General features: G+C 35.4%; 1 pseudogene; it reads left to right on the top strand.

The window, feature by feature from the left end:
* The first annotated feature begins 13,672 nt into the window (after positions 1-13,672).
* On the top strand, positions 13,673-59,606 carry LOC133049972 (protein Mis18-beta-like; annotated as a pseudogene).
* Positions 59,607-72,089: the final 12,483 nt, after the last annotated feature.

The following is a 72,089-nucleotide window of genomic DNA, read 5'->3' as shown; positions in this document are numbered from 1 at the left end:
GCAAATTTTTAAAAAATGTCTACCTGTAGATGGGTAAACAATGGAAACAGTGAGAGACTTTATTTTGGGGGGGGGGGGAGCTCTAAAATCACTGCAAGGAGATCCAACCAGTCCATCCTAAAGGAGATGAGCCTGGGTGTTCATTGGAAAGATTAATGCTGAAGCTGAAACTTCAATACTTTGGACACCCCATGTGAAGAGTTGACTCATTGGAAAATACCCTGATGCTGGGAGGGATTGAGGGCAGGAGGAGAAGGGGACAACAGAGGATGAGATGGCTAGATGGCATCACCGACTTGATGGACATGAGCTTGAGTAAACTCCGGGAGTTGGTGCTGGATAGGGAGGCCTAGCCTGTTGCAATTCATGGCGTCGCAAAGAGTCGGACATGACTGAGAAACTGAACTGAACCATCTTTCATGTACCTCGTGGCTGTCTATATGTCTTCTTTGGAGAAATGTCTATTTAGGTCTTCTGCCCACTTTTTAAGAACACTAATCCTATTATGGCTTCCTATACTTATGACCTCTTCTAAATCTCATCACACTAGATATTAGGACTTCACTGATACAAATTTTGGGGAAAACAATCCAGACTATAGTACTTTTGTTGACATAATCAATATAATACATATCTCCATTTACCTCTATTTAATGTTTTAAATTTTTTATATGTTACTCTTTTAAAATACTTTGGGTACAAATGGAAGGCTACTTTTTCAAATAAGACATATTAAAAAAATCATTTTTGAACAATTACAGAAAAATGCTCTTAATGACCCAGATAACCACAATGGTATAATCACTTATCTAGAACCAGACATCCTAGAGTGTGAAGTCAACTGGGCCTTAGGAAGCATTACTAGGAACAAAGCTAGTGGAGGTGATGGAATTCCAGCTGAACTATTTCAAATAAAATATTATGCTGGGAAAGTGCTGCACTGAATATGCCAGCAAGTTTGGAAAACTCAGCAGTAGCCTCAGGATTGGAAAAAGTCAGTTTTCATTCCAATCACAAAGAAAGGCAATGCCAAAGAATGTTCACACTACTGCACAATTGGACTCCTTTCACATGCTAGCAAGGTAATGCTCAAAATCCTTCAAACCAGACTTTAACAGTATGTGAACCAAGAATTTCCAGATGCACAACCTGGATTTAAAGAGAGGAATCAGAGATCAAATTGACTACATCTGTTAGATCATTGAAAAAGCGAGAGAGTTTCAGAAAAGCATCTATTTCTGCTTTATTGACTATGCCAAAGGCTTTGACTGTATGGATCACAACAAACTGTGGAAAATTCTTAAAGAGAAGGGAATACCAGACCACCTTATCTGCTTCTTGAGAAATCGAAATGCAGGTCAAGAAGTAACAGGTAGAACTGGACATGAAACAATCAACTGGTTCCAAATTGGGAAAGCAGTACATCAAGGCTGTATATTGTCATGCTGCATTTTTAACTTACATGCAGAGTACATCAGGTGAAATGCTGGGCTGGGTGAATCATAAACTGGAATCAAGATTGCTGGGAGAAATATTAATAATCTCAGATATGCAGATGACACCACCCTTATGGCAGAAAGCAAAGAGGAAGTAAAGAGCCTCTGGAAAAGGTGAAAGAGGAGAGTGAAAAAGCTATTTAAAATAGTACAAACTGCACCTCAGATAAGTTTCTTGGTTCTTTCTATTCCCTTAAATCTCTTTCTGTTGAGTCATGCTCCTTGTTTTCCTTTATGATTGACAGAATTTAACTCAAATAGTAATACAATTAAATTAGGGTATTTTACAAGTCAACATCCTATTGATATTTTATAGAATATCTCACAAGATAAGTTTCTGTTTAAGATGTTTCAATTCATAGACTATTTGTATTAAAACAACCAGGTAGATGTAAATATGTGTGTATATATACATGTGTTTGTGTTTTATATATGTATATATAAATATATACAACATAAGTAAGATATATACACACATATATATACTCATATTTATAGTATATATATTTATTTAGAGGATGAAGTTCAATATGAATATTTTAAAGTTATCTTGAATGTAGCCATAAAAGTTTAAGGTGAGTCCAAAAAAAAGTGATGATGTAGAAGTACTATTCATTCAAACATATAACATCATGCCTCTGGCTTTTATTTTGTTCAGATGAGAAAATGTATACATACCTGTACATATTTTTTGGTACAGCTGTCATTGAACCAGAAAAAAAAAAATGTGTGTTGAATCGTTTATGAGTTACTAATGGCAGCTTTTTTTTTTTTTTGCTTTATTGAGTCTCAGTTCTGAAAACATAAGATTTACTAGTTGCTAATTTCTTAAGTCAGAGAATTTGGAAAAACTGCCAATTTAGTTGTGATTTATGTGTCAAAAATTAGCACTGATATTTGTGGTGGTTATATATATGCATGCACACACATATATATATACATGTACATATACATACATATATGCACACACACACGTGTGTGTGTGTGTGTGTGTTCAGTCACTCATTTGTGTCCAACTATTTGTAACTCCATGGACTGTAGCCCACCAGCCTCCTTTGTCCATGGGATTTTCCAATCAAGAAAATCTGGAGTGGGTTGCCATTTCTTCCTTATAAATATATATATATATATATATATATATATATATATATATATGTGTGTGTGTGTGTGTGTGTGTGTGTGTGTGTGTGTGTGTATGTCAGGAAGCATTTAGCAGAAGGCTTCCTGTGTGCTGTTTTGGATCTGTCAGGAATCCTCTGGTCCTTATTAATTCTTGAATATTCAGGAATTAAGAGGAGAGGCACGCCTTTCCCAGGGCTGAGGAATCCAGGCATTTCCTTCATTAGGTTTTCATTATGGTGATAAGTACCCTCTTCCTTCTTATGAACCATAGGGTAAAAAGTGATTGTTTACAACTCTCTTTCTTTAATAGGGATCACCTTATGTTTTGTAAGTCTGGAATTTTAATCTTTATCTTTCCTGAGAATAACTACCTTGTAAGATAGTATATATGCCCACATCATGTTGATTAAAATAACTTTGCTCCATCAGAGCTTGGGTCCCCATGTCTTTCTTTCTTTCTTTCTCTCTCTCTCTCTATCTATATCTATATCTATCTATATATATACATATATATTTCTGGCTGATTCCCTGGAGTGCGAAAGCTGGCTGCATAACCCAGGGAATATTAGCCTCTTTGCCTCTTTCCTTCTTTCGCTTTCTCAACGGTGACTCCGGACCAGCAAGTTCCGGTCCAATAAAGGACCAACATATATATATATATATACATACATATATATACTTAGAGAAGTCAATATTAGCCTAATAATGATATCACTTTCACTTGGCAATGTTTTTGGAATAGGCTAGCCCAAGGGAGCACCTCATTATAGGGAAATATATGAGAAAGCCACTCATTCTGTCTTTTAAGATCATGAGAAATAGAAATTTTTTTGAAATCTATGTTATGTGAACTCAAGTCTTAGGTAAACACATCTTTAAATAATATATCATGATGCTATTAATAATGAAAACAATATAGCAACTGAGTTTGTCAGCAAATTTCTTCCCATATAATCCCTATAGACATATGAGACCTGGATTTGTTGTTGCAAGAAGCAGGTGTTAGAATTATAGAGTTACTCAGAGCATCAACAGAAGGTTAAGGAGAGAGCACTGGGTGAAATTTATAAAAAATCTTATAAGCAGCTAGCAGATGATTCTTACAATTCCTTCTGCTCTTCTTTTCCATTTTCCACTGTGATTGCAAGCAGCTTAATTGTGGTCGAGACAGGCCATCAAGCAAGGGTACCATCAAAAGCAACATGAGATCCTTTTAAAAATGTCTCAACTGTGAAAGAAACGTTCCTCCTGAAAATCTACAGATTTTTTACCCCCAGAGCTTCCAGATTTTGATCTTTTTACTCCTATAAGTGCCATGGAAAACAAGAATATAAATAGCAAAATTTGCTGTGGACTTTGTATTCACCTATAGATCTATGCATTCTAAATCCCTACTTCTTATTTAAGACCAATATTTCTGTTTTCAAAACATATATCAGGAACAGATATAATATATACTTTCAAAAGATAATATATTTAATAACTACCTTTTTTGAAGTAAAGTTTCAACTCAATTTCCCATACATTATATAGAATTATATAGCTATTATTTTTATTGTTCTTGAGAGGTTTTCTTCTTTTATCACCCCTCTTTTTCTATCAGTGGCTACAGCTACCTTTCTATTTTGTCTGTCTGACATCTATTTTTATCACATTTTGTGCAGATATAAATATTAGAAAATTTTACTTGCCAACAACCATAAAATAAATCCTCTCAAATATATTTTATGACATTTATGTTAATTAGAAAATATATTTAGCTGGTTATCTAAAAATATATTTTATAACTAACAACATTAATTTTATCACATAAAGTGAAAGTCACTCAGTCATGTCCAACTCTTTGTGACCTCATGGACTGTATAGTCCATGGAATTCTCCAGGCCAGGATACTGGAGTGGGTAGCCTTTCACTTCTCCAGGGGATTTTCCAACCCAGGGATCGAACCCAGGTCTCCCACATTGCAGGCAGATTCTTTACCAACTGAGTTATGAGGGAAGCCCCCTTTTTCACATAAACTGTGATAAAATAAACATCATTCAGACTGTATTCCTAAATGATTAGACTTGGGAACAAACTCTTCATGAGGGATAGTATGAATGGTGTGTAAGAGCATTTTTTTCAGGAGATAGATTGAATAGATTTAATTTCTATTATTTGAAATGGCAATTTACAAATGTCGCTTAATCTATTCAGTTTCTTTAGATGCAAAATGAATAAAAAATGTACAGTAGTACCTTTTTGAGAATTAAATGAGTTATTAAGTGAAAAGTATTTATGACAGAATCATGGTCCATGTAACTATCCAAAAATATTGAGTATATATGTATATGTGTGTGCATATGTGTGTATATACACATACATTAGTTTGATAGCATACTATACATTTTTAATTAAGCTAAATAATTTGATAATGTGAAACATCAATAATACATTTATGTTAATTTATAATATAGAAAATCTGTATATATTTCTCATATAAAGCATCTTTTTAAGGCTTCATATATATGTATATAAATCCAATATTTTGGCCTCACACTGCTTCAATATGTATTTTCCGCTATAATGTTCTAACAGAAAGATCCAATAAATTTTTATCAGTTCTTGCTCTCAATAAGTTGTGGGACACAGACTCAAATAGAATTATGGTATACAAGTTGTGTTTATTTCAGAAAAACAGAAACGGTTCTAGTTATTTCAAAGAGCATACATTTATTACAGGGACTTAATTACATATGACCAACAGAAGGGCTGTCAAAGTATTGGTGAAAGAGCCTTTATCAGCCTTCAGAAAGCCTGGAAGGACAGGACTCTGACCCCTGATAACCAATGGTTTGTAGACAGAGTGGACCATTCTCAGACTCTCCCGGCAAATACCCGTAACTGTGATGATGCTGGCACGTGTTCAAAGCTTAGGCACATCAGCTTCACATCTGTAGCCCATTAGCTAAAGAACAAGTGTCTATATTTTTCAATCACTATTTTAAGGAACTTGAACATGATTTTCTCTAAATACCTGCCCTATAGCTCTAAAAGTCTGTGTCCTTGCAAGATTTTGAAACTTATTGCCAAGACTGGTCCACAATTACAGAAGGAGGGTGAGTCACAAAATGCCTCCAGTGTGCCTGCATATTGGTGTAGTGTCATTTTTCAAGAATCTTCTCTTTAAACTCAGAGAGAGCAGCCACTGTTTTCCCCTAATACCTGCCAGCACCTGCACCCAGCTCACTGATGTCACTGTGTTTGTATTCTGACATGGGATATTGGTTCATATTTATCAGGCGTGTCACTATTGGAAGGCAAAAATGAAAAGAAAATGTGATTTACGAGGCACCACCATGCCAAAGAGCCACAAATAATTGTTATCAAAAGAGATTTTTCTACTTATTAAAAAAAAAAAACCTGTTCAAGTTTTGCTACTTCATTTGGATTTTTGTGATTTCTTTTTACTAAAGTTAAGATTGCTATTTAGTCAACAAAATTGTTCTATGACTATATCAGTGAAAAATATGCAAGATTATTTTTTCAAATACAGGGAAGACTGATAGAATTTTGAAATATTTTACTGAAAAAACTACCCTAAATTGAAAACGCTTGATTTTAGCTTCTAAGGGACGACCAGACAGTAAAGGAAATGGAGGCGATAAAATGCTTAAGAAGCTAAGTAATTCACAAGTGATTAACGATAATGGTGATATAGATAAGACTTTTGGTGATAAATACACAACTGGTCTTAGAAAACACAACAAAGAGTAATTAGATTAAACTGAGTTATAAACAATTCACTTGTAAAAAAGATACAAAAAATAACAGATTTTGATATCATGCTTGTATTGCTGAAAGCATAAATTTTTGCATAAATGGAGGAACTGTTATGATTTAAGTACTTTTAAAGCAGAAAACTCATTTAGTTATTTTATGAGATAAAGACACTCATTATAAATCATTCCTGCATTTGTATGAGGGTAAAATAAATTGCCTTGATAAAATCAAACTGATTTAAAGTATACTTCTTTAATGGTGCTGGATGAATTTAAAGTGTCCTGTATCTTGGATCAAGGCTAAACCAAATTTTTCTCTTACAGGAAACACACACGCACACACACACGTGTATTCACACACAGACATATACTCACAAAATTTCAGTGTGAGCTCAAAATATGTATAGATTCTTTGTAAAAAAAACTTTATATATGATATTTGTAAACTATCAGATATAATGGGTTTCTGTATTATAATAAGACAAATATAATTTTATAAAATATTTACCATGAAATGATTTAGGGGCATCATTTTTAAACCACCTCAGTCTAAACATAATGATTCCTTCTTAAGACACATTAGTACCCCTAGCGCCATAGATTTTTTTTTTTCATAAATAATTTTTTTGCATTATCAGTTTTGGCTTGACTCATTTTTAATTTCACATTATAACTGAATTTCTCACAAAAATAATTGAAAATAATAGGTATGTTAAAATTTTAATAAAGATCTAAAAGTAGTTCAAATTTTATACTCATATTTTGATAAAGATTAAAATAATAAATATGTTTCATAATAATATAATTTATATATTATATAATAATATAATTTCATGATAATATAATATTTTATAATAATATAATACCTTATAGTTTTTTAAATGAGTACCATTTCTTGTTTGAACTCAATACTCAATAAGGTATACTGTGCAGTCATTATTACAGTAGAAAAATAAAGCTCAGAGAAGTAACTAATTTACCAGAAGATGCAGAGCCAGCAAATGCCATAATCAGCAAACAAATCCTGTTCTGAAGGCTCTAGTCCACAACAAGTAGTCTTTCTCCTATTTCAGGGCCCTTGAAAGTTACAATTAAAATGAGATCAAACAGTCTAAGTAAATATTCTGTATTTATGAAAGAAGGATAAGTGATATTTTATTAATTTTAGCAAAGCACATTTTTTTTCTTTCAGCCAAATGCTTCAAAGAATATGTATCATCCTAAGAGTTGAGGTCAATTCGTGGTATTCACAACACACAATTTTCTAATCATTCTTCTGGAGTCTTCCTTCTGCACTAAGAGTAGGACTTGCATCGTTGGTCAACATTTTAGATAATTTTATTGCACAATGTTTAATTAATGGACAGCAGATTTGTCAGAATTCAAATGAGCAGATTTCCCTGTGCTTGCATCCTAAATTGTTTCAGTCCTGTTCAACTCCACGACCCTATGGAGTGCAGCCTGCCAAGGCTCCTTTGTCCATGGGATTCCCCAGACAAAAATAATGGAGTGGGTTGCTATGCCCTCCTCCAGGGGGTCTGCCCAACCCGGGGACTGAATCCATCTCTCTTATGTTTCCTGTATTGGCAGGTGGGTTCTTTACCGCTAGCACCATCTGCAAAGCCTTGTAATTTCAGTTAATCTAAGGATCTGTTTGCCTCCTCATTACACCCTTTGCACTTCAGCTCTTCTGGTCTGTGTTTTGGGAGCATGAACTTCAGAAGTTTTCTTTTCCACTCTCTCAAGGCAGTTGACTTTCCTCTGGGTTCTGCCTCCGGCAAGAACTGGCTGAGGATTGGCTAGCAGGCTCCCAGAGCAGCCAGGCTCTTTCTTTCCCTCCTACTCTGTCTCAGGAGTGATTTTCTGGCAGAGGCAGTATCTCCTTCAAGTCCACTCCAGCCAGATAAACTCACCGGATTCCAGCCTCTGTTATGGGATGTTGGCCTCGGGGCTCCAGCATCACTGTCCTGTCTCCCCGGTCTCCATCTTCAAGCTTTCGCAGTTCATGGGAGTGGAAACTTCCTGCTATGGTAATTTCTGAGTTGTAGTACCTTCCCTTGTGTGGCATCTCAGCATTTTCTTTGTGGTTTAACCAACAACTTGCATCATACTTCCTTCAATTTACACACTGATATTGTTTTTTTTTTTTTTTTTTTCCTGCTTTGACTACTGAAATGGTTTCTAACATATCTGTCATTAACTAGGTGAATATTAATAGAATCAATCTTGGTTAACAGAGTGAAGTGCTGGTTTGTGTGTATGGCATTAAACAGGACACTGTTAAAGCAATAAGGGACACAGTTTATGATTCAGTGAAATGATGGTATGTATAGAATCTCATTAACTGCTAAAACTACTCAATTCTTATTATTTCAATAGACATGATGGTGGTGGTTTAGTCGCTAAGTTGTGTCCAACTCTTGCAACCCCATGGACTGTAGCCTGCCAGGCTCCTCTGTCCATGAGATTCTCCAGGCAAGAACACTGGAGTGGATTGCCATTTCCTTCTCCAAGTTATCTCCCTAACCCAGGGATTGAACCTGAGTCTCCTGCATTGCAGGCAGATTCTTTGCCAACTGAGGTATTAGGGAAGCCCAACTGACATAACTTCAAGTCTAGTAGTAGGGTAACTTGTGTTTTAGAGTGGCACAATTTATAAAAATTTCCTTTGAGACCAATGCACATTTTTGTGTGGTCTTCAAAACTATATCTTCATATAATACCTTCATATAATTTCTGTGCACTATTTAACTAGTAAAAGTGTTCAAAGACACAACTTTTGAGTTGTTTTATTTAGCTCTGTATTGGCAGAGTCTGCTAAGCTAAAAAATCAATATGTTTGTGTAGCATGGAAAATGTATGCAGGCTCTTAGGCTGAATATGTATCATAGACCTTGGTTCACCAGGGATGCATTGTATTCTAGGGTGGCTATATTTGCATGGATTCATCACTTCATTTACAACCAATATAGAAATAAAAGCTCACCGCTTCTACACAATGAGTTAATGAACAGCATAAATAGTTCATATAACTTCTAGTTATACGTTATCTACCCAATAACAATCCACATAATATATGAAAAAGTAGTATTGCTCTTTTTGAAATAAATGTTTCTGTGGAGGCCATTATTTTCTTGTTTCATGTATCATGTGAGGCTTTAATACCTTCATATCTCAAACTTGCTTATTTGAATATTCAGTAATAATACCATAGTTTGATTGCAGCTTGCACAAATGTGTTTAGATTTCTTTTATTCCTTTTTGTCAATACCATATCTTTATTCAGTTGCTGTTTATCTTAGTATTGTGTTCTAGTCTTATTTAGAATCATTATATCAATTTAAGACTTTTTATTTTTGACATTAGTTGTCTTACACTGGAAACATTACTTATCAAGTTATGCTCTAAATATAAACAAGGTTGTGTTTAGATTTTTTTAAGTAATAATATAGTAATTCTACCAATAAAATTGGTCAAAAAACAGAGACCTTTAAAATTCACCTTGATTTCTTACTTCTCTCCCTAAAGTATCAATTACAAAGTAAGTACAGTCTCTCCTGAAAAATCTCATGCATTCATCTTTTCCTCACCGTTTGTTTTGCCACTGTCTACAACTGGACTTCTCACCTTTCCTTCACTATAAAGTTGTAACTGTATGCTAATATCATGAGACTGTCATGTTTATGATAATGAAAACAAGTTAATGCCATGGTTATCTCCTAATTGTTTAACTGGTTTTCATCTATCACCCTTTCTTTTGGAGTGATTTTCCTGAAATATCATATGAATCCATCAAAACTTTCCCTCAGCATTCACTCATAGACATTTTCACTGATTTCCTGTTTCTTGGAGGATAAGGTTTAATCTCATCAGCTTGGTCATCAAATTCTTCTGTGCACTGGCTTTGGGCTTCCCGCCTTCCCCAGTGCTCGCTCAGTCATGTCTGACTCTTTGCTACTCCATGGACTATAGCCCACCAGGCTCCTCTGTCCATGTAATTTTCCAGGCAAGAATACTGGAGTGTGTGAACATTTCCTTCTTCAGGAGATCTTCTTGACCTAGGGATTGAACCAGTGTCTCCTGCGGGTGGATTCTTTATCACTGTGCTATCTGGGAATTCCCCCCCTTTGTCTACATTATAATTCTAATGACAACTTTTGTAACTTTCTTACCAGTTACTTCCACTCAACTGTTTCCATTCATGACAGGTGAATCTTCATATCAACTGTTTGCTCACGTGGTATCCTCTGGAAAGAGGAAAAAAGAAAAGAAGAGGAAATCTGGAAGGGGAAGGAGAAAAGTCAAAGAGAGAAAAGCTGTCAACATTTAAAAGCACTTTCTATTAGTTAAGCACTTGGCTTTAGATTGAGATACAGATTAATTGGGCATTTTAATAGAGAAAAAAATCTATAATCTAGATGCTTTCTAAAATATCACTGAATGTTAAATGACCATGAAGCTATAACTCATTGAGAAAACTATATTTTCCCAGAGGGTCGGTGAATGAAAATAATTCAGTTATACATGTACTTGTGTCCACTCTCTTTTAAAGATTATTTTCCCATGTATATCAATATACAGTACTGAGTAGAGTTCCCTGTGCTACACTGTAAATCCTTATCCACACACCTACGGTCAACTAAACTATGACAAAGAAGGCAAGAATGTAAAATGAACAAAACACAATCTCTACGATAAGTGGTGCTGGGAAAACTTAACAGTTACATCTAAAAGAATGAAATTAGAACACCTCCTAACATCTTACACAAAAATAAACTAAAAATGGTTTAAAGACCTAAATGGTCTTTAATAAGGCCAGATACTGTAAAACTTTTAGAAGAAAACATAGGCAAAACACTTCCTGACATAAATTGCAGCTGTTTCTTTTTTGATCCAACCCCAAGAGTAATGAAGATAAGAAAAAATAAATAAATAAACAAATGAGATGTAAGTATCAGTAGAGCCATTACATCATTAGAATATAGATGTACCAGCATGGGGTCATTTATTGCCACCCCATGGTTACCACATGAATATGATGAATATTAGTGGGAGACAGAGACCAAGGCTACAAGAGAGAAGAGGAGAATTGGAACAAAGAAATCAAGATTAGAAGAATTCTAGAGATACTCAGATAATTGTTAAAACTTATGCAAATAATTAACTCCTCTCCCACCCAAGATTTCCAAGAATAGCTTTAAGAAGTTCAGTACAATCTTTGCTCATATGGCTGTACACTTCCCTAGGGTTAATGTCATGTTAAAGCATTTGTAAAATTTAAATTATCTTCATTATTAATATTTGTATTAATTTTTAAATTAATATTTAATTTAAATATTTTAAAATTTTTTTGAAATGTTTTTGAGTGGGAGAATGATCAAGTTAGGACACTGGGGATATTTTTTAAATAATTCAAATATTATGTCATTATTTTTGCATATATCCAAGACAGTAGTAATTAATAAAACTTATACCAAGCTTGACCTTAAAGTGTTGTCAGACGTGACCTCAGATTATGAGGTTGATAACTAATCTTCTTAAGCCAATTAAGTTTGTTACAAATAGTATGGAAGATGCACAAAAATTTTAAAGATGCAATGGAAAAATCCTTACGTACAGAACAAATCATGTTCTCTGGAAGAAAAAGAAAATAATTTTTTTTTTTTTTTTGGTGAAAACCAAAAAATAAATGTTTATAACAAAACACTAACAGACTCACAGATATAGAGAACAAACCAGTGGAAGGGAGAATGGGGGAAGGGTGAAATACAAGTAAGGGATTAAGAGACAAACTACTGTGTACAAAATAAACAGCAATCTTATATAGTATAGCACAGAGAAATATAGCCATTAACTTGTAATAACTTTAAATGGAATATAATCTATAAAAATCATGAATAACTATGAAGTACACCTCAAAATAATAATCTATTGTACACCAACGGTAACTCAATTAAAAACAAAATAAAATATGTGTCATATCTGTCGTCGTCTCTCCATCCACACTGCTGCAACTCAAGTCCAAGTCATCATCTTTTTCGTGTCCATTGTCTTCTACAGGTGGTAAATATCCCCACCTGTGCTCTTGAGTTCTTATGAACTGTACATAATAAAGAAATTTAAATTGTAGTGCTAGCTTTCATATCATGCAACCGATCTCTCTAAAGCATCCTGATGGATTCGTCATACAAACAGAATGAAATTTAAATTCTCATTATGCTCTGTTGCTGTTCAGTTGCTAAGTCATGTCTGACTCTCAGTTCAGTTCAGTTCAGTTGCTCAGTTGAACAATTTTTTTGAATTTAAGATGTCAAAAATTATTTAGTGTATACTGGTTACCAAAAATAATATTACAATGGCACACAAAACATGTATTTATCTACTTTTGTCTTTAACACAAAGATTTTGTGGGAATCTTAACTATAACAATGTAATTAATCAGTGTTAATATGAAAGAAATAAAAATAAATGTTATGGAATAAATCAATGTGTGATAATTTATGAATTATTTAAATGCATAACTTTTGCTCACCCAAGTCTACCTGTGACATTTTTCCAAGAGCATTTACTCAAATATCTATGTTGTATTTTGGTAAGTTTTGCAATATTTCAAACTTTTAAAATTACTGTTAAACTTGTTATAGCAATCTGTGATAAGTGATCTTGGATGTTACTATTGTGGTTGCTTTGAGGCACTATGAACCATGCCCATATAAGAGGACAAACTTAATAAATGTTGCATGTGCTCCAACTGCTCCACAGACTGGTCTTTCCTCTGTCTCTTTCCTTCCCCTTGGGTCTCCCTATTCCCTCTGATACAATAATATTGAAACTAGGCCAATTAATAACCCTACAATAGCTTCTAATTATTCAAATGAAAGGAATGTCACACATATCCCACACTAAATTGAAAGCTACAAATGATTACGCTTAGTGAGGAAGTCGTTTTGGAAGTCAAGCTTGTCAAAAGTTAGGTCTCATCTGTCAAACAGTTAACCAAGTTGTGAATGTAAAGGAAAAGTTCTTGAAGGAAAAAGTACTACTCCAGTTAACACACTCATGGTAAGAAAGAGGAATGATATGGAAAAAAGTTTTAGTAGTCTAGATAAAAGACCAAGCCAGCCAAAGCATCCCCTTAAAGTAAGGCCCTAACTGTCTTTAATTCCATGAAGACCAGAGAGAGGTGAGAAGCTGCAGAAGAAAAGTGTGAAACAAGCAGATGTTGGTTCATGAGGTTTAAGGAGAGAAACTGTCTCCATAACATAACAGGACAAGGTGAAGCAGCAAGCGCTGATGGAGAAGCTGCAGGAAATTATCCAGAAGATATGGCTAAGGTAATTAATGAAAATGGTTACACTGAACAACAGATTTTCAATGTAGATATAACAACCTTATATTGAAAGAAAATGCTCTCTCTGACTTTCATAGCTAAGAGAAGTCAATGTCTGCCTTCATAGTTTCAAAGGATCAGCTACTTTTTCCACTAGGGGCTAATACAGGTCAGTGCTCATTTATAACTCTGAAAATCCTAGGCCCTTAAGAGTTGTGCTATATCTACTCTGTGATTTAGCCTCTGCTCTTTAAGTGGAGCAACTGTGCCTGGATGGCAACACATCTATTTACATCATGGTTTACTTTAATATTTTAAAATCACCATTGAGGCTCACTGTTCAGGAAAAAAAAAAAAAAGAGTTCTCTGAAAATATCACTGCTCATTGACAAGGCACCTGGTCACCAAGAGCTCTGATGGAAATGTGCGATAATATTAATGTTGTTTTCAAGCCTGCTAATACAATATCCATTCTGCAGACCATGGATCAAGGAGAGATGTCGACTTCAAGCCTTATTATTCAATATATATATTTTGTAAAATTGTAACTGCCATGAATAGTGATTCCTCTGGTGAACCTAGGCAAAGCCAAATGAAAACCTTCTGGTAAGCATTCTCTACTGTAGATGCCATAAAAAACACATATAGTTCATGGGAAGATGTCAAAGTAACAACATTAATTGAAGTTTGGAAGAAATTGATTTAACCCTGGTGAATGAGTTTGAGGGTTTCAAGACTTCAGTGAAAAAAGTTACTGCAGGTGTGGTAGAAGTAGTCAGAGAACTAGAATTAGAAGTGAAGTCTGGAGATATGACTGAATTGCTGCTGTCTAATAAAAAAAAAAAAAAAAGCATATGTAGAGTTGCTTCTTAGGGATGAGCAAAGAAATTGGTTACTTAAGATGGAAACTACTTCCGGTGAAAACTATGAAGATTGTTGAAATGAGAACAATGAATTTAGAGTATCACAAAAACTTAGTTGATAAAGCAGTGGCAGAGTTTGAGAGAATTGACTCCAATTTTGAAAGAAGTTCTACTATGGGTAAAAGGCTATCAAACAGTATTACACACTATGGAAAAATGGTTTGTGAATGAAAGTGTCAACTGATGTGGCAAACTTCATTGTTGTCTTGCTTTAAGAAATAATCACAGCCTAACCTTCAGCAAACACCACCCTGGTCAGTCAATAGTCATCAACAAGGATGCAAGATCTACCACCAGGAAAAAGACTATGACTCACTGGAAGCTCAGCTAGTCAGCACTTTTTAGTAACAAAATAAATTTTTAATTAAAGTGTACATATTCCTTTATTAGACTTAATAGACTGGAGTTTAGTATAAACTTAACTTTTATACGCACTGAGAAATCAAGTATCAGTGTGACACATCTTATTGTGATTTTCTCTTTATTGTGGTGGTCTGGAACTGAACACACAATATTTCTGAGGTTTGCCTGTACTAGGCACAGATTAGTACCTAGAAATCACCAATCAATTCTACCATAGGCCGCACTATAGAAAACTATCAAAAATTCATCTAAACACTATCTTATGAGTCAGTATTAATGTTAATATCCTTCTCTGGAAATCTTCATAGTGATTTATTTCAAGTTTGACATATTTTTAGAAAGGGAAAATGCATAATTATATTTCTTTCTCAAATTCAGCTTTTATGGATATCATATAACATGATAAACTATATGCTATTAATCTTAGGCTCTCTATAGTGGTAGTGAAATCTATTAATTGCCTCTAAAATGATGAATAATCAGCCAAAAGAAAGAAAAACTTTAATTCCTCCAACAGAAAGACAGTTTCCCTAATGGAAATCATATTAATGCCTTGATGTAAACATTATCTGTTTAAATCAGTTTTTAAGTGACATAAGGAGCCCAAAGCATAAATTTCCCAGCCATATTCTTCATTCTCCAGTTCACACTGACTCTTTCCTCTTGTTTACAGAGGCCTAGTCCCTCTGGAACATGGTGATTTTCATTCAGACAAACATGCTCTGGGGAAGGTCAACTGAAATTTATTCATGCTGTCAGGGATTCCAGGTGTCAAAGAGTAGCAATGGACTGAAGTATAATATACAGTACACTCAGTAAAAAAAAAAAAAAAAAAAAGCAAAGCAAAACTGGACAAGACAGACTTTTAAGGAATGTAGCTTACATATTTTTATCCCCATAGCAATATAATGTTAATTATAATCATATGTCTACCCCAACCAAACATCTATCTATCATTTATCTAACATCTTAATGAAGAACTAATGGTGCTTTTCAAGATTTTGCCAGGTGACTTGTCAACATTGAGTATAATTAATTTCCTTTTTGTCATTTTCCTCTCACTTCACTTCTGATTGTTTCTTTTGAGAGGTGGATTGGGGAGAGGGGATAGGAGAGTTTATTGCCTCATGGAAAAGATTAGTTTTCTCCTATCTTATATTTGCCTCCTCTAATCTTTCTCAAATTATCTTTTTAAATAGTGAATTATGATCTCCAGTTTTCTACAGAAGCTTCTTCCTTCTAATTGCTTAGAAATGTTTGTTGCTTTGGTTAACTTTGGTGTGTTCCTTTTATCTTCATTAATCTGAATGTCATTTGTTGTCTCACAAGAATCAATGTTATGGCTGGTCCACTTCCTATTATGGCAATGGGGTTAAGGAGGAAAATGACATAACTAATATTCAGCTGCTTTGGGCATTAAGCCACTTCACTGAAAAAGTACTGTATCATGTTCAGAATCCTTATAGATATTTCTAGGTAGTATAATTAAATGATGTCTTACCTATAATTCTCAACTTATAAATCTTTTTTAGTTATTTTATCATTACTATTACTATGCAGAGAAAAGAATATCATTATATGGGTCTCTTTTGCTGCTATTGCTGCGTAGTCACTTCAGTCATGTCTGACTCTGTGCAACCTTAAGGACTGTAGCCTGCCAGACTCCTCTGTCCATGGGATTCTCCAGGCAAGAGTACTGGAGTGGGTTACTGTGTCTTCCTATAAGAGATCATCCCAACCAAGGAATCGAACATATGTCTCCTACATTGCAGGCAGATTCTTCTCTGCTGAGCTACCAGGAGAAGTCCATGGGTCTCTGTTAGGCCAGATAACTGGCAGACATCAGTCCCCCAGAGAAATCAAAAATCCATTTGGCACTTTTTAAAGTAGGGCTAAGAGTTTTATTGTATAAAAAGATTTATTTTAAACAGTAATGCATTGAACTTGATTTGGTGGTGAAATAAATCATAATTCTGCTAGAGCCAGAGAGTCTGAGATTGTGTGATTAATCAAAGACAACTAAAGTATTGTACAGCTTCAAGGAATACATTTTTATCACACTTTTTCTCATTTTTCTCCATCACTTAGGTAAGTAGGAGAGTATTTTAATTATCCTTTCCAAATCCTGGGAACTCCATTTAAGATTCACAGCAGTCCCCTGGATTTCTGAACCATTAAGAAAGTTGTGAGGAAGCTTCAGAAGTATTAATGAAATCATTTCTACTTATAAGAAAGTTAAACATAAGGACTGTGGTGTTGGAGAAAACTCTTGAGGGTCCCTTGGACTACAGGGAGATCAAACTAGTTCATCCTAAAGGAAATCAGTCTTGAATATTCATTGAAATGACTGATGCTGAAGCTGAAAATCCAATATTTCAGCCACCTGATGTGAAGAAAAAAACCTGAAACTGGGGAAGATTGAAGGCAGGAGGAGAAGGTGACGACAGAAGATGAGGTGGTTGGATGGCATCACTGACTCAATGGACATGAGTTTGAGCAAGTTCTGGGAGTTGGTGATGGACAGGGAGGTCTGGTGTGCTTCAGGGGTCACAAAGAGTTGGACATGACTGAGTGACAAAACTGAACTGAACTGAAAAATATGACATTCACAAACGAAGATCAAGGCATCTGGTCCCATCACTTCATGGCAAATAGATGGGGAAGCAATGGAAACAGTGACAAACTTTATTTTCTTGGGCTCCAAAAATCATTGCAGATTGTGACTGCAGCCATGAGATTAAAAGATACTTGCTCCTTAGAAGAAAAGCTATGAAAAACCTAGACAGCATATTAAAAAACAAAGACGTTGCTTTGCTGACAAAGACCTGAATTGTCAAAACTACGGTTTTTCTAGTAATCATGTATGGATGTGAGAGATGGACCATAAAGAAGGCTGAAGGCTGAATAATTGATGTTTTTGAAATGTGGTTTTGGAGAAGACTCTTGAGAGTCCCTGCAAGGAGAACAAACCAGATAATCCGAAAGGAAATCAGTCCTAAATATTTATTGGAGGGACTGATGCTGAAGCTGGATCTCCAATACTTTGGCCAACTGTTGGGAATAACTGACTCATTAGAAAGACCCTGATTCTGAGAAAGATTGAAGGCAGGAGGAGAAGGGGACAACAGAGAATGAGATGGTTGGCTGTCGTCACTAACTGGATGGACATGAGTTTGAGCCAGCTCCAGGAGACGGTGATGGACAGGGAAGCTTGGCATGCTGCAGTCCGTGGGGTCACAAAGAGTCAGCCATGATTGAGCAATTGAAGAGCAACAACAAGTTGTCAGATTAAGGAAAGAACTTTGAAGATTAGTCATACTAAGAGAGATAGACTACTTTTACTTGAGAGCCACATGAGAAATTGGTTATCTTAGTGGCTGTTTTTGTATTCAACAAACTACCAGAACTTTTGATCCAAATGAACCTTTGAATACCCTGAGAAACATGGTCAGATCTTCCATTACGGTTTCAAGGTAATAAATAAAAGGAGCTCTCGCTAATTTGAAGGGTCCAAACTTTTATTGCACTCCTGCTGGATCTTTCCTTCAGAATGTGTTTATAAGTTTTACAAGAAATGCCTTGTTAATTATTAGTAGTTATGTTTTCCCCTTCATTTTCTCCATTTTTCAACAAGAAATGGGATTAAAGACCTAAATTTAAGACTGGATACGATAACAGAGGAAATCCTAGAGGAAAAAATGAAGAACACTCTTTCACATAAATCACAGTAATATTTTTTTTGGATCCATCTCCTAAATGAAATATAAAGAAAAAATAAACAAATGGGACCTAATTAAATGTAAAAGATTTTGCACAGCAAATGAAACAAGGAAAATGAAAAGACAACTTATTGAATGGGAGAAAATATTTACAAATGATATGACTGATAAGGGATTAGTATTCAACATACAGCTCAACACCAAAAACACAAACATCACATTTAAAATTGGGCAGAAGAACTGAATACTCATTTTATTGAAGGAAAAATGCAGCTGGCTGATAGGCACATGAAAAGTTGCTCAACATCATTAATCACCAGGTAAATGCAAGTCAAAACCACAATAAAACATCACCTCACACCTCTCAGAATGTCTATCATCAAAACAACAACAACAAAAAAAGAACCTCACAAATGAAAAACATTAAAGAAGATATGGGGAAAAGGGAATTCTTAGGCACTACTGGTGGGAATATAAATATTGGTTCAGCCACTATATAAAACAATAAGGAGATTTCACACAAACCAAAGACTAAAACTACCATATGACTTAGTAATTCCACTTCTGGATATATATCTGAAAAAAAACACTAATTTGAAAAGATACATACACTTCAATATTCATAGCAGCAATGTTTATAATTGTTCAGGATGTGAAAGCAATCTAAAAGTCCATCAGTAATTGAATAAATAAAGAAGATATGGCATGTGTATATACACATACATACAATGCAATACTACTCAACCATTAAAAATAATGAAATTATGCTATTTGCAACTGCAAAGCTGGATTTGGCAAGCATTATGGTAGGTGAAATCCCAGATATATAAAGTCAGATATTGTATTATATTACTTAGTTGAGTAATCTAAAAAATACAACAAACTTAAGGAATGTAACAGAAAAGAAACAGACTCAGAGATATAGAGAACAACAAATGGTGATACATGGAGAGAGGGAAGAGTGAAGGGTCAGTGTAGGAGTAAGTGAGTAAGAGGTACAAACTATTAGGTATAAAATAAGGTACAAGGATATATTGTACAATGTGGGGAATATAGCCAATATTTTATAATAACTATAAATTGATTGCAAATGTTAAAAATTGTGAACCACTATTATATACCTTTAACTTATATAATGTACAGCAAATACACTTCAATAAAATACTGTACTGCTATATGAAAAAAGGCAAAACTGTGCACAAGTTTTTGAAGTTCAGAGAAATTTAGTAATTGTCTAAATTCAAAGTGACAAAGAAAGGAAGAAAGTGAATAAAGTTTAGTTAGCAGCTCAAGAATACATAAATCCCTATGTATTTTATTTATTTAAAAGTATAACACATTAAACCCAATTTTGAAAGCTTTGAAATTATCTTATTTATAAACATAGAAGGAAAAATATGAATATTGGTAAGTTACTTAAAAATAGAACCCAATTATTTTTCAAATGAGTAATCCACAAATATCAAGAATGTTCATCCCAACAACTCAGGTATGGTCCAAAACCAGAAAATATTTTAGTGTAATTTATAACATCATCAAACTATAGGAAAAATGTTTTATGATGTTGACAATAGATTGAAGTCACTTTATATGATACAAAATCTTTCCTAATACAATTCAGTCTCTCAGTCAACCCGACTCTTTGCAACCCCATGGACTGCAGCACGCCAGGCTTCCCTGTCCATCACCAACTCCCAGAGTTTACTCAAACTCATATCCATCAAATTGGTGATGTCATCTAACCATCTCATTCTCTGTCATTCCCTTCTCCTCCTGCCTTCAATCTTTCGCAGCATCAGGGTCTTTTCCAATGAGTCAGTTCTTCACATCAGGTGGCCAAAGTATTGGATCTTCAGCTTCAGCATCAGTCCTTCCAGTGAGTATTCAGGACTGATTTCCCTTAGGATGGGCTGGTTGGATCTCCTTACAGTACAAGGGACTCCCAAGAGTCTTCATCACTGCAGTTCAAGAGCATCAATTCTTTGGCTCTCAGCTTTTTTTACAGTTCAACTATCACATCCATACATGACTACTGGAAAAACCATAGCTTTGACTAAATGGAACTTTGTTGGCAAAGTAATGTCTCTGCTTTTTAATATGTTGCCTAGTTTCCTAGGAAATATGCTAAATAAAGTATAAATAAATTAAATCTACTTAAATATAATAAACCTAAGTACAATATTAGCATGAGATTCTAATAAACAGAACAAGAAAAAATAAAATAGTAGACAAAATTAGCATTGAATTACAAGAAACAGACCGTGTTTTATTTTTAAAGATGCAATTGTATATCTGGAAAATATTACAAACTATAAAATTACAGAGATATCAACAAAACTATATAAAGTGGTAGATTTATAACTCTTGTAAAGTGAAAAGTTCTATAGCTATGTTCTAATTTAACAACAAGGATATTAGAAAGTGGTAAAAATAAACCACTGACAATAGAAAGGAAAAATCTGCAACTTGTACAAAGAAACTTAATTTTTAAGATAACTATTTTTTTCTGAAGTGAATCATACCATATTATTGAAGAAACAAGTGAGCAAATAGAATTGAATGACATTGGCTTCCTTATTTCAGAAAACAAATACTGTGCTTTCTTTGAATTTTTACATTTCTGTACATGAGTGAGATTGATCTGTAGTTTTCTTTTCCAGAAGCATCCTATAATGTCCTTTACTGTCACGAGTCAGTTTAGCTTACATTTTTTGTAAGAATTAATCAATATCACCTAACATTTTACTGTAGTACGTTTGAGAATAATACTTCCTTATTTGCTTTATAAACTCTGCTTTCCCAAAATTATGTTTCTATTTTTATTTCTTAGTATTTTTGCTGACACCTTTCTTTTTTCATCAGATGTGCAATAGCATTTCTACAAGTCTCTGTGTTTTTGTTCTTTTCTGTTTTGCTTTGTTTTGTGGAGACGGTGATAGGGAACTTGTATTTGATTGATATCCTATTTTAAATGTCCACTTTGCATTTCAGCTATTTCTGCTCTTAGCTACATTAGTTGATTCCTTCTCTTTTCCTTCTGCATGTTTTGGTGTAGTAATTTTAAGTTACATATTTAGCTTATTAATATTGGACTTTATTTCATTTAAATTTAAATATTGTGAAAAATGCCTCACAGATTTTATATGAAGCAGTAGGTATATTTATATTTAGCAAGTAACACGTATCCAGAAACATATGGTAGTTAAATGAATATCTGAATTTATGAAAGAGATGTGGGAAAGTAATAAACATGGATTCAAATTATAAGAAATTTGTAAGTTTGATGGGGAAATTGAAGGTATACCATTTATGAATAAGGTAATATAAGCATGGATTCCATTGAATTATACCGAAACCGTTGACATTAAATCACTATATAAAAGCTAATGCTGACTGACAGTTATATAGAAAAAAAGTTTTAATTATTTTGCTGTACAAGCAAACATCCAGATGAATTTCCCCAAAGAACTTAAAACAAGCATTTTCCGTTGTCAAAAAGTAATCAAAACATATTCAAATAAATTAATTCCTTAGTTTCAGAATGGAAATTAACAAAAAACCACCTTGTAGATGAAATAAAATCAGTTTTTCTGACAACATATTCCAGCACATGTTCACTGTGCTACTTACCAGCTTAGGATAAAAATATCAGCAGCTAATGCAAATGAATCCAAAAACATGTCTATCAGACAGAAAGTTTCATATCAGGATTGGATCTTGAAGCATTTGTTCCTTTAAGAAGCAAGATGCAGTAACTCATAATTCAGATCCGAGTTCCCTATTGAATAACTTTATAACTCAAACACTTTGTCATTCCACAATCCATTACTTTTGGTATTATTTTTTTACAAAACAGTAAGTTTTGCTGGATGTTTTTCTTATAACTTAGAAATAATCTATTTTTTAAAAATTATGCATAAAATCTTGCAAATTAACTAACATTTATCATCTTTTACTAATTCTGCCCAGGCAAAATAATGTGCAACAGGGCATTCTTTAAACATTTGACCTTCAAGCACACCTTTGTTGATAGGATTCTTATTAATATCAAAACATATTTCAAGGTTTACAGACATCTCCATGGTGTACTCTTGCCTGGAAAATCCCATGGACGGAGGAGCCTGGTAGTCTATAGTCCATGGGGTTGCACAGAGTCGGACACGAGTGAGCGACTTTACTTTTGCTTTGCACTTTCATGTATTGGAGAAGGAAATAGAAACCCACTCCAGTGTTCTTGCCTGGAGAATCCCAGGGGCAGCGGAGCCTGGTGGGCTGCAGTCTATGGGGTCGCACAGAGTCGGACACGACTGAAGTGACTTAGCAGCAGAAGCAGCCATGCTGTTTAACAGATGTTTAGTTTGATATACAAAACAAATGCTCTTTAGAATCTTATAAAAGTGGAGTAGGGCAGATTGTAGAGCGTTGTTCTGAGTCAGTGACTACATGACAGGCACCAGGAAAAAAATTTGAGGTGAATAAATAAATTTCAAAATTGTCAATTCAAAGTAATGACATGGAATTTTTTTAAAATTGATGATGCATTTTAACAGAGAAACATAGGTGTGTGCATTGCTTATCCTTTGTTAAGTAACAAATTATCACACACTGACAGCTTATATATTTATTATCTCACAATTTCTGTGTGAAAGGAGTCCAGCATGGTTTATCTGGTCCTTTCATGGTTTATCTGAGTATTCTCATCCAGGGTCTCCAAAAGGTTGCCATCAAGGTGCCAGCTGAGCCTTTGGTCTTACCGCAGACATCTAATGAGGAAGGAATCTGCTTCCAACCCGATGTAATTTTTGAAATAATGTGGTTTTTTTATGGATTGTAGGACTGAGAAACTCTGCTTCTGTTGGTTCTTAGCCAGACACTGCTGTCAGTTCCTTATTTACAAGGTAAGTCACAGTGCAGCAGGGTGTATCAAAGACAGGGAGAGAGTCCTCGGTGAGTCTGCAGGGAGGGCAGAAGTTACAATCCTGTGTAACCCAGCCATGGAGGTGATGCTCCATAGCTTTTCCTGAAGTCTTAAACCCCATGAATATTCAAGGGAAGAGAGTTAGACAAGAGTGTGACTACCTGAAGGTAGAGATCACTGAGGGTCATTTGAAAGCTTGTTTATTTCATCCTAACCAGTAAAAACAGAAATGATGTAAGGCAATCAGATGTTATGATACACGCTGTTGTTGTAATGCCAAAATAGATAGGTTCCATATCAAACTTTCAGAATCACACCCCCCCACAAACAAAACAACAAACAAAAAACACTCATCCAGTCTCATCCAGTCCACTCATGTATCTGCCATGACCAGGACGCTGAGGACCCAGAAAGCTGCAGCCAAATGGTAGGCAACTAGGTCCTTGTTATCATCCACATCAGAAAATAAGATGCTAGTATCCTAGTACTCAGCATCTTTGAAAATCAAATCTGTTCTCTGTGTTAGTTATTCAGTTGTGTCTGACACTTTGTGACCCCATGGACTGTAGCCCATCAGGCTTCTCTGTCCTTGGAATTCTCCAGGCAAGAATACTGGAGTTGGAAGCCATTTCCTTTTCCAGGGGATCTTCCTGACCCAGGGATTGAACTCGGGCATCCCACATTATAGGCAGGTTCTTCACCACGTGGGCCACCAGGGAATCCCAAACTCCACGCTCACACACACATGTCACCAGGACTATTAATTCAAGTGAAAGGCAAATGAAACACAGGTTTTGCCACATGATGCTCATTTTCACCTTTCAAATCTCAAGTATAAACATGTTTGGCACAAGTTATGTTGCAGGCAGAAAAGTTTTGAAAGACTCTAGAAAATATTGTATTTAATTTTTTAAATAAATTTACATGAAAACATACTTCCCAGTTGGCTCTGTGGTAAAGAATCTGCCTGCCAATTCAGGAGACACTGGAGACAAGAGTTCAGTCCCTGGGTTGGTAAGATCCCCTGGAGGAGGAAATAGCATTCCAGTATTCTCACCTAGAGAATTCCATGGACAGAGGAGACTGGTGGGCTATAGTCCGTGGGGTTGCAAAGGGTGGAAGGCAACTGAGTGACTGAACAAGCACAGAACACAAAACATACTACAGAAGTTTTGGAAAGAGTTGGGTAACAAGATCTTCCTCACAATAATTGACAACTCAGAGCCCCCAAATGTGCAATCCATCTCTAGTTAAACTTCCAATCTGTAATAAAAAACTAGCTGTATTCTCTCTTCTAAGGTAATGCAATTATACTTCCTACAATAAATGCAGCCATACTTCTAATAAAGAAGGAGCGCTTATTGCTTTCCTTAAATAGAAAAAGGATTAGTCACTAACCATTTTGAATGATATTTGTTTCCCCTCTCTTCAGTTCAGTTCAGTTCAGTCACTCAGTTGTGTAGGACTCTTTGCAACCCCATGAATCGCAGCATGCCAGGCCTCCCTGTCCATCACCAACTCCCGGAGTTTACTCAAACTCATGTCCATCAAGTTGGTGATGCCATCCAGCCATCTCATCTTCTGTTGTCCCCTTCTCCTCCTGTCCCCAACCCCTCCCAGCATCAGGGTCTTCTCCAGTGAGTCAACTCTTCGCATGAGGTGGCCAAAGTATTGGAGTTTCAGCTTCAGCATCAGTCCTTCCAATGAACACTCAGGACTGATCTCCTTTAGGATGGACTGGTTGGATCTCCTTGCAGTCCAAGGGACTCTCAAGAGTCTTCTCCAACACCACAGTTCAAAAGCATCAATTCTTCAGCGCTCAGCTTTCTTCACCATCCAACTCTCACATCCATATATGACTACTGGAAAAACCATAACCTTGACTAGATGGACCTTTGTTGACAAAGTAATGTCTCTGCTTTTTAATATGCTGTCCAGGTTGGTATACCTTTCCTTTCAAGGAGTGAGTGTCTTAATTTCATGGCTGCAATCACCATCTGCAGTGATTTTGAAGCCCCAAAAAATAAAGTCTGACACTGTTTCCACTGTTTCCCCATCTATTTACCATGAAGTGATGGGGCCAGATGCCATGATCTTAGTTTTCTGAATGTTGAACTTTAAGCCAACTTTTTCTCTTTCCTCCTTCACTTTCATCAAGAGGCTTTTTAATTCCTCTTCACTTTCTGCCATAAACAAATATATGGAAACTAAAGAATGGTATGTTAAGTCATATGTTGTACTACCAAAATGTTCATATAAAATTTCAGAGGAAAATAATCATTATATATATTTTATGGCTAACTAGCTAGATAACACGAAATATAATGGAGGAAAAAGGAAGAGAATGGGGAAATTATTCCAGAGCAATTTGATAGCCCTCATTTATTCAACTTGTCTTGAAACCATATATATTCTCTGTTTGTAATTTTTTTTATTTTTCATTTCATGTTTCTTTCCTGCCCTATGAATCTTTTAACTTGCCAGTATTCTTTTACTGATGATAAAACTCAAATACATTGAAAGTTTAGAATATTTTTAGGTCCTGCTTGAATGAAGTTCATGTAATCTAGTACAAATTTCCCCAATTATGCTGGTATTATGACGTTCCTCAAAATATCGCTTGGGTTTCAGAGATATGTTTCCATGGCCAAATTATATAATACCAATCCTATATTCCATTGACAATCAGAAGAGCCTACAAACATGTCTCCATCAGTAAATTGCCTTTTCCATGACCCAGGGATTGCTATGTGTTTTCCAAAATTATCGACTATAAGCAGAATCATAACAGCTGAGCAATTATTCATACTTGGTGTCAAAAATCTCACTCCCCAAAGCTAGAGACGGGTGTTAGATCCCTGCCACAGCTGTTAAGGGAAAACGAAGCTTCAGAAAAATGCAGCAAAAGCCAATGCATAGTCTCCACCTAAGCTAGTTTAATTCCACTTCACAGACGCCATACATGGATGTCTACTCTCTGTAATTTTAAATACATCAAGTAGTAAAGGAAACTGGAAATGTAACCCTTAATCTTTCATCTACTAAGCAAGGAGTAGAAACACTACAGAGGGTTGGAATTAAGTTGAGCAAAACGTAAGGATCAAGAGAAAAACACTTATTTTGTGAATAGAGAAAAACAAGATGCCCAAAGAATTCAAATGATAGAATTCTAAGTAGAAAACGCAAAATGTATTAGAGACTGTTACTTTTCCCCTAGTATCCACTGACCTCTCTTATCTTATTTATACTAGCAAACTGTGAGCTTAGATCATTTCATGGTCACTTTGGTAGACACTACATTTTCCACCCTCTCTTTAAGGACAATATGGCTATAGGACTACATTTTATTTTTATTGGAGGATAATTGCTTTACATTTTTGTGGCTGTCTCTGCCATACATCAGTCCAAATCAGTCACAATTATCAGTTCAGTTCAGTTGCTCAGTCGTGTACAACTCTTTGTGACCCCATGAACCGCAGCACACCAGGCTTCCCTGTCCATCACCAACTCTTGGAGTTTACTTAAACTCACATCCATTTAGTCAGTGATGCCATCCAACCATCTCATCCTCTGTCATCCCCTTCTCCTCCTGCCCTCAATCTTTCCCAGCATCAGGGTCTTTTCAAATGAGTCAGCTCTTCTCATCAGATGGCCAAAGAATTGGAGTTTCAGCTTCAACATCAGTCCTTCCAATGAACACTCAGGATATATATATATATGTGTGTGTGTGTGTGTGTGTGTGTGTGTGTGTGTGCATATGTATATATCTTCCCTCTTGAGTCTTTTCCCACTTTCCACCCTTCCAGGTAGTCACAGAGCTCCAAGCTAAGCTTCCTGTGTTATACAGCACCTTCCTTCCTTCTAGTTATCCATTTTAAACAGGATTGTGTATGTGTGTGTGTGTGTGCTAAGTCACTTGAGTCATGTCCAATTCTTTCTGACCCTGGAGTAACCTCCAAGGCTCATCTGTCCAAGAGATTTTGCAGGTAAGATACTGCAGTGAGCTGCCATGCCCTCCTCCAGGGGATCTTCCTGACCCAGGGATTGAACCTGAGTCCCTTACATCTCCTGCATTGGCAAGTGGGTTCTTTACCATTAGCACCACATGGGAAACCCAATAATGTATATATGTCAATGATACTTTCTCAGTTTCTCCTAGCCTCTCTTTCCTCTGCTGTGTCTACAAGTCCTTTCTCTATGTCTACATATTGTTCAACCTGCTGTTGATAGAACTTTAGAGATAGAACTTTACTGAGGCAATTTTTGCTCTCCATTCTCTTCACCTTCCCATAGGCTGGAGCATGAGCATAGGGATGGTAATTGGTTTTGGCATTCTCGATAAAAGCCACATCTAGGAAATGGTGGGATGGTAAGAAGAAGAAATGTAAGTCTAATGAGCACATAATGGAGCAAAGTTACTCATTAATCATGGAACTTTTCTGAATATATATATATATAAAGGTCCACTCTTTTTTTTTTTCATTTTTTAATTTCTATGTTACAGCAGCTTAGCCTCTATCTTAAATAAAACAAAAGGTATCATGTAAATCAACTGGAAGAAGAAAATTTCCACAAGGAAAAATAATTTACAGAGTCATATTCTATAAAATGACTATTAAGATAATGATTGTAGTAAATCTTTTAAATTTGGCAGTCAGCAAGTAATAATTGATAATGTTATAAAGTGAAGTGAGGCACAAGTGTTGTGGGAAAAATTTAGATGTTAGCAGATTAGAGTGAATCAAAAGTATGAATTCCAGAACCATCAGGTTGCAACTCTCTTTTTTGCAAGTCATTTCCAAAGATAAAAAAACTGGATTGTGACAAATACCTTTTTTTTTTTTAATAGCTCAAATTGTTTTTAGTTTTAATTTTTTGTCTGTTATAGCAGCATATTTGCTATGCATACACAGTCTGACATTTTGATCTTTACATGATTTCTTTTTAAAAATATAGAAATAAGAGGTTCCTAAGGTTTCACCATTTTGACTTAATCCATTCAAGCAAGTCTAAATCAAGTGTAGTATGGGGGCTTCCCACATAGCACAGTGATAAAGAATCTGCCTGCCAATTAGGAGATGCATGAGACGCAGTTTCCATCCCTGGATTGGAAAGATGCTCTGGAGCAAGAAATGGCAACCAGCTCCAGTATCTCCAGAGAAGGCTTGTGGGCTTCAGTCCAGGGGGTCTCAAAAAGAGTCAGATGTGACTGAGCAAATGAGCATGCGCATTCAAGCAAGTCATCATACTCTCATAAACACTAGTTCTGGATTCCAATCGATACAGATTTTTATCCTAACTTTGTCTTTGCACCATCAGTCTTTGGTAAAGATACTTTTGTTCCTCCATATATAAATTACCAATAGCAATAGTGAAACCATACAATTGTATTAAAGTAAATATGTGTATACATATCAATTAACACTCCCTATACATGTATTGTAATTATATATACATATATATATATATATATACATTTAGCAAAGTGCTTGGGCTCTAGTAAGCTCTTAAATTGTAAAAATCATAATTATAATGTTAGTTAAAACCTTCATAATCATTTTAATAATTAATGATGTAAATGTCAAAAATTGTTTAAAGATAGAATTGAGATGAGACTGCAAACACATTACTAGGCTGATCTTTACTAAATATTTCACTCTTGTATAGTAATAGACTAAAAAAATGAGGTCAATACTGTTCTTTGAGTTTTCCTATTATTGCACAAACTTAGATAACTTTATACAAGACAGATACAAGCATATTCATGGTATAATTTTGTCTGAATCTATTTCTTATTTTTGTTTACTATTAGTATAGTTCTAAGAACTATTCAACTACACCAGTGTGAGTTTATAGTTCTATAATTAAAGCCATGCTTCTAGACTCATATAATTCTAAAGGGTTCCCAGACCATTGCGTATAAATGAACTGTAAATGTCTTTTTCTGAAGTGTAGGACCCTGATTCTATTTGTTGTGTTTTTGTTTATTGTAGCTACCATTTATTAGCTATCATTTGGAACTTCTAAGCTCTATGTATTATTTTATTTTATTTTTATAACAACCTTTTAAAAATTGAATTTTTTTAGATTCTAAAGATTAGAATATTACAGTTATTCTAGAATTTTAATTGGAATCTTGAGCCATACTCTTATCTGTTAGGTTTTATTGCCTCCCTGTATGAGGTATCTTGATTAGTGCAGAAATGAAAAAAATACATGTACTCTAGAACTACTTACACTAATCCCATGAGTCTCAACAGTGGTCAGATGATAAAAGAATAGAAAATTCAACTCTCATAACTTCTTTTACAAACTTACTGTGTTTTACTTATTTAGGCCCTTTTGATTGAACATTACAGTTAGTAACTTAACATTTCTTTCTTTCTTCCTATAAGTAATCTTCCAAATAATTACCCTCATCTGATTATTTCTAGTTCCAAAATAAAATGACATCAGTGTGTTCTTGGCAACAAAATAAGAGTGGGTTATAGAATAAATCCTGTGAAAATAGAGCTAAAGCTAATTTACTGCAAAGCAAACATATTTTTTTTTATACTGCCAGGAATATTTTTACCTTCCCACTCTCATCTTTCAACCACTTCTGCTGAAACTTTTAACAGTTTCTTTGGTAGAAGAAATAAATATATTTGAATTTATAAGTTTACATAGTGTAAAATTTGTACAGTGAAAATTATGTATAGATATGTTTGGTTACATGTACATAATATTAAAATTATTAGAAAAAAACCTCTCAAACTGGTGAGATGTTGAAAGATAATAGGGTAAAGTCTTGAAAATATTATTGAAATAATCTAAAACAACATGCATAGAGTAAAAATGCGTGCATGGTGGCTGGTTTCAGAGTATATCCTGGAATTCCTGAGGGTCTGAAGCCACAGATTTGTGTCATAGAATTATTCCTCATTTGATTCTGAATATTATTTTCTATTTTACAAGATTAATGCATTTTAAAATGATGAATTTGCAAAGTTGGATGGTACAGATGGTGAAGATACATGATGGTCCCTGAATCACCACTTGGACAAGACTTCTCTATCCATCAGGATCATCCATATTAAATTCTATATCTAAATCAGCCCATAACCTCTGAGATCCTTGGCTCTGTCTCATATGGCAACTAATGTATTTTCATCCTTAACCAAGTTAAAAATAAATTCCTTGCACCTAAGTGACAAGAAAATAAGGAACTCATTCAACTAGTGATTGAATGAAAACTGATATTAGAAGCTAAACAGATGGAGACCCATGTCATGTAGCAGCAAGCTTCATGCCTACCAATCCTGTGGCTCAGGGTAAGTAGATAAAAAAATTGATATATGTGTTGGCATTTATTTGTTGCAGTAAGGAAGATATTACAAGAAAAAATCTCCAAAATATAATTGATAGTTAGAGAAGGGAAGAAAGAGGGATAGAGAACTCAGAAATTAACAATCTTTACATGTAGAAAGAGTCAACTATTTCCAGACCTCAAACATTTTTCAGAAAAAAAAATTTTTTTTCAAAGTTTTTCAGGAAAAAAAAGTATCAGATGTTTTATAAACATAAAATATAGAAGACATCTTTTTTGGCTGATCCTGTGGTTTTGGATAACTACAAGCAACCCTTTCTTTTTTTAAAAAAATTTATTTATTTTAATTGGAGGCTAATTACTTTACAGTATTATAGTGGTTTTTGCCGTACATTGACATGAATCAGCCATGCGTGTACACGTGTTCCCCATCCTGAAACCCCTCCCACCTCCCTCCTCATCCCATCCCTCTGGGTCATCCCAGTGCACCAGCCCTGAGCACCCTGTCTCATGAATTGAACCTGGACTGGCAATCTATTTCACATATGATAATATACATGTTTCAGTGCTATTCTCTCAAATGATTCCACCCTCACCTTCTCCCACAGAGTCCAAAAGACTGTTTTATACATCTGTGTCTCTTTTGCTGTCTCTCCTGTAGGGTCATCATTACCATCTTTCTAAATTCCCCATATATGTGTTAGTATACTGTATTGGTCTTTCTTATGGTCATAGAAAAGAATGTGCAGACAAGGGATAAGAATTTATTTTGTGGGGGAAGATTTTCATTTTTATTAATGCCAAGGTGAAAATTCACTCATGTTTTATTATTTCTGAATCAAAACACATCTAATAATTTCTGGTAGCCGTATGGGAATGATGATAAGGTTGTCAATGTCTATACATACATATACAAACGTGGACAATGGGTTCTGGGTTTTGTCTCTCCAGGAGACACTGTTTCAGTACACTTAAGATACACCATGTCACAAACACCTCTGGTAGCACTGAGTCCAATATTGTATGAAACAACTTAGAGATGGAAAACTGAGAGTTGGAATTCAGAAGTCACACTCTAAAATTCAGCGAGTTGCAGGAAATCTTATACAATTCATTTCATAGTGTATATGTTCCTTTATATTATGCACAAGAATGAGATATCATAACAATTTATGTCTAAATAAGTTAGATGTAGCTTTTTCAAGAAATAAAAAAAATTAAATTGTACATGATAAGAAAGTATTAGGTCAGGCATTTTCCCCCTGAGTGATACACAAAATAATAGTGTCTTTAAACAGATGCCATTTTGATTTTTTTTTTTAAATGCAGTAAATGTTTGAAGAACTTTAGGTACATTTATTGGTACATAGTATGGAATAGAAGAAAGTAGATCAGAGTCATGCTACATTTATAGGGAATAAAATGTCTTGAAATGGTGGTGACTACAAAATGTATACATGTGCTAAGGCTTTCCTGGTGCCTCAGTTGGTGAAGACTCTGTCTGTAATGTTGGAGACCTGGGGTCAACTCCTGGGTCAGGAATATCCCCTTGGAGAAGGGAATGGCCACCCATTCCATTATTCTTACTTGGAGAATTCTACAGACAGAGAAGCCTGATGGGCTACAGTCCATGGGGCTGCAAAGCACTGGACACAACTGACCAACCAACACACGTTCACATACATATGATAAAAAGTCATAAAAGTATACTTAAAGATATACAGTGCAACATGCAAAACTATGTGCATGCAAAACCTGGTGACATTTGATTAAGTCTTGCAGTCTAACCAATTTTGTTGTGCCCATTAAATTTTCCTGGGTTCCATAGTGTACTATAATTTGGTAATGTATCACCATCAGAAGAATCCAAGGGATGTATAGGATCCTTTCATAGATAAGAACACAAACTCTTGGTTTTATTTTGCAACTTACTGTGAATCTTTAGCTAGCTCAAAATTCAAATTAAAATTAGGTCAATCTATTTTTGTTCCAGAATTTCTTGGTTATTATGGCTCATATACTTTTGCTTAAATTCTGAGGTTCTTAACCCACTTCCTTTAAAATCAGCTTGACATTGTTCTGTCCTTTGCATTTGACATACTGAATTAATTTGTTTCACTGCTACTTATTGTAATTTTTTACTTTTGGGGATTGTCTTTATTAATGTTCTTGCTCTTGTGTAGTAGATTTATTTTACCGCTTATCCATTTTTTTTCTCCCTATGCTTACCTATCATAACAATTCTATTGTGCTATTGTAATCACTCACACTTTGGTACCCAGGAAGAGAATCAACTTATTTGCATTCATGTCATGATATTGCAGCAAGTTCAGAGTACTCTCTTCGTGACATTTTCTGCTTCCCTTCCATCAAATTAGATACCTGAGATATAAAGTCACAATCTTAAAGGGTGATCAGAAAAATCTATGGCTTCCTATTGGAAGAGAATACAATCCCAAATCCAGTTTCAGTAAAGTGCACCTGGACCCTGGTGGTACAGACAGTAAGGAGTTTGACTGCAGTGCGGGAGACCTGGGTTCAATCCCTGGGTTGGGAAGACTCCCTGGAGAAAGAAAGGCAACCAACTTAGTATTCTTGCCTGGAAAATCCCATAGATGGAGGAGCCTGACAGGCTACAATCCAAGGGGTCACAAAGAGTTGGACACGACTGAGTGACTTCACTTTAGGTACCCTGCCAGACTCAAGGTGTTTCTAGATCCTAATGCTTTACAGGAGTCCCACTTATGTTATTCTATGCCTGTTTCCTGAATCAGAGCAGGCTCATGGCTTTAGCTTCTTAGCATGGAGATTATATTCCATTTTGTGCCCAAGAGCTCTTTATCTTGTTCCTGAAACAACTATGATTTTTTTTACAGCTATCTTTTCAGAGAGAAGAAATATTTAAAGTGTGAATTTACATTACCATCTTGACTTGAGTGGGCTTTGCTTTTTCTGCCTCTATGCTTGAAGAATTCTTTTCATATCTTTGAAATTCTACATAATAAACAGCCAATAATGATCCATCTCAGTCTTGCTGCTTCACTTATCATGGGATGTAGTTCATTTTCATTTTGCATATTTGCTTCTTATTTCATTCCAAGGAAACTGTCTGTACCACATCTTTGAACAGCTTTCTGTTCCACTTGTTGTATTCTATACTTGATAAACACTGGTAATCTGTTAGACTGTGTATCCAATTCTATAAAAATCATCTCTGTAATTATTTTTTAATTGCTTCATTATTTCAATGTCTTTTTTATTCTGTCTTCACTGATGATTTCAAACCATTTCTCTATTATAGAAATGCAATTTTGACTGAATGTAAACCTTGACTCTCAGGTGTGACCACACCATTTTTTTTACTCATGCAAGATTTGGGATCTTCTTGACCTGGTGACTTAGAAATGAAGGGTATATCCTTCTTATGTAATACTACCATATCTGCATATGGCTTCTAGAATTATCACTGCATGGTCATCTACATCACTTTTCCCCATAATGCATTATCAAGAACTATCACTGGGCTTCCGCCCAACTTCAGAGTGGAAGGGAAATGAAAGGGAAGGATGCAGAAAAATTGGGGAGCATGCCATGCATTTGGGACAGAGAAAAATATGGTAGCCTAAATCACTTTCATTTTTGAAGAAAGAGTAAAGTTATCTTTAAGATATAGGACATGCTAACTGAAAGGAACCCCCACTAGATACAGTATGGCTGTTTAGGGTGTGAAAATAAATTAGGCTTTATTTTATTTATTTATTTATCAGTCAAGTAGCGAGTCAAAAATAAACAACTGAATCTGCTAGAAGAGTCAAGAGTCCATTATGAGAATAAAAATGAAAAGGTAATAAAATCTATTAAAAGCAGTTATGCATGCATGAGTTCCTACTATCTATAAAATGCTTTATAAAAATTATTAATGGGATGGTTTTTCCAGTGGTCATTTATGGATATGAGAGTTTGACAGTGAAGAAAGCTGAGAGCCAAAAAATTGATGCTTTGGAATTGTGGTGTTGGAGAAGGCTCTTGAGAGTCGTTTGGACTGCAAGGAGATCCAACCAGTCCATCCCCAAGGAGATCAGTCCTGGGTGTTCATTGGAAGGACTGATGCTGAAGCTGAAGCTCCAATACTTTGGTCACCTCATGGGAAAAGTTGACTCATTGGAAAAGATCCTGATGCTGGGAGGGATTGGGGGCAGGAGGAGGAGGGGATGACAGAGGATGAGCTGTCTGGATGGCATCACCAACTCGATGGGCATGAGTTTGAGTAAACTCTGGGAGTTGGTGATGGACAGGGAGGCCTGGCATGCTGTTGTTCCTGTGGTTGCATAGAGCTGGACACAACTGAGTGACTGAACTGAACTGGCAGGTAACATACCCTTCCAATAAGTTTGTTTCAGCAGTCATGTTCCTTGGTACTTTCCCAAAGGAATTGAAAACTTACATCCACACAAAAACCTGCTATAATGGACTCTTGGCTCTTCTAACAGATTCAGTTGTATATTATTGACTCAATTTTAGCAGCTCTATTGATAATTGCCAAAACTCGGAAGCAAAACAGATGTCTTTCAGTAGCTGAATGGTTAAACTGTGGCACACTCAGACAGTGAAATATTATTCACAACTAAAGAAATGAACTCTAAAGCAATGAAGAGATGGGAAAAAAAAAAAAAAACTTAAATGCATAGTACTGAGTTTGAAAGAAGAAAATCTGAAAATGCTATGTACTGAATACTGTATTGTAAGTGGTATATATTGTTACTAACCGTATTCTCAATTCAGTTCAGTTTAGTCGCCCAGTCGTGTCTGATTTTTTGTGACCCCATGGACTACAGCAGGCCAGGTCTCCTGTCCATCCATCACCAACTCTCGGAGTTAAGTCAAACTCATATACATTGAGTCAGTGATGCAATCCAACCATCTCATCCTCTGTTGTCATCTTCTCATTCCACCTTCAATCTTTCCCAGCATCAGGGTCTTTTCAAATGAGTCAGTTTTTCACATCAGATGGCCAAATATTGGAGTTTCAGCTTCAGCATAAGTAAAGTAAGTAAAGTCGCTCAGTCGTGTCCGACTCTTTGCGACCCCATGGACTGTAGCCTACCAGGCTCCTCCATCCATGGGATTTTCCAGGCAAGAGTACTGGAGTGGGTTGACATTTCCTTCTCCAAGAGATCTTCCTGACCCAGGGATTGAACCCAGGTCTCCTGCATTGCGGGTAGACACTTTACTGGCTGAGCCACCAGGGAAGTTGCCCCAGCTTCAGCATAAGTCCTTCCAAAGAATATTCAGGACTGATTTCCTTTAGAATGGACTTGTTGGATCTCCTTGCTGTCCAAGGGACTTTCAAGAGACTTCTCCAACGCCAAAGTTTAAAAGCATCAATAATTTGGCACTTAGTTTTATTTATAGTACAACTCTCACATCCACACATGGCTACTGGAAAAACCATAACTTTGACAAGACGTTGACAAGACATTGGACATGTGTTGGCAAAGTGATGTCTCTGCTTTTTAATATGCTATCTAGGTTGGCCATAACTTTCTTCCAAGGAGCAAGTGTTGTTTAATTTCATGGCTGTAGTCACCATCTGCAGTGATTTTGGAGCCCAAGAAAATAAAATCTCTCACTGTTTCCATTGATTCCCCATCTATTTGCCATGAAGTGATGGGAAAAGATGTCATGATCTTAGTTTTCTGAATGTTGAGCTTTAAGCCAACTTTTTCACTCTCCTCTTTCACTTTAATCAAGAGGCTCTGTAGTTGTTCTTCACTTTCTGCCATAAGGGTGGTGTCATCTGCATATCTGAGGTTATTGGTATTTCTCCTGACAATTTTGATTCCAGCTTGTGCTTCATCCAGCCCAGCATTTCTCATGATGTACTCTGCATATAAGTTAAATAAGCAGGATGACAATACACTGCCTTGATGTAGTCCTTCCCCAGTTTTGAACCAGTCTATTGTTCCATGTCTGGTTCTAACCATTGTTTCTTGACTTACATACGGATTTCTCAGGAGGCAGGCCAGGTGGTCTGGTATTCCTATCTCTTTCAGAATTTTCCACAGTTTATTGTGATCCACACAGTCAAAGGCTTTGGCATAGTCAATAAAGAAGTAGTAAATGTTTTTCTGGAACTCTAACTTTTTCTATCATCCAGTGGATGTTGGCAATTTGATCTCTGGTTCCTCTGCCTTTTCTAAATCCAGCTTGAACATCTGGAATTTCACAATTCACGTACTGTTGAAGACTGGCTTGGAGAATTTTGAGCATTACTTTACTAGCGTGTGAGATGAATGCAACTGTGTGGTAGTTTGAGCATTCTTTGGGATTGCCTTTCCTTTGGATTGGAAAGAAAACTGACCTTTTCCAGTCCTGTGGCCACTGCTGCCTCTTCCAAACTTGCTGACATATTGAGTGCAACACTTTCACAGAATCATCTTTTAGGATTTGAAATAGCTCAACTGGAATTCCATCATCTCCACTAACTTTGTTTGTAGTCATGCTTCTTAAGGTCCACTTGCCTTCGCATTCCAGGATGTCTGGCTCTAGGTGAGTGATCACACCATTTTGATTTTCTTGGTGGTGAATATCTTTTTTGTACAGTTCTTCTGTGTATTCTTGCCACCCTTCTTAATACCTTCTGCTTCTGTTAGGTCTATACCATTTCTGTCCTTTATTGTGCCCATCTTTGCATGAAAAGTCCCCCTGGTCTCTTAATTTTCTTGAAGAGGTCTCTAGTCTTTCCCATTCTATTGTTTTCTTCTATTTCTTTCCATTGTTCACTTAGAAGGCTTTCTTATCCCTCCTTGCTATTCTTTGGAACTCTGCTTTCAAATGGGAATATCTTTCCTTTTCTTCTTTGCCTTTTACTTCTCTTCATAACTGTTTGTAAGGCCTCCTTGGACAACCATTTTGCCTTGTTGCATTTCTTTTTCCTCAGGATGGTCTTGATCCCTGCCTCCTGTACAATGTCAAGAACCTCCGTTCATAGTTTTTCAAGCTCTCTATCAGATCTAATACCTTGAATCTATTCCTCACTTCCACTGTATAATTGTAAGGGATTTGATTGTAGGTCATACCTGAATGGTCTAGTGGTTTTCCCTACTTTCTTCAATTTAAGTCTGAATTTGGCAATAAGGAGTTCATGATCTGAGGTACAGTCAGCCTCTGGTCTTGTTTTTGCTGACTATGTAGAGCTTCTCCATCATTCGCTGCAAATATAATCAATCTGATTTCAGTATTGACCATCTGGTGATGGCCATGTGTAGAGTCTTTTTTTGTGTTGTTGGAAGAGGGTGTTTGCTATGGCCAGTGCGTTCTCTTGGCAGAACTCTGTTAGCTGTTTGCCCTGTTTCATTCTGTGCCCCAAGCCAAATTTGCCTGTTACTCCAGGTATCTCTTGACTTCCTACTTTTGCATTCCAGTCCCCTATAGTGAAAAGGACATCTTTTTTGTGTGTTAGTTCTAGAAGGTCTATAGGTCTTCACAGTACTGTTCAGCTTCAATTTCTTCAGCATTACTGGTAAGGACATAGACTTGGATTACTGTGATATTGAATGGCTTGCCTTGGAAACAAACAGAGATCATTTTTCTCATTTTTGAGATTGCAACCAAGTACTGCATTTCAGACTCTTTTGTTGACTATGAGGGCCTCTCCATTTCTTATAAGGGATTCTTGCCCACAGTAGTAGATATAATGGTCATCTAAGTTAAATTCACCCATTCTAGTCCATTTTAGTTTGCTGATTCCTAAGATGTCGATGTTCACTCTTGCCTTTTCCTGTTTGACCACTTCCAGTTTGCCTTGATTTGTGGACTTAACATTCCAGGTTCTTAGGCAATAGTGCTTTTTACAGCATCAGACTTACTTCCATCACCCATCACATCCACAACTAGGTGTTGTTTTTGCTTTGTCTCCGTCTCTTCATTCTTTCTGGAGTTATTTCTCCACTAATCTCCAGTAGAATAGTGGGCACCTACTGACCTAGGGAGTTCATCTTTCAATGTCCTATCTTCTTGCCTTTTCATACTGTTCATGGGGTTCTCAAGGGAAGAATACTGAAGTTGTTCGCCATTCCCTTTTTCAGTGGGCCACGTTTTGTCAGAATTCTCCACCATGACCCATCTGTCTCGGCTGGCCCTACAGGGCATGGCTCACAGTTTCACTGAGTTAGACAAGGCTGTGGGCCCTGTGCTTATTGGTTAATTTTCTGTGACTGAGGTTTTCAGTCTGCCAGCCCATGCAGCCACCGCTCCTCTGCCTGCCATGTTGCTCAGTCTTCTCCGTCCTTGGGTGTGGGATATCCTCACAGGTGCTCCAGCGCCACGCAGCTGCCCAACCATATTTGGGAAAAGGCAAAACTATGGAGACAGTGAAAAGACCATATGTTGCCAGGGGAAGGTAAGGGTGTTGAGTGTGGGTCAGTGAAAAGTATAACAGAGATCTTTAGAGCAGTACAACTATTCTGTGTGATCCTATAATGGTGGATACATACCATAAATTTGTTAAAACTGATAGAATGTGCAACACCAGGTGTGACACTTAATGCAAACTCTGTACTTTGGGTGATACTTACGTGTCAATATAGCTTCACAAATTGAAATTAAATGTCCCACTCTGGTGGGGGTGGGTGTTGATAATGCTATAGGTTATGCAAGTGTGAGAATGGGGTTCATGGGAAATCTTTATCTTCCATTCAGTTTTGCTAAGCCTAACTAAAATTGCTGTAAAAAAAAAAAAAGTCTATTGAAAGAAAGTGGGGGCAGAAAAGGAGAGAGAGAGGGAGGGGAGAAGGGAGCCATGGAGAACAAAATGAAGGAAGGAAGGAAGGAAGAGAAGCAGGAGGAAAGGAGAAGCAAGACCATGCGACACAGTAATTGAGATCATGTGAACTGTGTCTCATGGTCAATTCTCAGCCACTTTATCTGTTTGCTTCCTGGGAGTGCGTATGGAAATCTTAGAAAACACAACCATTTGGACTTGAACCTCTGGTTCCAAGCTCTTGGTGCACCTGCATTCACTACATTAATTTGTGTAAGACTGATCTTTTATATTCCCTTTTTACTTCATCAAGTTTTCAGTTCTGTGAACCTCAGTGAATCCCATTATATCTCACTCTATTTTTTTTAGCTATTGACTAAAGGAGAAAACTTGTTTTTCTTCACAAGATTTGTGTCTGTACATTGCCTTTCCGACAGAGGATGAGATGGTTGGATGGCATCACTAATTCAATGGACAGGAGCTTGAGCAAACTCCAGGAGGTGGTAAAGGACAGGAAAGTCTGGCGTGCTGTAGTCCATGTGGTCACAAGGAGTCGGACATGATTGAGCAACTGAACAAAAATATCACCCCTCTGTTATTACTTCTTTGTGCCTGTCTTCTTCATGGCTTACCTATAGCTGGAATTGACACTGTAGAGAATGGGGAAAATGAAAATAAAGAACAATTACCCCAAAATCACTACTAATGGAAAATATGTCTTGGCTATATTTAGTTAAAAATGAAATTTTATTAATTGTAATAAATTAAAATTTATTAAAATTAAATTAAAATTTAAATAACCATTTATATTGTTTAAGTATTGATTTATATTTACTAATTTTAGTTAAATACACACTGTGTTTGTAAATATGCCCATCAGCACTTCTTCTACCCATCTGATTCTAGAATCCATAATCTTAACCACTTTGCTATGTTTTATACATATGTTAGGATATGACTGAGTAGGACATGACTGAACACACATGCTATGCTGTTATATTTCATGTAGGCTATATATATTACAATATGTATCATTATGATCAAATATGATAGAAGAACAGTTAGGCTAACACCAAAACTAAAGCTAATTATTTTGAATTGCACTGAAAAAAAAATGGTAAAATGAAGAAAAAGAGGAAGAGCTTATATTATTTTACAAATCAATTATGTTAAATTAGTTGTTACCAAAGTTTAACAGTATGAGGGACACTTGATCTTTATTAAGCAATGCCTTTGTACTGAAATAGCTTGAAAGGGAGTTTCTTTAACTAAAATAACAATACATTTAACCACAAAGGGTCCAAGTCTTTGGAGATATAATACCATGTTCAAGGAACTTAACTTCTGAACCCAAAACAAAACTGCCATTTTTGAGGTTTGGGATCTTAAATAAGTAATTTGACTTCTTAATCTCAACTTCATATCTGTAAAATGATAAGTACACCACTTAAATCTCAAAAGTTTCTGAACACTGTAGAGACAGGTTTTTTGAAATAAATATTAATATGTCAGTGCTATTATTACAGCACTATTAGGCATTAAATCATAAAAAGGAGTTTTTACAAAAGCTGCATAATCAATTGGAGGAAAATAAAAAGATCAAAGAACTAGCCTAGATCTTTTCAATTTTATTCTTTAGAGATTTTTTATGCACAAGTTATAGACTAATATGCTATGTCTCTAATTAGACAGATGAAATTTTGTCAGGTAATACAAAATAATTAAAAGTGACCACTTCATGCCACTGTATCAGGAGTACATTACCTATTCCAAAATTCAGGATGCAGCTCACCATGAAAGAAGAAAGAAGTTGATTCATGCCACTAATACAGGGAATATTTTCTGCCGGGTCTGAGAAAAGAAACACCCACTCTAATACTTAATCTAATATAATTATTTTGAATCTCCCTATGTACTTCTTCTTGGAATAATAACTCTGATTAATATATTTTCCTAAACAAGTACAAGCTAAAGCACAGTTCTTGCTTTTCAAAATACCTTTAGAGAAACATATATGGATAAAAATGGCATTCTGCATTTCTTACTTCAAAGTTAACTCAGTGCTATTAAGTTCTAATAAGGGTTTCCCTGGTGGCTGATTGGTAAAGAGTCTGCCTGCCAATGCCTATCAATACAGAAAACGTGGGTCTGTTCCCTGGGTCAGGAAGATTCCCTGGAGATGAAAATGGCACATCAGTCCAGTATTCTTGCTTAGAAAATCCAATGGACAGAGGAGCCTGTACTATAGTCAGACATAACTTAGCAACTAAACAACAACATAATTAAAAAAAAGAAAAGAAAAAAACACATGGTGGATATATTTCCCAATAACATTTCATGACAATAACTCTTGAACATTCTTGAATTTTATACCAAGAAATTTTATACTTATTTTGATTCTAGCTTAACATTCACTTGTGCATGATTTCTTCTTCCCAGAATATTCATATATATTTTGGGGTGACAAAAATTTTTTCCTTAGAATGCAAATACAAAAGTTTAATTTTGGGTAATATTTTTACATATAAACTAAAACATAGTAGTTATGGATGTCAGTATACTTATAGGTGAGATAAAGACAAATGTAGTACAATGTTTTTGCCTAGGTGTATTATCAGACTGTTCATTAAATGCAAAGTACCAAGGTACCCAGAAGAGAATACTTTCTTAGATTAAAGTTTACAGAGAAATATTTTGTAAAGAATTGAAATGAATTTTAAACCTATTTAAGAAGCTAAATACAAACTAAGTATCATAAATAGCCCCTTTGCAATTTCCTGCTAGCTTACATGTTTTTTAAAAAGTTGAGTTCTGTATGTTTAGCAGATCACATTTTTATATCCAAAAAATATAGGTTAATTGATTTTACTATATACAAATGCACATATACACACACATACATCCTTGTGCATGTGTAACAATATAATAATCAAATGAATAAAAAGTATGGTATGCTTGTGGCTAATAAATATATTTACACTGTGCCTTTAAAAGATTTTAGCATGAATTCTTACCCTTTGAACATTTCAGAACAAACATAAACAATAAATAATCAGAAATTAGTAATATGTGAAAAATGCAGCTTTGCCCAAAGATTTACATTTTCAATTATTTTTTGTTTTGTTTTGATGGTTTCACTGGTGAATTTTATAAAATATTTAAGAAACAATAATACCAATCCTTCACAAGCTATCTCTGTAAGCAGAGGAGGAAAAACTGTTTCTCACCTTATATTATGAGGCTGGTATTACCCTGCTACCAAAACCAGACAAACATATCTCAAGATAACTACAGAGAAGTATATCTCAGGAATAGACCCAAAAAATCCTTAAGAAAATATCAGAAAATAGAATCCAGCAACATACAAAAAGGATTTATCAATACCAGGTGGGGCTTATATAGGAACACAAGGCTGTCTTAATATCTCCAAATTAATGTAACATACCATATAAACTATCGTCCCAGGTGGCTCAGTGGTAAAGAATCTCCCTGCCAATGCAGAAGCAGCAGGAATCATGGATTCAATATCTAGCTGGGAAGATCCCCTGGAGGAGGAAATGGCAATTCACTCCAGTATTCTTGCCAGGATAATCACAAAGACAGGGGAACCTTGTGGGCTACAGTCCATGGGGTCCCAAAGAGTTGGATATGACCAAGCAACTAAGCATACACTCACCATATTCAGTTCAGTTAAGTCACTCAGTCGTGTCCAACTCTTTGGGACCCCATGGACTGCAGTATGCCAGGCGTCCCTGTCCATCACCAACTCCTGGAGCTTGCTCAAACTCACGTCCAGAGAGTCGGTGATGCCATCCAACGATTTCATCCTCTGTCAGCCCCTTCTCCTCCCACCTTCAATCTTTCCCAGCATCAGGGTCTTTTCTAATGAGTCAGTTCTTCGCATCAGATGGCCAAAGTATTAGAGTTTCAGCTTCAACATCAGTCCTTCCAATGAATATTCAGGACTGATTTCCTTTAGGATGGACTGGTTGGATCTTCTTGCAGTCCAAGGGACTCTCAAGAGTCTTCAACACCGCGGTTCAAAAGCATCAATTCTTTGGTGCTCAGCTTTCTTTATAGTCCAGCATATTAACTCACCATATTAAGAGAGTAATAAAAAATTACATGATCATTTCAAAAGACAAGACAGCCATTCATGATAAAAAACAAACAAACAAACTAGAAACAGAAGAAAGTTTCCTTGACTTAATAAAGGGCATCTAAGAGAAATTTACAACTAATATAATTCTTACTGGGTAAAAACTAGATCCTTTTCCCCAAAGATAAAATAATCAAGTCAAAGATTTCTCCTCTCACTGTTTTCAACACTGAAATGAAATCTAGTTAGTAAAACAAAGAGGGGGAAAATGATCCAGATTGGAGAGAAAGAAGTTTTTGCCTTTATCTGCAGATGGTGTGATCCAATATATAGAAAATACTATACTATGGATCTGCAAAAACATAGTAGCACTAACAAGCAAGTTCAGTAAGGACACAAGAACAATGTAAAAATTGTCTTTCCATGTAGAAGCAATAAAAAATCAAAAAAGAAATTAAGAGAAAAACTCCATCTGAGATAGCACCAAAACAAATACAATGCATAGGAATAAGTTTAACCAAAAGAATACAAGATTTATATATTGAATCATCAAAACACTGCTGAGCAAAATTAAAGATCTAAATAAGTGGAGAGGCATTTGCTGTCCTTGGTTTGGAAGATAATATTTTAATCTGGCATTTCTTCCCAAATTTAACTATAGGTTCAAGACAACACGATCTCTATCAAAATTCCAACAGGTGTTTTTATAGGAATTGACTGAATAATCCTAACATTTATATAGAAACAAACTTTTGACTAAGAATAGCCAAAATAATTTTTTTTTAAAGATCATAGGTTGGAGAACTTACACTACTCAATATCAAAGCTTAATTACAAAGCTACTATAATAAGACAGTTTGTTATTGGTTTAAGGCTAGAATATAGATCAAAGATAATAGAAGTCCAGAAATTAACCCATTTATGGTCAACTGATTGCCAACAAAGCTGTCAAGGCAATACAGAGAGAAAAGTCTCTCCAATAAACAGAGAACAGGCTTTAAAATGTGGTATATCCATACAACAGAATATTACTCAGCCCTAAAAAGGAACAAATTGTTGATGCACACTACACCATGGATGAACCTTAACTATATTATATTAAGACAGTTAGACACAAATGTTTACATGATTCCATTTACAAGAAATTTCTAGCAAAAGCAAATATCTAGAGACAGAAAGCATAGCAGTGGTAGTCTGAGGCTTGTCAATAAACAGGAAATGAATGCAAACAGGCCTGAGGAAACTTTCTGCACGAATGGAAATGTTCCCAAACTGGACTTTGGTCATGGTTGCAGAATTTTCATTCTGTAAAGGCAGACTGATGATGTGGCCTGTCTCACATGTCATTTAATACATTTACTTCTGCATCAGTCTTTAACAGATCCTGGACCACCTGTCTATGTTCAAAATAGCATGCCAGGTGAAGAGATGTCCAGCCCAAATTAGACTTAACTTCTTTCTTTGCAGTTAATGTCAGAAATTACTTCATTCCTTTTCATGATTTCTAACACCGGTCTTCTTCAGATTGCTGTTTCTGGCATGATGGAGAAGCTGTCCTGCTTTTGTGCTCTGCATTAGTGAAGGAAGGAACCACAGAGAAAGTGAAATTTAAGCTGGAACTTGAAGACTGAGGAGGTCACCAAGAACAGCAAGATGAAGCTTTCTGACCCAGATGGACAACTGTTACACCAGGAACAATCTTGGGTGAAGATGTGACTCCATTTGGTCATGATGAGTTTGAGATTCCTGGGTCACAATCCTGGATAACTCGCAGCCTCGCAGATCCTGGTCTCGGGAATCCCAGTCCCAGGCAGAGCACAAGGCCACCTGGCATCAATCCGCGAGTGGCTGAATGAATGTTTTACCTTTTCTTCGCAGCTGAAGACTAAGCTCCAGAATTGTTCTGCAAGCTTGTTTCATGTTATCTATATAATCACTACTCTGGAAAATTCAATTTTCAACAGTAAAATTTTCACATGTAATGTTTATTTATTGAATGATAAACATTCCAGAAAAATTATTTCAAAGGCACACTGACTTTCCTATAAAATTACTCCCCAAGTAATCTTAATATTTCAAAATTAAATCCCTGTATAACATATATGTTTATATATGTTATACAGGGATTATATATACAGGGATTTAACACATATATTTTTGACTTCCCTGGTGGCTCAGACAATAAAGTGTCTGCCTACAAGGAGACCCGGGTTCAATCCCTGGGTTGGGAAGATCCCCTGGAGAAGGAAATGGCAACCCACTCCAGTACTCTTGCCTGGAAAATCCCATGGACAGAAGAGCATAGTAGGCTCCTACAGTCCATGGGGTCGCAAAGAGTTGGACATGACTGAGCGACTTCACTCACTTTCTAATACATATATATATATAAAATTTCATCATTTCACTCTTAACTGTAACTGATTCTTCTCCCATCAGTTCCTTTAAAAGAGAGCACACCGTTTCAACAGGTCTTCTCTGGTGGTTCAGCAGTAAAGAATTCGCCTGCAATTCAGGAGATGCAGGGCATCCCGTGCAGGAGAGCATGGCAACCCACTCCAGTATCCCTGCCTAGAGAATCCCATGGACAGAGAAGCCTGAGGGGCTACAGTCCATAGAGTCACGAAGAGTCATATTCTACTGAAGTGACTGCAGATGCACACACATGATTTCAACATAGTTTTTTAAACATTTTTTTTTCTACTAGTGACACTAACTGTGTCCAATAACTTCTGGTTGACAACCAAATATTGATGCTGTAATTGCTTCTACTTATATGACTTATAATTCTGCAAGAGCCTCACTTGATTTATAGAAGATACTTCAACTTCCATTAAATCTTCCTTTTAATGATCTTGAGTTCTACCTCTTTTGAAAGAGCATCACATTTTCTAAGTTAGATAGAAATGTCTGAGGGGACTAAGCCATTATTTCATCAGTTACGGGAAGAGGATTTTTTTTTTTTTCTTCTATGATTGAATACATTGCCTTTTGGAGCATGATTCATTTGTTGGTTTGAGGTTTTTTATCCAGAATATTACTGTCTAGAATACTTTTATTCATCATAAAATCGAGTTTTTTTGTTTTGTTTTGTTTAAAACAGGTAAAGTAAGAAAGTGTAGACCTTTTAAAATTTACCTTTCATGCAAGATTCCTAATTCTTTCTTTTCCCTTATCCTCCTCTCCTCTTATCAGATAGTTTTCCCATAAAGCTCCATAAGCCAGAATACCATTGATGGATTTACTGGAAAGCATATATTTGATTATGTGCCAAGTAGAAAATCCTAGATAAACTAAAACTTAAAACTTATACATTTACTGATATATTTTATAGGAGACAAATACTCATTAAAACATTATCATGGAAAGGTTCAGATTTTTTCACTAAAAAATTCTTTCATTCAAAGTTAGTCTTTAAGATCAGACATGTTTATCAAAATAATAAACTTAGTTTACACCTCTACATTTTAGTACATTATGAACTAGGTAAAAGTTGGCAAATAGTTATTTTATTTGTCTAGTGAATGTGTGCTGGAAAAAGGTTTTTGAGCTGTTTCATTCTGTTTATGTACTTGATCCTGAATATGACAAATTTTTTTTTGGATTCCTCAATAAAAAACATTATGATTCTGACTTTACATACCAATTTAATGATATCTCTTCTCAGACAATTGATATTTCTTTTGAAAAATGTATCCTTTTAGTTTATTTACATACCTGCTAGTGCTCCTGATCTAAGTTACTCTACTTGATTTTTCCAAAACACATGTTTTCTAAAATGCTATGAAATTTGTGTGTATATAAGGGCTTTACTTATTGTATTTACTTCCTGGAATATAGGGCTTCCCTTGTGGCTCAGCTGGTAAAGAATTCATCTGCAATGTGGAAGTTCTGGGTTCAATCCCTGGGTTGGGAAGATCCCCTGGGGAAGGGAAAGGCTACTCCAGTATTCTGGCCTGGAGAATTCTATGGACTTTATAGTTCATGGGGTTGCAAAGAGTCAGACACGACTGAGTTACTTTCACGTCTCTGGAATATAAACTTCATAAAAAGAACTTTTAAAATTAATAATTACATGAATGAGTTTCTTTGGCTTAGCCCCTGGATTGCTTTGAAGTGTCAACTACCATGGTTTCTTTTATAATTTCACATTTTAAATGGATAAACCAAACTAACCTGGTAGCATCTGAACTTTTTAATGGATATTTAGAACTAACAGAAATAGTCTAGATTTACTTTGAGAAAAAAATTAACAATAAAAGAAATGTATGCAAATGAATTTGGTCAAAAGTTGTAAAGTAATGATAGAACATTTATTAAAGAATAAAAAGGCATGCAGTAACTTGATTATAAATTAAAATAAAGAGACTGAATTTACCTTTTAAGAATCTTTTATTATTAATTTTTACAAAGTATAAGTAATTCTAAATAATATGATTTATATGTACATTCAGTGCATATTAAGTGCTACTCCGAACTCATATCTATGGTGAAACAGATCACCAGCCCAGGTGGGATGCACGAGACAAGTGCTCCGGCCTGGTGCACTGGGAAGACCCAGAGGAATCGGGTGGAGAGGGAGGTGGGAGGGGGGATTGGGATTGGGAATACATGTAAATCCATGGCTGATTCATATCAATGTATGACAAAACCCACTGGAAAAAAAAAATAAAAAAAAAATAAATAAAAAAATTTTCCAAAATTTTTGGTAGTAAAAAAGGCAATTGATTAAACATGTAATATATTCAAAGTTTTTACATGTTTGTGTATGTGAAAGTTAAATTTCACAGTTTTGAAATGTTAGCAACATAGGTGTCTCTAATCTCTAATTAAACCCCTACCCTCAAATTTACAACTTCATAGATAAATTTGTCTGCACATGATTCTGTTTCTTACCGTGACTAGGTCAAAAAGTAAGTCAAATCCTAAAATTCAAAGCCCGTCAAAGTATCAAGTATTCTGCTGGACTCTTTGGCTATTCCTTACATTTTCCAGGAAGATGCTAATGGTATATGTCAGAAATTGGGTGTTTCTCCCCTCCCAGTTAGGTTTCACTAACTGGGATCACTAACTGGAAGTGTATGTGTGTGTGTATAACAGTAAAGGTAAAAGAGAGATAATCTAATTTCTAATTTCCCCTCATTTTATGTTCAAGGAAAATAATATTTAAATAATAATGTGGATTACTGAGTACTACAGCTAATCAAGAAAAAATCAGTATCAGAAACCATTGCTGATTCACACCTCAGTGGTCTTTCTTCCTTATTAAATCTTAGATTCTATAGTTTTCATTAAAATTTTCAAAAAATGAAGTTGTCACTACATGCATTCAGTTTAAAGTATAATTTATTCATTTTCCTACCTAAAGTAATTTTATGTGTTTCATTATCAGAATCTGACAGCTGATATTTATTATGAAGTTAATAAAACCTAGCAAATAGTATTGAATATTCAGAAGAGTGGTTTTCCCACAAACTTATGGTTAACTAAGTGCTTCTAATACTATACTGATCAATAAAATTATTCATAGATAAAAACCTCACTCCTTTATGAAAATATGTGAAACAACCACATATGTATGTAAAAGATTATATTGAATTTTTCAAACGATAAGTCGTTTTATCAGATAATTCCTTAATTAACAACTTGTGATAATACAGATGAATATTTTAACAATTGTTATCAACAGAAAGGTGTTCTTTAATCATATTCACCAAAGATTCATCATCTTATGTGGCACTTGAAATGATGATAGGAACTTCCCTCATGATGCAAGTGGATAAGAATCCTCCTGTCAATGCAGAGGAAAGGGGATTGACCTCTAGTCTGGGAAGATTCCACATACCGTGGAACAACTAAGCCCCTATGGCACAACCACTGAGCCCATGCTCCAGAGCCTGCAAGTGACAACTACTGAAGACCTTAATGTGTAGAGCCTGTGGTTTACAACAAGAGAAGTCACAGCAATAAGTCTGTGCACTGCAACAAAGATAGCCCCTACTCTCTGCAACTAGAGAAAGACTGAACAAAGCAACAAAGACCCGGTGCAGACAAAAAAAAAAGAAAAAAAAAAAAATATATATATATATACACACATATTTTTTTTTAAGTGATAATTGAAAATACTTAATGACCTTGAAGGCAAAGGTGCTAACCAATGTGAACAGATTCCCAGCACCATAGCAGTTCTGCTAGGCTGAAGAACAGTGTTAAAGCTGTCTTTTAGAAATTTTCATTACAACCACATGCAAAGTAGATTGAAGTAGATAAATTTAAAGTGTGAAATTGACTTCACTCTGCTATAGTGGTGCTCAGAGGTTGTACTTGGGTGGTAGGAGAGGATAGGGAATAACAAGGAAAGTATTTGGTGTGGGGGGGTTACATTAGTAGAACTGCTCTATTCAACAACATAATGATGATGGAGAAGAGGACATTGAACAAATGTGCTGTAGAGTTGGTAGGTGGGCCCTCTTGCTTGCAGGAGTCAACCAGAGACAGAAAGGAGACTGAAATGGGGAAGGAATATGAGATCGTGTTCTGAATATAGCAATTCAGAGTTTCAGATCTGAGTCGTAACAGGGATTTGTTAAGTCCAGAAATATGACTCTGATTTATCACATATACTTCAAATTCAGAATTATTAGCAATCAAGACAAAACAAAAATCCTCAAAAATAGCAAAGTAATAATAGCATTTGTAAATTAATATAATACTGTGCAATAAAATATCTGCTTGCAAATTAAACTAATTAAAAATAATACTTGAAATAGTGAATATTTAGTTTTAAATTAAATAGTAATGCTTAATTTATAAAAACAGAATTCCCAAATCTTGATATTTGATTTTTAAATGTGATCTGAGAAGTTCTTCCATAAACATACAAATTAATGTATGAAACATTTGTGTGGGAATGTCAATGTTAATATATTTATCAATTTCATTCAGGTCTTTCATTTTTAGAACAACTAAAAGGTTCACATCTATTTGCCAAAATGAAGTGAAGATCATTAAGGTAAAAATTTCTTTACAGTCTAAATTTAGAAGAAATTTTAAAATATAAGTTACTTAAAATCTTCTGTTAGTAAAATTAGTAAAAATTCAGTTAGTAAAAGTTAGTAAAATTTTCATAAGTTAGTTAAAGTAGACAGGTCAGATGTGCTGCAAAATAATACCAAATCAAGCAAAATGAGATTTCATCACTAAAAGAATACATGAGACTTGAATACTAAACATGTATTTAAATTATGTAATTTAAGAGATAACCATTATATTTGGTATTAATATATGTATATTTTATTCTATAAACACATAGTGACATTTCCACTTAGATGTCATTGCTAAGAATAATTGCAATAAAACTAAAGGTATAATAAGAAATATATAATATCAGTTATATATTATAGCCACTATTTTCTGGGAAATAAAATTATGATGACTTATTTAACAACATTTGATATAAATCTATTCTATGTGCAAACATATTCTACATATTCAGCTAAAATACTTCCATGTCAAAAATTAAAATTCAGTGCTAATAACAAATATTTAAACAATACTGTTTTTTCTCTCTGGTTGCTTATATTTGAATTCTGCATTGACTTTTTCTTATATTTCCCTTTCTTCTTTGCCTCATAAACAACATTATTTTGAAAGAAACACACTGTGTTTAAAATAGAAGATAATTAAAAATGAAAACAAAAAATACAGTTTAGTAGAACCCCTGCTATAATACACTCCTGTTAATGTATGTGTTATAATTTTCATTTCTTCTGTTTGGCTTCTCATCAACTAGGAATAACTAGATGATTAGGAAGCAAGTTCAGGTAAAGAAAATAATTAATTGCCTTTCAGTGGTGCTTTTATACTTAAAAAAGCAAGAGCCACTAATTATCTTGCTAAGGGGAAAATTGATTATCCCTTTACTTATAGACTATTGAGTCTCTCATCACTTATAAAATAATTAAGTTCCACAGATGCTTTGCTAAAAATTTCCTCTTTTTATATAATTATTATGAGCACCCTTTAATATTCATGCCATTTTCTTCTTAACGTTTTAGTGAAATGATTCTCTCAAATTGTTTAAATAATTTTATTTTTTAAATGACTGTTAAGACTTAATTGCATTTCTAGTTCATTTCTAAAAGAGTTAATTCCTTTCCTTTTGTAATAGCAAGAAATTTAAAAACTTATGAGAAAGAATGAAAAAAGTAAAAATCTGTAAGTGATCATGAAAGTATTGTGGCATAAAAATAGAGAAATACATTTTTAAATTCTGTATAATGGAATAGAACTCTAGTATACATGCTTTATTATAATGTATAAAGAAAAGTTACTTATATTTGGCTTCAGATTGTAGTATGATGTCTACCATTTCTGTCTTTCCAGTTGTTCTCCTTTAATTAAAGGAAAGATGAGTCTCAATTCCATGTAAGTATGCAATTTGACTGTTGGGTGGAGGAGGTCATTACAAGTAGTGTGGTTGGCAGAATAAAGTCAGCTTTGGGTTTCATAATAATCAGAATGAATGGTATATGTAACAGATAAATAGGTAAGAATATTTTCATTTGAACTAAAATCCAATATGAAAATATAAATTTACCAGAATGGTCATTTGGAAAAGAATATTTTCTTTTTTTATTATACATGATTTTATCACAATATTTTTGTGATATCAACCTATCCATTTTCATTATATACAAATGAGTCTATGTTTTGAAAAGAGCAGTCTGCTCTTACATGTTAAATTTCCCAAATGAGTTCTCTTCTACTAACAGAATTACAATTATTTTATTTTTCTTACATAAAGGTTATCAGCCAAAACTTGCACTTGTGTTGATATACTAAAACTGAAAATATTCACAATAATGTTGGAAGAAGGTTTAATAAAATAATAATTATTTAACTAATGTTAAAGTAGAAAAGTCATTGTAATAAGAAATGAAAACATAAAAAGAAAAATTGTTAGACACAGATGAAGAAAACTGAGAATCTTTTGATGTAATTATTTTTAGTGATATGTGTATGCTCATGATGTGAATTTTAGTTTAATATTGAAAACATTTTATATTTTATTTTCTCCTAGCCAGTGTGCCTGGCAGAATTCTAAGTTTGTTCCAATGATTCCCACCCTGTCACATATATTTCCTTTATAATGTCTGGAATTTGCAAATACGATATGTTGGTAACACTAGTAATTACATTATGTTATACAGCACAGTGATTTTAAGACAAGGAAATTATGCTGTGTGTGCTTTACCTTGCAGGTCTGCCTTTAAAACTGACTTTTGTGATCTTGGATTGGAAGAATCAATATTGTTAAAATTACCATACTACCCAAGGCAATCTACAGATTCAAAGCAAGCTCTGTCAAAATACCAAGATATTTCTCACAGAACCAGAAGAAACAATTTGAAAATTTACATGAAAACCAAAAAAAAAAAAAAAAAAAAACTTGAATAAAAAATCTTGAGAAATAAGAAGACACTAAAGATGGATTAAAAATCTAAGTGTAAAAAAAAAAAATCTAAATGTAAAACTGAATACTATAAAATTCCTAGATGAAAACATAGGTAAAATATTCTTTGACTTAAATCACATCAGTGTTTCTTTAAGATCTATTTCCTAAAGCAAAGGAAACAAAAACAAAAATAAACAAATGGAATCTGAAAGAACGTGTGAAAGTGTTAGTTGCTCAATCATGTCTGGATCCTTGAGACTGCATGGACAGTAGCCTGCCAGGCTCTGTCCATGGGGATTCCCCAGGCAAGAATACTGGAGTGGGTTACCATTTCCTTCTTCACGAGATCTTCCCAAACCTAGTCAAAAGGTTTTACACAGCAAAGGAAACTATCAACAAAATGAAGAGACAACTTACTGAAGAAGAAAAGATATTTGTAAATTATATGAGCGATAAAGAGTTAATACCCAACATATATAAACAGCTCACAGAGCACAACATCAAAAAATCTAACACAATTTAAAAATGGGCAGAAGAACTGAATAGACATTTTCTGAAAGGGTAAGTGCAGATAGCCAACAGGCACATAAAAAGATGCTCAACATCACTAATCACAGGGAAATTAAAATCAAAACTACAATAAAATATTCTGTCAGAATCACTATCATCAAAAAGAACAAAAATAACCAATGTTAATAAGGATATGGAGGAAGGAGAACCATTGTACATTATTGGTGGGAATATAAATTGTTTCAGTCAATGTGGAAAGCAGTATGGAGGTTTATCAAACTAAAGATAAAACTACCATATCACCCAGCAATTCCATTCCTGAGTATGTATATCAGAAAGAAACAAAAACACCAATGTTCATGCAGTTGCCAAGATATGAAAGCAACCTAGCAGTCCATCAACAGATTTGAGGATACGTGTGTGTGTGTGTGTGTGTGTGTGCGTGTGTGTGTGTGTGTGTATGTGTGTAATGGAATACTACTCAGAAATAAACAAAGAGAGCAATTTTGCCACTAGCAGCAACATGTATGGACTTGGAGAGCAATCAGTTCAGATCAGTCACTCAGTTGTGTCCAATTATTTGCAACCCCATGGATGCAGCATGCCAGGCCTCCCTGTCCATCAGCAACTCTTGGAGCTTGCTCAAACTCATGTCCATCGAGTTGGTGATGCCATCCAACCATCTCATCCTTTGTCATTCCTTTCTCCTCCTGCCTTCCATCTTTCCCAGCATCAGGACATTTTCCAATCAGTTGACTCTTTGCATCAGGTGGCCAAAGTATTGGAGTTTCAGCTTTAGCATCAGTCCTTCCAATGAATATTCAGGACTGATTTCCTTTAGGATGGACTGGATTGATCTCCTTGCAGTTCAAGGGACTCTCAAGAGTCTTCTCCAAACAACAGTTCAAAGCATCAATTTTTCAGCGTTCAGCTTTCTTTATAGTCCAACTCTCACATCCATACATGACTACTGGAAAAACCACAGCTTTGACTAGGTGGACCTTTGTTAACAAAGTAACATCTCTGCTTTTTAATATACTGTCTAGGTATGTAATAGCTTTTCTTCCAAGGAACAAGCATTGTTTAATTTCCTGGCTGCATGTCACCATCTGCAGTGATTTTGGAGCCCAAGACAATAAAGTCTACCACTGTTTCCATTGTTTCCCCATCTATTTGCCATGAAATGATGGGACCAGATCCCATGATCTTAGTTTTCTGGGAAAAAAAACAAAAACAAAAACAAACTCTTTCATCAAGAGGCTCTTTAGTTCTTCTTCGCTGTCTGCCATATGGGTGGTATCATTTGCATATCTGAGTTTATTAATATTTCTCCCAGCCATGTTGATTCCAACTTGTGCTTCATCTAGCCCAGAATTTCACATGATTTATTCTGCATAGAAATTAAATAATCAGGATGACAATATACAGCCTTGATGTAGTCCTTTCTTGTTCCATGTCTGGTTCTAAATGTTGCTTCTTGACTAGCATACAGATTTCTCAGGAGGCAGGTAAGTGGTCTGGTATTCCCATGTCTTTAAGGATTTTCCACAGTTTGTTGTTATCCACACAGTTAAAGGCTTTCGTGTCATCAATAAAGTAGAAGTAGATACTTTCCTGGAACTCTCTTGCTTTTTATGATCCAATGGATTTAGTAATTTGATACCTGCTTCCTCAGCCTCCTCTACATCCAGCTTGAACATCTGCCAATTCTTGGTTCATGTTTTGTTGAAGCCTGGCTTGGAGAATTTTGAGCATTACTTTGCTAGTGTGTGAGATGAGCGCAATTGTGCAGTAGTTTGAACATTCTCTGGCATTACCTTTCTTGCCTTTCCTTTGAGGGCAATATGGTATGTGAAATAAGTCAGATAGAGAAAGACAAATACTGTTTGATATCACTTAACATGAAACAAACAGAAAAAAATACAGGCAACTAATGAACTAAAAAAAAAAAAAAAAAAGCTGAATCACAGAGAACAAACCAGTGGTTACCAGTGGGGATAAGTAACAGGTAGGGAAATATAGGACTGAGAAAACAAGGATTACTATGGGATTATGACAGAATTTATTTTCTTGGGCCCAAAGTCACTGCAAACTGTTACCACAGGCATGAAATTAAAAGATGCTTGCTCTTTGGAAGAAAAGCTATGACAAACCTGGATAACACATTAAAAAGCAGAGACATAATTTTGCTGACAAAGATCCATATAGACAAAGCTCTGGTTTTTCCAGTAGTTATGTACAGATATGAGAGTTGGACCATAAAGATGGTTGAGCACCGAAGAATTGATGCTTTCAAACTTTGGTGCTGGAAAAGACAGTTGACAGTTCCTTGCCCCAGAAGGAGGTCAAACCAGTCAATCCTAAAGGAAATCAGTCCTGAATACTCCTTGGAAGCACTGATGCTGTAGCTGAAGCTGAAGCTCCAATACTTTCGCCACCTGATTGGAAGAGTCGACTCATTGGAAAATACCCTGATGCTGGGAAAGATTGAGAGCATGAGGAGAAGGGGATGACAGAGGATGAGATGATTGGATGGCATCACCGACTCGATGGACATGAGTTTGAGCAAGCTCTTTGAGTTGGTGGTGGAGAGGGAAGCTAGGCAGGCTGCAGTACATGGGGTCTCAATGAATCGGACATGACTGAGTACTGAACAACAAATATGAAATTATGTATTTGGAACTTTTGAAAATTGTAAAGCACTAATTTGGGGCTTTCCTAGTGGCTCAGATCATTAAAAAATCTGCCTGTGGTGCAGGAGACCTGGGTTTGATCCCTGGATCAGGAAGATCCCAAAGAGAAAGGAATGGCTACTCACTGCAGTATTCTTGCCTGGAGAATTCCATGGGCAGAGGAGCCTGGCGGGCTACAGACCATGGGGCTATGGACCAGGTCTGTAGACAAGGTGTCGGACAAGACTTAGTGACTAAACAGCAGCAGCAGCAAAAAAGAAACTGTTTTAAATCACACAATTTACAGTAATTTGTTACACAGCTGTAGAATACAAGTAGGAATTTCATGCCCACCTAAGAAATCATTACTCTATTACATTTAAAAAAGGAAAGAAACAGTAAAGATGACAACATAATGAAATAGAAAGCATCAAACTAGTGCTAACCATTAAAGACAAAAGTTGGATATCTGAAAAAAGCTCTTAAAATTGATAAATCCCTCATGAGAGCTGCAATTACAAAATGTTATACCTTGAAACGTGGGGCTTTTCAAATTGCTGACCAATTTGCTCCTGCCAACTCTCTAATAAAATATTTACATGTTATAACCCAGTCCTCAACTCACTGTTGCCCATTTGTGGACTCATATATTTTAATTTTTAGTTTATTCTTTCAATTTTATTATTTTTATAATTATTTTCTTTTTGGAAGCCCCACATTGTTTGTGGGATTTTAGTTCCCTGACCAGGGATTAAACGCAAGTCCGCAGGAATGAAAGCAGGGTCCTAACCACTGGACCACCAGGAAATTCCCTAAATTCCTAATTTTAGATTCTTAAGGTGTTTAAAGATTGTCCCAAATTTGTAAATCTTCTTGCATGAAACATAATATGTATTTTCAATGTTGGATAATTTTGCACACACACAAAAAAATAATGACATTGCTATTTTTGCTAGAGATGTTTAAATATCAAGAGAATCAACCCTTTACCTGATACATCCAAATATTTCCTATATTTCAATTTACTTCCTAGGATTATACATGACTTCTGTTACTTAGAGATTTTTTTAACCTAAAATATTTATTTATTGAGGATCTATTCATTTTTAAATCTAAGAAGAAGAATAAGTTATATAGAAAATATCCAATAAAGTGAAATTTATAATTCAGAATGTGGATTTGAGATTTTAGGTTATGTAAGAAACCTGAGTCTCAGGATGCAGAATTAAATGATCAGTTTCATAAGGGATTTAACAATTTGAATAATTTTTAAAAATATTTTCAAAGAAAGTGTTCCTGGCTTTGATGATCTTCTCAATTTTAGGTTTGTTTTTATTTTATTGATTTATGTTTTTATTGTTATTTCTGTCCTTCTGTTCTTTTGGAGGTTATTTTCCTGATACTTTCCTAATTTTCTATAATAAAAAGATACTTCATGCCTATATTTTTGTCTTTCTTTATTTCCATATGTAAGTTGTTGCTGTTGTTCATTTGCTAATTCAGTTGCCCATTCTTTTGCGGCCCCATGGACTGCAGCCCACCAGGATCCTCTGTTCATGGGACTTCCCAAGAAGAATACTGGAGTGGGTTGCCATTTTGCTCTCCAGGGGACCTTTCTGACCCAGGGATCAAACCTGCATGTCCCTTATTGGTAGGTGGGTTCTTTACCACTGAGCCACAAGGGAGCACCCTATATGTAAGTACTTTACTTATAATTCCTGATTTATCTGGATAAATTATAATATCAGTATTATCATTCAGTTAAAATATTTTCTAATTATATGCAATTTACATATTTGTCTGTGGCTTAACTAGAATTATGATTCTTAATCCCTTATATATAGAATTTATCTTATTATGTTTGTGCTTAATAGCATCCTGATAAATTTTTCTCCATAATTTCATTTCTGAGATTTATTTTGACTTGTTTTATAGTTCAGTATATTATTTGTATAAATGTGTCATGCACATTTTAAAAGGATTCACATTTTTCATTTACTCATTGCAGTGCTCTAAAGAGTTGTTCCATTTTTTCATGTGCTAAATATCTGGTCTTTGTAGGGCTCCAGGTAAGCATGTCCAAAAGACTGTTGGATACAAGTATCTGTGGCTCAAGATGGGGTTATTATCCACTAGATAGTAATTTGTGTGAGTGAACAATATGCTTCGGGTAAAATAGCATGTCTTATGCAAGAACTGCATGACATCAGATTGAAGGAATAAACACAGAAAATAAAGTCCATAAAGGAGACTTACAAAATTTAATAAGCTTCAGTTGCTCATTTATTTTTTATTAAAATTTCCCTGGAAAATTTATAGCATTATTCTTATATGCAGGGCTATATTATTTATTAAACTAATTTTGAAATTCTTTACCTATTTTATTAATTATAAGAAGACTTTTTTGTAAGCTGATTATTTTTGATATTCAGGAAACTCCTTGTCCATATTACTGAAATTTTCTATATTATATTAGGAAACGGTGGCGCCGGCTGCAGGAAGATGGCTGCTTGGTCGCGGAGGCATATCTCTGGATTGCAAAGCAGCCACGGGGTGACTTCTGTGATGGGACTAAGAAGGCGATTGATGAACCTTCTGTTACGACTTCCATGGAGTGGGACACGCAGGTGGTGAAAAGGTCTTTGGGGCTGGAGGAGCTGCCGTCCGGCCTGCGGCTGCCGCGCTGGCTGCAGCCCGAGAGGTGTGCCGTGTCCCGGCGCGCGCAGGGCCACTTCCTGCTCACTGACTCTGTGCACCTCGCCTGGGACCTGTCGCGGTCCCTCGGGGCAGTGTCTTCTCCAGAGTCACAGATAATGTAGTTTTGGAGGCTCCGTTCTTAGTCGGCATTGAAGGTTCGCTCAAAGGCATGACTTACAACATTTTCTTCTGTAGTTCCTGTGAGATTCCCATTGGTTTCCGCCTATAGTCTACCCATGCCGCCCTGGCTGCCTTGAGAGGCCACTTCCGCCTTTTCAGTGACAAAATGGAGTGCTACCGCTTAAAAACAAAAGCCATAGTAAATGCATCTGAGATGGATATCCATATCGTCCCTCTACCAGAACGGGTTGCAGAGCTGAAAGAGAAGATAATGTTAACACATACTTGCTTAAATTCACTCATGAAAATTCTAAAGGAAGTACCTCCTGACCAGTCCAAGCAAACAAACTGATTCAGAATCAGAGGTTGAGTATCAGAGGCAGGCCTTATTGCTGTCTTCAACAACAGGTGCTGTTTGATCACTTCTCAAGAAACATCAGCTTCAAGAATGGATAGGAAATGTGGTTTATTATGTTTACCTCTAGATTGATTTTCCAAGTGATTTGTGAAGCTGTTTCTAGAAGACGAGAAACAGACTTCTGTCCAGGTATTATAGCTATTTGTCGTAATTTACTTTGGCTTCTTATCAACTTCATAATATTTACTTTTGAGAACATTCTGATTGCAAATTTAAGAATTAAGAACCAGTGTCCCATGAATGCTCTGATCTAAAGATGCATGATTGGCCTGAAAATAGTTGTACTTCTGTCAAATAACTATTATTCCTACATGGAGCAACTGTCATATGAATACTGAGCAATCATTTTTTTCTTACATGAAATACAGGTACATATTAAAGAGCCTCTTGATGAAAGTGAAAGAGGGGAGTGAAAAAGTTGGCTTAAAGCTCAACATTCAGAAAACTAAGATCATGGCATCCAGTCCCATCACTTCATGGCAAATAGGTGGGGAACAGTGGAAACAGTGGCTGACTTTATTTTGGGGGGCTCCAAAATCACTGCAGATGGTGATTGCAGCCATGAAATTAAAAGACGCTTACTCCTTGGAAGGAAAGTTATGACCAACCTAGACAGCATATTAAAAAGCAGAGACATTACTTTGTCAACAAAGGTCCATCTAGTCAAGCCTATGGTTTTTCCAGTAGTCATGCATGGATGTGAGTTGGACTACAAAGAAAGCTGAGTGCTGAAGAATTGATCCTTTGAACTGTGGTATCAGAGAAGACTCCTGAGAGTCCCTTGGACTGCAAGGAGCTCCAATCAGTCTATTCTAAAGGAAATCAGTCCTAGATGTTCATTGGAAGGATTGATATTGCAGCTGAAACTCCAATATTTTGGCCACCTGATGTGAAGAGCTGACTCATTTGAAAAGACCCTGATGTTGGGAAAGATTGAAGGCAGGAAGAGAAAGGGATGACAGAGAATGAGATGGTTAGATGGCATCACCGACTCAATGGACATGAGTTTGGGTAAACTCGGAGTTGGTGTTGGACAGGGAGGCCTGGTGTGCTGCGGTTCATGGGGTCTCAAAGAGTTGGACACCACTGAGCAATTGAAATGAACTGAACTGAACTGAACATATTCTGTAGGTAATGTTCAACAAGTTAACTCTGTAATATATATTTATCTTTACCTTTTCAGTTGTAAACTGCAAAGGAATAGTAATAACAGGATAGTGATGAAATTAACAGTATAGTAATGTAAGGAATGATAAAAACACCAAATATTCAGGGTGCCATTTTGTCATTATTTTGCTTTATGTAGCGCTGTGGTTCAATAGTTTATCATAGTATTCATTTAATAAATAGCTATAAAATATAGTACTAGCTGGTGGAAATAAGCAAAAACCACTATTCTGTATCTTCAGAGCTTATAATCTGGTTAGAGATGGACATTTAAATAACCACATGAAGGCGCTTAAAATTACAACTGTAGCAAGGGTTTTGATGAAAAGGGACATAGAGAAATAAACAGATATAGCCAGTAACTGACCTGGTTTGGGGGTCAGGGAAGGTCTTTCTGTGGAAGTATTTCAGCAGTGGTCTGAAAGATTAGAAGGGGTTGATAAACTGATAGAGGGAACAGCTTATATGAAGGGCCTGTGAGGCCCCTATAAAGGCATGTAGGAGTTGTAATAGTGTCCAGAAACCAGAGGCTGCAAAGCCTTATTGGGCTCCTGAAGAATATTTGTTTTTATCCCAACAACAATGAAAAGCTCTTGGAAGAATTTTAAAGGAGGAAGCCTATGACAGGATCAAATTTTCTTTTCCAGAATCTCATTATGGTTGTCCTGTGAAGAATGGGTGAGAGGGCGGCAGGCAGACCTCGAGCGGCTGGACTAGTCCAGTAGGTGATGATACAGCCAAGGAGTGGTGTGCAGATAGGGTAACAGGGTTCAGACGGGGCTAGTGGATTTAACAGCAAGTTCCTTCCCTATTTGACTGCATAAAGGATAGTTTCCTTTAAAAATATTTGAGAGAGAAAACTCTGACTTGCTTTATGCTTTACAGTTCGCAACATTTAGTTAAGTAAGGAGGAAGCCTCTGGCAACAAACAGTACCAGAAAAGCTCTATTCCTGAAGAATGAGACCCAATAATAGTCTCTATTGAATCATCCTGGGGTTTGTACTGTGTGTGGGTATGTCTACCTCAACATATTTTATCTAAATTAAGCTCTTCTTATGTAGCTATTTTCCTTAACTTTGGATTTGCTGTTTTGGTAAACTTTCAATGGAAAATTAAATCTAAAAAAAAAAAATTATGTTAAAGTTTGTGGTAAATTCTAGTATATTTTTTTCTTTTTAAGCATAATACCATATGTGAAAAATATTATTTTATGTTTTTTATATATATTAGAATAGCAAAAATTATAACAAACCTTTTGATTCTGTGGCTAGATATAATATGAAGTCTCTAGTGTCTATTTTTTAAATACAACTCTATTGTCTGAAAGTGCATCATCTTCACCTGGAATTAATTTTAAATTTTAACTTGTTTACCTAGCATGTTAAAAATATAACTATGTTTTAAATATTTTGGTAAATAGTACTCAGTCCTGTTTTCTAGGACCAAGTTTTTCAATTATTGTAGAAAAATTAATGAGAACTTTGCACAGAGTTTTAGATACCACCACTTACATAACTGAATTAATTAGAAATGAAGATTGTTATTTTTATTTTATGCCTATAAATTAAACCTACATGAGAAATTGATATTTTACAGTTTAAATTGCCACAAAAAAGTTCATGTATTGACTTTCAGGTGACACATATGATAGAGGATTTTTTTTTTTTTTTACCAATAAAGAAAGTTTATAAAGTAAAAATGGGGACTGTGAAAATTATTGTACATGTATGAGTGCTCTGTCAGGTCTAACTCTTTGTGACCCCCTGGACTATGACCACTAGGCTCCTCTCTCCATGGGACTTTCTAGGCAAGAATACTGGAGTGGGTTGCCATTTCCTTCTTCAGAGACTCTTCCTGACCCAGGGATTGAACCTGGGTCTCCTGCACTGGTAGGCAGATTCTTTATTACTGAACCACCTGGAAACTATTTCATATCTATTTATAAGCTATACTGAAGAAGAGTTTTGTAAGAACTGTTGGGTTTAGGCTAAGATTATAGAAACATGGACACTTTTAGAATTTTACTTTCTGAAAATACATTTACTTGCATTTTAACCAAGTGTTACTTGATAAATAATTATAACAGAACATATTTGTTGAATAAATGAATGAGTAATTTCATAGCATTAACCGTTTTATATTGCAGAAATTTTAAATGACACTCTAAGTGCCTTTGTGAAAATAAAAAAAAAAAAAAAAACAGATTTGAAGAGTTATTTTTAAACTATTATTATATTTTAGTGTTGGCCTGTCATGAAGCTTTTAAATGAGCTCTAATTAATGTTTTCTCTTATTCTTTTAAATTTCTATTGTAATTTTAAATAGTTACATGGCACAAGTTCCTTGGAGCACTTTATAGAAAAAATAGCTTGGTAGGCACTTATACAAGTAAGTAATCATTTTAGACTGTGGCTTTTCAACAGTTTTTTGGAAATTACTTTTAAAAATTTTGAAAACATAGAATACCAATAATGTGTATACAGTTATAAGACTAGGTGTATTGAAAAAGCTGTCAGGCAGTCTTTGGAAAGTTTGAAACTACACAAATAAATAACTTATTGGCTGACAGGCATTTACAGGAAAAATGTTTCTTTTAAAAAAAATGTGAAAAACAAAGGCAACATGAAATTTAGTCAAAAACATTTATAATTTTCTCAGCATAGATAAAAGTCCATAAATTTTGTTGTTTCTGAATGTCTACACATTAATTCTAAACCCTAAAATCATGTATATAAATGGAAAAGAAAAAAGAGCAACCAAATAAGCATTAGGTCAAATCCTAAATATACTTTTTACTTTATAGTTAAATTTTTTAGACTGCTTCAGTCTACATTTTAATTAAGTGATGAATATTATTTTGAGATAATTTTTATATGCACCCATACTTACTGATATTATATTTCTTGTTGCACTAAAGTTTAGTAATACTATTGGAATTCAACTCCAGAAAATATTGTACCATCCAATGAATATATTATCAAATAAATGTTATACATATTTCCCATGCTGAACAATGTACTTAATCTCATAGCATATTATTTTTCTAAGAAAACCCTTCTCTAATAACATATATTTACTTTTATTGTGTGAATGAAAATTTAAGTAATGTTTGTAAAGTATAGTAATTTAAAAATTGTAGGGTGTCAGTAAATAAAACTTAATTTCTCTACCACAGGGGAAGAAGTGGTTTTCCACAAAGTACTGAAATAAAATATTCCCTGCCTGTGAATAGATAAATGGAAAGAAACACGATGATTTCAATTAATGCTTCATATAGCTTACTTTGTGAGAAAGAAGGGAGGGGATACACTTTTATTATAAATCATACCTTGAATGTGAACATGAATGTTGCTCAGTCATGTCCAACTCTTTGCAACCACATGGACTATACATTCCATGGAATTCTACAGGCCAGAATACTGGAGTGGGTAGCCTTTTCCATCTCCAGGGGATCTTCCCAACCCAGGGATTGAACCCAGGTCTACCACAGTGCAGGCAGATTCTTTCCCAGCTGAGCCACAAGGGAAGCCCAAGAATACTGGAGTGGTAGCCTATTCCTTCTCCAGTGGATCTTCCTGACCCAGGAATTGAACTTGGGTTTCCTGCATTGCAGGCAGATTCTTTACCAACTGAGCCACAAGGGAAGCCTCCAATGAATCTTAATGAACCTTAAGGTTCATTCATGACCTTCAGTTCAGTTCAGTCGCTCAGTCGTGTCCGACCCTTTGCGACCCCATGAATCGCAGCACGCCAGGCCTCCCTGTCCATCAGAAACTCCTGGAGTTTACTCAAACTCACGCCCATCGAGTCGGTGATGCCATCCAGCCAGCTCATCCTCTGTCGTCCCCTTCTCCTCCTGCCCCCAATCCCTCCCAGCATCAGGGTCTTTTCCAATGAATCAACTCTTCTCATGAGGTGGCCAAAGTACTGGAGTTTCAGCTTCAGCATCAGTCCTTCCAATGAACACCCAGGACTGATTTCCTTTAGGATGGACTGGGTGGATCAAGACCATCCCCATGGAAAAGAGATGCAAAACAGCAAAATGGTTGTCTGAGGAGGCCTTACGAATAGCTGTGAAATGAAGAGAAGTGAAAAGCAAAGGAGAAAAGGAAAGATATTCCCATTTTAATGCAGAGTTCCAAAGAATAGCCAGGAGAGATAAGAAAGCCTTCCTCAGTGATCAATGCAAAGAAATAGAGGAAAACAACAGAATGGGAAAGACTAGAGATCTTTTCAAGAAAATTCGAGATACCAAGGGAACATTTCACACAAAGATGGGTTTGATAAAGGACAGAAATGGTATGGACCTAACAGAAGCAGAAGATATTAAGAACAGGTGGCAAGAATACACAGAAGAACTGTACAAAAAATATCTTCATGACCCAGATAATCACGATGGTGTGATCACTCACCTAGAGCCAGACACCCTGGAATGTGAAATCAAGTGGGCCTTAGAAAGCATCACTATGAACAAAGCTAGTGGATGTGATGGAATTCCAGTTGAGCTATTTCAAATCCTGAGAGATGATGCTGTGAAAGTGCTGTACTCAATATGCCAGAAAATTTGGAAAACTCATCAATGGCCACAGGACTGGAAAAGATCAGATTTCATTCCAATCCTTAAGAAGACAATCCTAAAGAATGCTCAAACTACCGCACAATTGCACTCATCTCACACGCTAGTAAAGTAATGCTCAAAATTCTCCAAGCCAGGCTTCAGCAATATGTGAATCAAAAACTTCCAGATGTTGAAGCTGGTTTTAGAAAAGCCAGAGGAACCAGAGATCAAATTGCCAATACCCACTGGGTCATTCAAAAAGCAAGAGAGTTCCAGAAAAACATCTATTTCTGCTTTATTGACTATGTGAAAGCCTTCGACTGTGTGGATCACAAATTAATGACCTTAATGAACATTTAAAAAATAATTGGAATCTTAACTTCCAATTCTGCTCAGGAATGTGGAGCTAGGAAGTTCTTAAAGTGAAGAAGTGGAAGTGTTAGTCCCTCAATCATTTTCTGACCCTTTGTGAGTCCACGGACTGCACCCAGTCAGGCTCCTCTTCCCATGGAATTCTCCAGGCAAGAATATTAGAGTCGGTAGCCATTCCCTTCTCCAGGGGATCTTCCCAATCCAGGGATTGAACCTGGGTCTCCTGCATTGCAGTCAGATTCTTTACCCTTTGAGCCACCACTAGAACCTAAGCTATTTTTTTTTTTTTTTTTTTAGAATACAAATAATCTGGGGAAAGAGAAAGAACCAACTGTAGGCCAGTTTTGCCATCCTGTCTACCTAAGATGGGGGGAAAAAAAGAAAGAAAGAAAACAACTTGTGAATCACTTGTAAAGCTCATACTCTACAGGCAAAAGCTCATTAAAAGACTGATCTTATTATAGGTCTGTAAAACACTTCCCCTCTCCCCAGATCTTACATTACTTAATGAAAATAACAGAATTTTCATAACAGAATTTACATAACCAAAGGAAGAACATAAGGGGAGGAAAGTTAAAGGTAAAATTAAAAATTTTAATTGTCATATTGTTAATTGATATGAGTTAACAATTTATTCAAAGTAATAGTAGCATCAGTCTATTCAGTTGCATGCTTGTGTATAAGTGAAACAAATGACAGCAATGATAAAAGTGAAGGGAGAGAGGAATTAGGATTATTTTCTCATTATAAAGTACTTGCACTACCTGAGAATCAGTGTAGTATTACTTGAATGTGAACTTAGTTGTAAATGTATACTGCAGAGACTAGGGCAACCACTAAAAATAGTTCAAAAAGAAGTATAATTGATATGCTAAGAAAAGAAAATGAAATCATATAAAAAGCTCAGTTTAAAACCCAAAAAGAGAGGAAAAAAAGGGGAAAACAAAAATAGAAACAAAGGACACAGAAATTATTATGGTAAAAATTATTTCAATCATATCAATAATCATTAAATATTAATGATACTTCAACAACATATTAGCAATTTTGCAGTGTATACAAAGAATTAGACACTGAGATCAACTAGGATTTATCAGTTATGCAAGTAGGATTTCAACAATATGAATTCTGGGAAAGGCAAAACTATAGAGACAGTAATAGGATTTTTAGAGCAGTACTCTGTGAATCTATATAAGTTGATAGATGTCATTATAAATTTGTCCAAAGTCACAGGATGCACAACACTGGGAAATTAATCAGAATTTAAACTATGGACTTTGGATGATATTGATGTGTCAATGTAGATGCATTGATTTTAACAAAAGTATCATTCTGGGGCCAGATGCTGATAGTGGCGGAAGGTATGCATGTGTGGGGGTAAGGAATACTCCAGAGACTTCTGTACCTTCCACTCAGTTTTGCTATAAATGTAAGAGTATTTTAAAGTCAATTAAAATTATTTTAAATCAGTAAGTAATTATCTCAATTGGCTTATTCTCTAGACCAGTGGTTATCATCTTAGGGCAGTTTTATTCCCCACCTGTGAGGGACATTTGGTGATGCCTGGAGCCATTTTTGACTATCACACTTAGGGGAGGGGCATTGTTACTGGTACCCAGTGGTCGACGCCAGAAATTATGCTAAACACACTAAAATGAATGGGTAGCACCCACCACCTGAACAAAGTGTTTCCCTGCCACAAATGTCAATGTGTAGATTCCCCAGTTAGGACAATTGGAGCTTGACTTTAATACCCAGGAATTAACCATTCTGCTATTGTTGCTTTGCTTCATCTTACATCAAATCACATAAGACTAACCTAATATTTTGAGGATAGCATAATAGCCTAACAACCTAATTTTGAGGATGGCATTGTCTTCAGAAAATTATCGCTATGAAAATCTTGCCCAATTTTTAAAAAGAGAAAAGAGTGAGGAATATTGTCCTGGAGCATGTAAAAGGTGTGATTGTTCTAAAATTCTTAAAAATCTGGAACCTCTTAGTAAAATTGTTCTCATTATCAGTGGGAGCATGTATTAATGTTCTCAAATGAGATCCTAAGTTACATATGTCATTATAAATGCCATGTGGTATGTAACACATTATCATTAGAATCTATATTAAATTCATGAAATTTTTTTTTGCCAGGATAAGCCTTCTTGTTTTACTCAGATACTCAAAAGATTAGAGGCTGACCACCTGTGTCAGTGAGGGAAAATTTACTCTTTCTATTTATTCAAATACTAATCTCTTCCAGGAACAGCCTCACAAAAACGTCCAGAAATAATGTTTTACCAGATATCTGGGTATCTCTTAGCCCAGTCAAACTGACACAAAAAAATTAACCACCACAGTCACCTGGAAGAAATGTTACCTGACAAATATCACCATAAATAACCTTTCAGTTTACTGATACATAGTTGTTAGATTTAGTAAACAGAAATACAGGATGCAATATTTGAGACATTTTTATATCCCCAAAAATGCTTATTTACCTAAATTTCAAACATAACTGGCTTTCCTGTTATTTAACTGATAACCCTACCCTCTCTGATCTTTGCATCTTTGTATGCGTTATTGTTAATGGTGATGGTGGTTTAGTCATTAAGTCGTGTTTGACTCTTACAACTCCATGGACTGTAGTCTGCCCGATTCCTCTGTCCAGGCAAGCTTACTGGAATGAGTTGCCATTTCCTTCTCCAGATGATCTTCCTGACTCAGGGATTGACCTCAGGTATCCTGCATTGCAGGTGGATTCTTTACCAACTGAGCCACCAGGGAAGCCCAGTTATTGTTAATACATTTTATCCATTCTCCTCCTTGTTATTCTACTGGGGAAAAAATAACATTTCTTCTTTTCAATAACAATTCAAGATCTGGAAAGGAAATAGTACTAAAGAGAAATCATAGACAGGAACATTATTTAGTAGGACTTTTAAATGAAACAGTTATTGAAGAGTGGAAAGATATTTCTCCCCTGAGCATACAAATTTATTTGAAAACATTCAGTTGGCTTTTCAAGATTCAGGTTATATTATTAAAAATAATTTCACCTTTTTTAGTGGAAATTAATGACAAGTGGAAAAGTATAATTAAAATGCTTCTGCAAAATTTAATTGAAATAACATCTTGAATAAAGAAGATGAGGGACTTCCTTGGTGGCTCAGATGGTAAAGAATCATCCTGCAATGTGGGAGAAGTGATGTGAAGTGAAGTCCCTCAGTCATGTCTGATTCTTTGCTACCCCAAGGACTGTAGACTATCACGCCCCTCCGTCCATGGGATTTTCCAGGCAAGAGTACTGGAGTGGGTTGCCATTTCTTTCTCCAGAGGATCTTCCCAACCAAGGGATCCTACCCGGGCCTCCTGCATTGGAGGCAGATGCTTTACCATCTGAGCCACCAAGAAAGTCTGGGAGACCTTGATTAAAAAAAAAATAGCATTGGTGTCATCTTTTGGAGGAAAAAAAAAAAAAAAAACAACCTTCATTAATCATCTACTAGCAAAATTATTTCTAAAAATGCATTTTATCCACTAGTAAATATGGAATTGTTTGATTTAGTGATTTGAGTTTGAAGCCATCATGATAATGACATCATCACATGAAAGCTATTTAAATTAGGTACTAGTTGGTTTCCATAGGTGTTAATATGCCTGATTACTCCTCTCTCCTTTGGGGTCTTACAAGTTAAGGACAGCCCCACTGGGGATGCAAGTACAACATTTACAACTGCCACCTGCATTTTTTCGCAATGAAATGTTTCTGCTAAACTGAATCAGAGACTTTGCACAGGCCTAAGATCAAATGAAGTTTTCATTTTCCTCTCTGTTGAACTGGAGACAGCTGCACCCACACAGTGGACCTACCCTCCCGCAGCAACCTGCGAAGTTAGCCTGTCTACGGGCCTCGCGATGGCAATTGTGAATAATGTTAGAAAGTCTGACAGCTTTTAAAATTCCCTAAGAGGGTGAGGATGCTAGCAGAATTTCATTTCAGATGAATAATCAGAGGCTATGTTGACACATATAGTCTTTAAATGCTTTGTCTTTTCAGAAACCCAACAAACGTTTCTCAGCAGGCTGTGAAGCCCATCCCAATCTTTCAAACACTGGGTTGCCTGATTCCAAGAACAATGTCCTGAGGACACACCTGTTGAAGTGGAATTACAGAGAAGAAGGACAAATCCCTTACGGAATATATTTAAAGTTACTGGAAGAATCCAAATAACACTGGTACACTGAGGCAAATGGAAACGTGAAGAGCTGGAATAATTTAGGACACTGATTTCTTATTTAGTTCTTTGTTCTTTTCCTGTAATTGACCATGCTGATGGGATCAGTCTGCTGACAAATAGCTTTATTGTATCCTATCCGTGTCTGGTTCACTGATTGCTATATTGAGCATGAGGCCAGAGGTTCATTTAAACCATCAGCTAGAATCTAATGCTACCTGATCATTTGTAGATATTATACATTTCTGGAAGCATTTTCACTTGAGTATCTTCTTCGTTCCCTTTTCCATACTACTGTAAACTTTCCTTTACCTAGCTGCAGGATGAGAATAAATTCTGTTTGTTTTGTGTTCCTCATATTTTGATTTATTATCACATTCTCAAGTTTTAAGTTACATATCTTTTCACATATTCTGATGTTTGAAAGTGAGTTGAGTATTACAAATCAAAGTAATGATTGCACTGATTTTAATAAAAGTGAAGTTTAGTCACTCAGTAGTGTTCGACTCTTTGCGACCCCATGGATTGTAGACTATTAGGCTCCTCCGTCCATGGGAATTTCCAGGCAAGAGTACTGGAGTGGGTTGCCATTTCCTTCTCCAGAGAATCTTCCCGACCCAGGGATTGAACCTGGGTCTCCCACATTGTAGGCAGACACTTTACTGTCTGAGATACCAGGGAAGTCCCTAAAGGAAAGGCTGGAGTGAAAGTTTAGTTGCTCAGATTTTAATAGAGTGTTATTTATTTTTTCTTTCTTGAAGATCACAAAGCAACACCTAAAGAAATACGGTAGTTTGTATGAGGTAACCATTACTAGCCAGTAATGTGTTTCATTTGTCAGTCTTATTGATATGTTAATTTTTTCAAGTCCTCCTATATTTTGTGATTTCCTTAATTCTAATATTTAGCTTCTGGTGGTGATGCTGTTGTGTATATGTGTGTATTCTTTTACTTGCATGTTAATGGACACTTGGAGATAGAAATCTTGGATGGTTTAATTTTTCTCTCAACTTTATCCAGTTAATATAAAATTATCTTCAGCTGATATCCCTTCCCATTTATTGCATATCTCAGAAAAAATACACCAAATTTTCCCATTGGCTTCTCTACCTCAGAGAAGGCAAAGAAAGAGCCCAGAAATGTGTTCAAATGGAGTGATTTTTGGAACAGAGACTTGTCAAAATGCTGTTATTACTCTTTTTGACACCTCTAATTATTTCTCATACTCCAAAAGTAAATCTGTTTTTCTAGAGTTTTAAAGATTGTCTACATATTGGCATACATGATATAATACTATTGACATAAATGAAGTTTTTTTTTCATATTTTCATTCCTCCTTCAGAAAACTTCCTAGAACATAGCAATTAAATAAAAACAAATTCTAACAAAAATTTTATTATTGATGTGTAAATGAAAAAAAAGTTAAAATTATAAATCTATAGAAAATAAAATAATTGCTTTTAAAATCAAAGGTTTTTCTCTTTTAATACAAAGGATTTTGATTTCTTAAAAAATTCCAATTTTTTTTTTTTTTTTTTATTGAAGACCTGCTTTCACGGTAGTTGTAATATGCATATTTACACATATATGGTTGAGGAATTTGTTCTATTATTATCGATTAACTATTTAGCACTTTGTTTTCTTTAATTTTATATAAACTGTTATCATCAAAAATAAAAATATACTAAGTTTAAATTCAATTATATAGTAGCTAACCCCAAAGTATTACTTCATGGCAAATAGATGGGGAAACAATGGAAACAGTGACAGTCTTTATTTTTGGGGATTCCAAAATCACTGCAGATGGTGACTGCAGCCATGAAATTAAAAGATGCTTATTACTTGGAAGGAAAGTTGTGACCAAACTAGACAGCATATTAAAAAGCAGAAATGTTACTTCACCAACAAAGGTCTGTCTAGTCATAGCTATGGTTTTTCCAGTAGTCATATATGGATGTCAGAATTGGACTATAAAGAAAGCTGAGTACAAAAGAATTGATGCTGTTGAACTGTGGTGTTGGAGAAGAGTCCCTTGGATTGCAAGGAGATCAATCCAGTCAATCCTAAAGGAAATTGGTCCTGAATAT

This window comes from Dama dama, chromosome 31, assembly GCF_033118175.1.
Source record: "Dama dama isolate Ldn47 chromosome 31, ASM3311817v1, whole genome shotgun sequence".
Classification (NCBI taxonomy): Eukaryota; Metazoa; Chordata; class Mammalia; order Artiodactyla; family Cervidae; genus Dama; species Dama dama.
The sequence above is the reverse complement of the archived record's forward strand: the minus strand, read 5'-3'. Positions and strand labels throughout refer to the sequence as shown.